The sequence below is a fragment of the Chelonia mydas genome, chromosome 1 (assembly GCF_015237465.2).
Source record: "Chelonia mydas isolate rCheMyd1 chromosome 1, rCheMyd1.pri.v2, whole genome shotgun sequence".
Taxonomy (NCBI): Eukaryota; Metazoa; Chordata; order Testudines; family Cheloniidae; genus Chelonia; species Chelonia mydas.
The window spans coordinates 122,441,032-122,513,120 of record NC_057849.1 but is presented as its reverse complement, the minus strand read 5'-3'; the positions used below and the strand labels follow the sequence as shown (position 1 = coordinate 122,513,120).

The following is a 72,089-nucleotide window of genomic DNA, read 5'->3' as shown; positions in this document are numbered from 1 at the left end:
AGTTGTAAAGAGCAACAGGTCACTAATGTTAGGATCTGCTCCTCAAAACACTTACTACCTGGCACATTGCTCACTGCTGCCAGTAGTCCTGTTGGCCTCATTTGAGTAATTGTAGTAATAAGCAATACATTGGGTAGTAAGTTTTTGCAGAATTGGTCCCATAAACAAAAAGCTGAATCAACATATAAACTAGCAAATAGAAGATCTGTGGGGAAAGAAGCAAGGGTCAGAGATAAGTAGGAGACATTTTAAAGGAGCTGATTCACCAACAGAGATGAACAAAAGTTATAGGATTTATTTTCAGTGCCTACTTCACCCACCAATGAAGACTTTCCCTCCCTGGTAGGCAAGAGGTCTCCTCATCCACCTCTTTGCCCACCCTCTACTTCTCTCCCTTCTGAATATTGGCAGAAAGGAGACTCTACTTTTTTCTTCACTCTCCCCCAAGATAAGGTGCATCTCTTCTCTCTCTCTCCACTTCCCTACAGTGCGAGTTGATCTCTTTCTCCCAAGCAGTGGTAGAGTGTGCTCATGCAGGGTTAAGGTAGAGGGGTCTACATGGCTTCTTTTGTTCCAGTCACCCAGGGGAGGGAGAAGAACCAACAGCCCGCTGCACAATGGATCAATTTGCTGAGCTCTCCTTGGTAAACAGAGAAGCACTGTTGAAGGGAGCTCTTTTCCCTGTGTCTTAACTCAGGTAAACGATGCAGGACATCAGTCAGCCTACTTTATAACAAACACAGCACTGTTGCACTGCTTGGTAAGGACTGTGTCTTCTTCACACTGGTCACATGAATAGCAAATTGTACAAATAGTTGCTCAAACTTATATGACTCACAGGCTATTTGTGCCCACCAGCAAGGATACTAATAAGAAACTTCAGTGGCTTATGGCTTGAAATGAAAGTTCAATACTGATATGTTTAGTACTTCATTCAGTTATTATGGGTGGGGTGTTTGAAAACGCACAGTATTGGCCTAACTCTGCTCCCCTTGAAGTCAATGGGAGCTTTACCTTTCATTTCAATGAGAGCAGTTAGGTCATCACTAAGCCTTTTGAAAATCCCACCCTATAGGTTTATAAAAGGCTAAAAAGTCATAATAAAACCATTATTGTTGCATTTTGTTTCATACATTACAGGTTGAGACTGATAATCAAATCTGTTTAGTTGAACAATGGAGATGTCATGATAACTGACACCTACTGGCTAAAGGACAGAGTGCTTTGGGTTGAAGCTGTGCCTGTCCCTTTATGGAATAATAGTTATTTACTGGTAGTTATTTAATAGTTCCAGTAATGAGGTCAAAAGAATTTCAGTATATACCTAACTTTAAGCACAAGCTTAAGTGCTACCCTGAATCAGGTCCATAACCTTCCATATGAACAAATAGTTAATAATATATATGTGTCTTCATATCTTATGGAAAAATGGAAAAATTTTGGATGGAAAAATCCATAAAAGTTCTCACTCACTCTCCCTCCCACCCCCACCCCAGTTGAACAACACATAGTGCTCTTCAACCTCTTTATCCACTGGAAAAGAGTGAAAGAAGTTTTTAAAATATTAAAAACTATGAGAAATTAACACTTTCTTTCACATTTTTTAACTTTCTCCCCACTTCTCCAGTGGAAAGAAGAAGAAGGGGGAAAATAGAAGAGAGTGAATGCGGGGGGGGGGGGGGAGAACCTCTCATTTTTTCCTCCCTCCTCTTTTTTTGTAAGAAAGAAAAGTGAGAGGGGAGTAAAAAAGTGAGAGGACTGTAAAAAAAAAATACAAACAACATTTTTTGGAAGAAAAAGGAATTTTTTTGTTTTGAATTCTTTCAGTGAAAAAAGGAAAAGTGAAAAATTCTGAATGAAATGAAAACCGTTTTTGTTAAACCCATTTTATGAAAAAAAAATTCAGCTAGTCCAAGCATACTTTTAAGAGTGTTTTCACACTTTTAGTCTTTATTAAATCTATTACCATTGCAAATGGTAGAAATAAAACCCTCATCAGTCTTAACCCATTATGCTGGAGGTATCAAGAGATGGTGTAAGGGACAGAATATTTATGACAGGTATCTGAAATACTGCTGCATAAAAATATCATCTCAGGTCCCATTTCTAAATTCATCTCCTTAACAAACATCGGACTGAAAAAATGACCACATTACTAGTAATTAACAACAATGCAAGCAAAGAACCAAATATTGCCCAGTGAATCTATATGCAGAAAGGACACCTCACACCTGGATCTGTGCTTGCCATTCATGAAAGGGGATTGGTCATCTATCTTTCTGGCACCATTTCCTCCTCCCACATAGTCTTCTAAGTTGTCTGAGTGTCCAGGGACCTGTTCCTGTGGAAGGGGCTGCATTCGCATTTGCAGTAACCCTCCACACTGTTGACCTTCTCCTCTCTCCTTTAATAAAATGTATGTCCTAAGTCAAACGTTAGCTTTGAAAATCTATAGATAATCAATCTATAGACAGGACAAATGTCAGCAACTCATATTTACATTGACATTAGGGTGGCCAGATGTCCCGATTTTATAGGGACAGTCCCGATTTTTGGGTCTTTTTCTTATATAGGTCCTATTACCCCCCATCCCCTGTCCCGATTTTTCACACTTGCTGCCTGGTCACCCTAACTGACATAGTGCTTTTCATCCCAAATTATACCAGTGTACTTAATAGTGTGTGAAGAGAGATTACCTCTCCTACCATATAATTTAGTATTGTAGTAAACTGCCCATAATAATATGCCACCACAGTCTCCCAACAGTCTAGCCAAAGCCATACTTTGGGAATTGTGAAGCCATGGAGGCAGAGCTTCAACTGGTGTGACCTGTCAGAGCTCCCCATGGGCACTGGGCCGCCTCTGATTTAGACCCAGTGCAAGTATTTGATCTCTGTATCTCCTGTACCAGAGGAGGCTGACAGAACTATAACAGCAGAATACATTCTTGTGCTATTTAGAAAAAAACATCCTTAAACTCTAGATCTGGATCCAAACTACCTCAGAGTTTGAGGATGTTTTGGTTTCAACCCATCCCTAAAAATAATGTTAGAAATATACACTGGAAATATATTTTATTTCTTCTCCTAGAAAGGCCCTAGAAAAGCACACGTTTATGGAATTCCTTCGGTTATAGGGTATTTTTTTTCTAAATAGCACAAGAATGTATTCTGCTGTCTATAAAAAAATGTGATCCTGATTAAGAATACTAACACTTCATGGAACTGATTCATTAGCTCATCTGGTAGACCTACCATTTGCGGGCTAGCAATATCAAAGCAATCCTGTCTTTCCAATAATTAATATGTATGCATTTACAGTACATCCACATAGAAGTGGCAGCAAACTACTAAAGCTGTTATGTGTCCTAGAATGTTTGCACAATTTATGTGGTAAGGAATATTGACAAGTGCCAGTGTGTGAAGTAAAAGAAATTGGCAGCATAAAGCAAGCCTTTATTCCTCACAGTCTGTGAGGATTAGAGAAACCAGACACTGAACACAAGAGAGGGAGAAAAAAAACCACCTGATGTAATGGCCCTATGTAAATGATGTTTCAGGCAACTTAGTGGAATTGGCATCTTTAACTGAAAGGAGGTAATTTAAAATCTCAATGTGAATATTTTCATTGCATTGGATGCAGAACAGAGGTTCTAAGTGTTTAACTTTTAAATAACTGGTAATGCTATGTAAAGACTTTAAATTAAATGAATACATTTTAAGGCACGGGGCTGGTTTCAGTATTCCCAACCTCTGTCCCCAAACACCAGTCATTAGAATCCAAATGTCCAATTAATGGTCGTTACTGTACAGTAGTGGCTTAATGATTCTAAACAGAAAGGTTCAAAACTAGATAATAATCTGTAGGCTGTACACAGAGTGTTTGTGTCTCGTTGATTTTAATGTGGTCTGATCATGAAGTCTGCAAATGAAAGACTCTGCTCTAGCTTACCCATTAATTTGGATTTCTCTCATTTAAATGGTTTCTCATACTGCCATTATTACCTCGATATTTATAGTACCATAAAAGAAGAATGAAACTATTTTGAAAGATGCACAATTTTTACCTCAGCCTGATATGCATTAAAAAAATTCCTAGAGATGAGATGAAGCGTTAACAAGACAAACAATTGGCTGTTCCCAAACACATTTTCCTTATTGTTCATAAGTTTTCCCACTAATTGCCTATTCAACCAACCTTCCTCTGACCCTCCCCCCTCCATTTTTTTTCTTTTCCTTTTTACCAACTATGGAGGGTTACTGGTAAGAGGAGCTGAGGGACCTGGAGTTCAGAGTGAAGAAGGAAAGAAAAAGTTGAAAACTCCAAAAAAGGACACGTTTTACAAATAGGTCAGGGTCCAGAAGGAATTGTGGTGGTGTACAGGCTTCTGGGCAGGGAAGGTATTTTCAGGCTGACACTTTGGGCTAGATTCATCCCTGTGCTGGCACTAGATCTAGTCCAGGGACAGAAAGGAAGTGGCTGCTTCTGCTTCCCTTATTCTGTTGCTGCAGCTGGGGACCACGCCATAGGCAAGGGAGGTCCTGAATCTGCTCTAACTTGTGCCTCCCACTTCCATACACCTGGGGAATTTTCCCAGTGGAGTGTGTGGCCCTTTGTGATCACTTTGTGCCAGAATAACGGTTCAAAGAGGCTGCAGTGAAGAGCTAAATTTGCTCCTTTCAGCTTAACACTGAGTTTTGAGTAAACCTAGCTCAGTCCTTTGTTATTATTCTCAGAGCCATGGGCCCACTGAGCAAAACTCTCCATGCATGCTAAACAATTTAAAATAGTCAGTAACATAATGCAGCACTCCCTTAAACACTAGGATGTGTTTTGAAGAGTGATCCCATTCCATTTTCAATCATCTCTTATTTTGCACAGCTTCAATTTGTACCAGTGTTGGGGGGGGGGGGGGGGTAAATGCAGCAGTGGTAACTCAGTAATCGCACAATTATCACATGAGTTATTATGAGACATTGTGAAGTTTTCAGCAATAGGCCTCTCGTCCTTCATGGAACAAAGCAACTTTCCTATGAGGAGATAGCACAGTAGCATAATATATTTCAGGAACTCATGAGGTGTCCGCATAGTCAGCACGTGTCCATCCCACAAAAGTCACATCTTTGTTGGTGCACTTCTTCACAGCCTCTGCTACATTTCAGTACAGAACCCTTAAACATGATCAAAAAGGCAAGATTTCAAAAAGCAAATTAATAGATGGAGTCACTCCTATGAGGTATCGAGAGGCACAGCGGCTTCTGAAACATCAGACTAAATTAGAGAGGCTAGGTTCTGCTTTTACTACTTTTATTACTGCAGTACATCTGCCGTGCAGACCGGGAAACTCGAGAAGTGTGCTGCTTGACTGGAGCTAGAATTCAGGATATGATGGAGTGTCTGCCGAGATTCATCAAGCCCTCAGACTGCTACCCCTTCCTACTTCTCCATGTGGGCACCAATGATACTGCCAAGAATGACCTTGAATGGGTCACTGCAGACTATGTGGCTCTGGGAAGAAGGATAAAGGTGTTTGAGGTGCAAGTTGTGTTCTCATCCATCCTCCCCATTGAAGGAAAAGGCCAAGGTAGGGACCATCAAATTGTGGAAGTAAATGTGTGGTTACACAGGTGGTGTCAGAGAGAGGGCTTTGGATTCTTCGACCATGGGATGTTGTTTCATGAAGAAGGATTGCTAGGAAGAGATGGGATCCACCTAACAAAGAGAGGGAAGAGCATGTTCACAAGCAGGCTTATTAACCTTGTTAGGAGGGCTTTAATCTAGGTTCTCCGGGGGATGGAGAACCCTGAGGTAAGTGGGGAAGTGGGATATGGGGAGGAAACATAAGGAGGAGGGTGCAACAGGGAAGGCCTCCTGATTCACACTGAGAAAGTAGGGCAATCGGCTAGTTATTTTAGGTGCCTGTACATGAACACAAGAAGCCTGGGAAATAAGCAGGAAGAATTGGAAGTCCTGGCACAGTCAAGGAACTATGATGTGACTGGAATAACAGGGCAAGTGATGCCACATGACTGGAACACTGGATATAAACTGTTGAGGAAGGACAGGTGGGGGAGAAAAGGTGGAGGAGTTGCACTGTATATAAAAGAGAACAGTATGATTGCTCAGAGCTCCAGTATAAATCTGGAGAAAATCTTGTTGAGAGTCTTGGGTTAAGTTTAGAGGTGAGAGCAACAAGGTTGATGTTGTGATGGGAGTCTGCTGTAGACCACCAGACCAGGAGGATATAGTAGACGAGGCTTTCTTCAGACAACTAACAGAAGTTTCCAAATCACAGGTCCTGGTTCTCATGCGGGACTTCAATCACCCTGACATCTGCTGGGAGAGCAATACAGCAGAGCACAGACAATCCAGGGAGTTTTTGAAGTGTGTTGGGGACAACTTCCTGGTGCAAGCGCTGGAGGAACCAACTCAGGGCCATGCTCCTTTTGACCTGCTGCTCAGAGGGAAGAATTGGTAGGGGAAGTAGAAGTGGGTGGGAAGCTGGGCAGCAGTGACCAGGAGATGGTTGAGTTGAGGATCCTGACAAAAGGAAGAAAGGAGAACAGCAGAATACAGACCCTGGACTTCAGAAAAGTAGACTTTGACTCTCTCAGGGAACTGATGGGCAGGATCCCCTGGGAGGCTAATATGAGGGGGAAAGGAGTCCAGGAGAGCTGGCTGTATTTTAAAGAAGCCTTATTGAGGGCGCAGGAACAAACCATCCTGATGTGCAGAAAGAATAGCAAATATGACAGGCGACCAGCTTGGCTTAACAGAGAAATATTCGGAGGGCTTAAACACAAAATGGAAGCTTACAAGAAGTGTAAACAGATGCCTAGGAAGGAGTATAAAATATTGCTCGAGCATGCAGGGGTGGAATCAGGAAGGCCAACGCACAATTGGAGTTGCAGCTAGCAAGAGATGTGAAGGGTAACAAGAAGGGTTTCTACAGGTATGTTAGCAACAAGAAGGTGGTCAGGGAAAGTGTGGGACCCTTACTGAATGGGGAAGGCACCCTAATGACAGATGATGTGAAAAAAGCTGAAGTACTCAATGCTTTTTTTGCCTCGGTCTTCACAGACACGGTCAGCTCCCAGACTGTTGCACTGGGCAACACAGGATGAATAGGAGGTGAGGAGCCCTCAGTGGTGAAAGAACAGATTAAGGACTATTTAGAAAAGCTGGACATGCACAAGTCCATGGGGCCAGATGTAATTCATCCAAGGGTGCTGAGGAAGTTGGCTGATGTGATTGCAGAGCCATTGGCCATTGTCTTTGAAAACTCGTGGTGATAGGGGGAGATCCCAGATGATTGGAAAAAGGCAAATATAGTGCCCATCTTTAAAAATGGGAAGAAGGAGAATCCGGGGAACTACAGACCAGTCAGCCTCACCTAAGTCCACAGAAAAATCATGGAGCAGGTCCTCAAGGAATCCATTTTGAAGCACTTGGAGGAGAGGAAGGTGATCAGGTACAGTCAACATGGATTCACCAAGGGCAAGTGATGCCTGACCAACTTGATTGCCTTCTGTGATGAGATAACTGGCTCTGTGGATATGGGGAAAGCAGTGGACATGATATACCTTGACTTTAGCAAGCTTTTGATACGGTCTCCCACAGTATTCTTGCCAGCAAGTTAAAGAAGTATGGATTGGATGAATGGACTATAAAGTGGATAGAAAGCTGGCTAGATTGTCAGGCCCAGGGTAGTGATCATCGACTCAATGTCTAGTTGGCAGCCTGTTATCAAGCGGAGTGCCCCAGTGGTTGGTTCTGGGGCCAGTTTTGTTCAGCATCTTCATTAATGATCTGGATGATGGGATGGATTGCACCCTCAGCAACTTTGTGGATGACCCTAAGCTGTGGGAAGAGGCAGATACGCTGGAGGGTAGGGATAGGGTCCAGCATGACCTAGACAAATTGGAGGATTGGGCCAAAAGAAATCTGATGAGGTTCAACAAGGACAAGTGCACAGTCCTGCACTTAGGATGGAAGAATCCCATGCACTAGTACAGGCTGGGGACCGCGTGGCTAAGCGGCAGTTCTGCAGAAAAGACCTGGGGATTACAGTGGACAAGAAACTGGATATGAGTCAACAGTGTGCTCTTGTAGCCAAGAAGGCTAATGGCATATTGGGCTGCATTAGTAGAAGCATTGCCAGCAGATTGAGGGAAGTGATTATTACCCTCTGTTCGTCACTGGTGAAGCCAGATCTGGAGTATTGCATCCAGTTTTCAGCCCCCCACTACAGAAAGGATGTGGAGAAATTGGAGAGAGTCCAGTGGAGGGCAATGAAAATTATTAGGGGGCTGGGGCACATGACTTATGAGGAGAGGCTGAGGGAACTGGGCTTATTTAGTCTTCAGAAAAAAAGAATGAGGGGGGAATTGATATTAGCCTTCAACTATCTGAAGGGGGTTCCAAAGAGGATGGAGCTAGACTGTTCTCAGTGGTGGCAGATGACAGAACAAGGAGCAATAGTCTCAAGTTGCAGTGGGGGAGGTCTAGGTTTGATATTAGGAAAAACTATTTCACTAGGAGGGTGGTGAAGCACTGGAATGGGTTACCTAGGGAGATGGCAGAATCTCTAACCTTAGAGATTTTTAAGACCCTTCTTGACAAAGCCCTGGCTGGGTTGATTTAATTGGGGTTGGTCCTGCTTTGAGCAGGGGGCTGGAGTAGATGACTTCCTGAGGTCTCTTCCAACCCTAATCTTCTATGATTCTGTGATTCTATGGTTATTGTTGTCATGTTTAGTGTCACTAAAGTACTGTCCTATGAAGCAATACTTCCCATATCGGCTGCTGGCTGCGGGGAGTAGCTCAAGTTGCTGGCCTGAGGGCTTCCAAAGGAGTGGAAGAGTAAGTTAGGTTGTTGGCTATTGGAAGGGTGCAGGAGGAATAACTCAGTTTTGTAACCTGGGGTCTTGACAAGGAAGAAGGTAAATAAGAAATCTGGACACTGGAAAGACTATTGGCTTGAGGATTTAGCAGGGATTGGTGCTAGGTCTGGATGCCTGGGTGGTAGGGTAAATAAAGCCTAGTGCCAAGGATAGGTTGGGTCTTGAGGTTGGAAATCAGCTATAATGGTTTTTACCATGGGGCATCCCCAGCCATCCTGTGAAAGGGGCACTACAAAAGACATCTGTGGCTTGGGGGTCTGTAAGCCCTATCAGGAGTTTACCAAGTGATGCTTCTTACTGGGCTGGCCCCCCTTGGGAGCTTTTAATCTCTTCTCTTTTTCCTTCAGTTTCTCTCTCTTAAGATGCCAAAATGGCACCCCCAGTCTTCTGTGTTCCTGATCTCTCTGACCCTTCCCTCAGAATCCCTTACCCTGGAGCCAGATTCCACTGAAGTAAGTAAATTATGGCATGTACCTTATCAATCTCCTTTTGCTCCTCCTCCTTCTTTTCCTTTTCTATTTTGTGGACCTTTATCTTTAAGTCCTTTATTTGCTTATTCAAGGCTCCAATTCCCAATATTAAGCCTTGTAACAACAGTCTTTTGCTTGTCTTTTTTGCATTTCTTATCCAGCATTATCTGTCAGTTCCTTTTCCAATCGGTGCCAGTCTCCCCATAATACATCTCTGGGGACTCCATAGGGACCTTCTTTTGATTTAACCCACTCCTTCAGTGCCCTGGAAACCTATTAAAATTTGAATCCGTCTAATGCCTTTGCTGAGGGGCTCGGTTGTGAACCTTGTCAGCCAAGCTACATGTATAATAAACTATATGTTACCTGCTCCAGACAAATGGATATGAGTCGACTCATGACATCGCTAATGTTGGGATTCCCTCCAAGACCTCTTTCCACTCAGCTTCCCAAGAGCTGAGTGTGCCTCCAGCCTTCATTACTCAGGTATCTTTATTTGGCATACAGCAGTGCTACACTGAGTTGATCAGATTCAAACGCAGGGGGGATGGATGCAGGATATATCACAACTCCAGAGTTGCACATAAACCTCCTCGCTTTCTATACATACACATCTCATTGCATTTACTATACATTGCATCACACATTTTGGCTTGGTTGCTTTGCAGGAATCAATCCCTGCACAGCATGTGCTGTCCATGCTTCAGCTTCCTCTTTACCTCATCTCTACCTTCCTAACTTATTTTGTCCCTTGTTATCTAGTTCATAATAAAATCATTGCCTGGGTGTTCTCCATCTTATCTTAGTTGGCTCAGACTTTCTGTCTTCTTAGCCTACTGACCTACTTACTCACCTTATTTAGCACAAACAATCTGTTCTCAACCTGATCATTCACTTATGTCCCTAATTCTATCTTCCAAAAAATGAGGCCTCCCTCCATGTGTTAATTACTCATATTGGGTCAGGCCTCAGCTACAGAACCTAGTGTAAAGTCTGGACTGGATGGGCTGATGGGAGGCTGCTGGTCACTAAGCGAAGTCCAGCCACTTCATTTCAGGTATCTAAATAAGAGATTAACTCTTTTTGAAAATCTGGCCCACAGTGACCAGCCTGCAAACAACTTTATGGAACATTCGTTTGCACAAATTATTCATCTGAAAAATTCTGACTAGCATTTTTTTTTTTTTTTTTTTTTTTTTTACTCATGACCTGGTTGTGAGACAATCTGTGAACAAATAAAAGGGCTGAATTATTCAACTAGATTGTTCACAATGGACAATTTGGCCAGTTGTATTAATGATCCAAGTGAGAATCTGGCCAGCACAGTGGTGCGAGCACTCCTGCCTTTACCAAATATGTAATAGGAGAGTGTTATTAAAGGGGCTGGGCTTTGGTTTTATTTCTCATCTGAAAGACAGCAGCTTCCTTAGCAGACTGGTCTAACACTGACTCAGTTCTGAGTCAGAGGGAACGCTGCTATCACACTCAATTACCATTACAACTTCCTGCAGCATCCTGGGTTTTCTTTGGAGGGCACCATGCAGTATTGACCAAGCCTGACTGACCTTGTTTAACATGTGAGATTTGACAATATTATCTGATAGCCCTCAGAGGGTATGGCTGCAGTTTTAAGGCATTCACGTATACACTCAAAAAATAAAAAAAGTCTGTCTGCTGTTTATCTGGTAAACACAAAATCATGCACCCATGTATTATATGCATCCCATCAATGTTTGCGAGTGCTGACCTATCTGCAAAACATGCAGTGTGCCAATTGTGTTACTTGGGTTGGGTTGGGAAGGATCCAACATTTTAAAGAGAGAGCCCTAAACATTAAAAAAATATGTACTACTTGTCACTGATTTTTTCTGAATTATCTGTTTGCCAGCTTCTTGCTATGGCCGTGGTGCTGAATATTAATGAGGCTACCCTTGAACAGCCTCAGGAGTGAATATCCCGCACAATTTATTGTTTTGCATAATTTTCAGAACAAGTACCCTACCAAAAGAGGGTCAATTCAGACCCCTATTAGCAGATCAACTAGTCCTTAATTCCCATTACAAAGTTTTATTTCAAACTAAATTTAACCTTAAGCTGTGGGGGTATCTGTGTCACTTATCTGTGTGAGGCTCTACAGTATATCTGTTTTTCCATTTCCAGAAATGAAACCATCTTTTGACCCAGACTGTTTGCAGTTTGTAGACTGGTGCCTGATTATACCACCATTCAAATATTGAAATCTGTAACCAGAAGAGGAAGTTTCAAAGACAGTGCTCTGTTTAGAATATGGAAACTATAATCTTCAAATTGAATCTATTTCCCCATGTTAAGTATCCTCACACCTTCTTGTCAACTGTTTGAAATGGGCCATCTTGATTATCACTACAAAAGTTTTTTTTCTCCTGTTGATAATAGCTCATCTTAATTAATTAGCCTCTTAGAGTTGATATGGCAACTTCCACCTTTTCATGTTCTCTCTATGTATATCTATCTTCTTACTATATGTTCCATTCTATGCATCTGATGAAGTGGGCTGTATGTAGCCCATGAAAGCTTATGCTCAAATAAATTTGTTAGTCTCTAAGGTGCCACAAGTACTCCTGTTCTTTTTATAATCTTGTAGTTTTCCTCAAATGCCATGATCAGCTATTAGATCCTTACAGAAGGTGATGGGGTTTCTTTAAAAGAAGCCCATTGACTGTAGTTGCTGAATGCCTAGTTACATTTCTTAAAAGTGCAGGTTTATTCTCAGTGCTGTTCCCCATTTATCTATAGCAGCAAGAAGTTAAACCAGGTTTCTTGTAATTGGTTCATTTCCTTAGGGCTAAATTATGGTTTATGCACTTTGAAGCACTGTAGGAGGGTGAGCAGCCTTTACTCTTGAGCTGAGAAGACAGAGGTGTCATGATTGGAAAATGTTCTAGCAGGAAGTGAGTCTCAAAGTGCAGAAGAGGAGCAAGTGCCAAATGCCCTTCCTGACAGGCACCTTCAACCACAACATAAATACAGACCTCCCACTTGACTAAACTTAAAATAATAATGAAAAATTCCTGGGGAGGAATGTGCTGTATGTAGCTGTCAAACTGTGATGCCTTTGTTTTCCCATGTACGACACGTTTACATTTTTACAGACTTTGCAAATATGCAGAGATGGCAGCCATTTTGTTCTCAGAGTTACTCCGGCTTGAACCCAGGACACACAAACACACACATAGGGCTTTCACATGGGGATTTATTTTTGTTTTTTGTTGTTGGTTTCCTAAAATAAGTAATCACTCTGAAGGAATATATTTTGTTCTCTATACATGGGAGAACAGAACACATATTTGATTAGCCCTCACCCATTTTACATTCTTTTCTGAACTCTTACCTATTTTTCTCATTGTTATTATTATTCCTTGTCTGCATACTTTGTTCAGTTAGTCTCTTGCCTAACTCTTCCATTTCTTATCATGTTATTTTACCTCTAGCTTGATAATGGCTTGTATCTGTAGCTGGATTAATTTTTTGTACTTTTTTTCTTTAAACGTAAGAACTTCTTGAAATATTTTTTCAAAAAATATAATTTTCAACAATATTTGAAAACAAACAAAAATAAATTTAGGATTTTTTTTTGTACATTCAATATAGTTGTTTTGAAATTGTGGTAAGATGCCCAGTTTTTCTCCATTTTTTTCTTTCCTTTTGCCCCTTAGAAATGTGGGGGAAATATAAATAAAGATAGAGATGAAAACTTTCACTTTTTAAAGGAATATTTTTCTCTTACTTTTTAAATTTCTCAAGTGAAAAAAGTCACATTCATTTTTTTTCCTGTTGGAAAACAGTCAGAAAGTGTGAGAAAGTGGGTGCGGGTATGGCAGGGAAAACACATTTTTGGTACTTTGTTACTGGTTTCCAATTGACAAAAGTTGGAAATCAGTAACAAAAAGAATGGGGGAAAGCAGGTTTTCCACTTTCTTTTAAAAACTGGAATTTCCCCACAGCAAAACTATTATTTCCAGATGGACAATTTTGAATGGAGATTTTTTTCCCCCCATGAATATTCCCAGAGAAAATTTTCCTATTTTCCAACCAGTACTACATGTAGCCAATCTATCTATTCCAGGCTCATCTTTTTACCCAGGCATCTGAAAATGGGGAGAGGAGTGGTGAAACTGTAAGTGTTAAGGGACAGAAGGATCTGAGGTGGGTTCTTACATTGCTGCTTTAAGAATGCATTTTTAAGTTATGTCAACTTTGCCTATATAATAGGGATAGGGTCCCTTTTTAGCATTTAAAAAAAACCAGACTCAGTAACTAAATATATATCTTAGGCCTTGTCTACACAGAAAATATGTACTGCTTTAATTAAACTGGTATCGTTAGAGTGGTTCAATACCCCCCTAACGTGTATGCAGCTATAAAGGTTTACAGCTATTCCCATACGGGAAGAGGAATAAACTGTATGGTATAACTACGTGAGGTGTGTAGGAGGGAATCACACCTTTAACTGATATAAATATACTGGTACAAACACTGTGTATAGACCAAGCTTATTTGGTCCCAATCACCATGGTACATGAATGACTTTACTTACCGTTCATGGTTTTGATTACAAGATGATGACTCTATAGCTTTCTTCCTCATTCTCTCTATGCAGTCATCCACTCCACTTCCCACCTCCGCCTTCTCCTACAGCAATAAGGAAGTACAAGGTAGATGAAGAAGAATTAGTGTAATGTAGAGCAGCTCTGATGTCATATCACTTCTTATCAGGCAGAGGCTGGAACTAGGGGTGCTGCGGGTGTTGCAGCACCCCCTGGATTGAAGTGGTTTCCATTATATACAGGGTTTACAGTTTGGTTCAATGGATCTCAGCACCCCCCCTATAAAAATTGTTCCAACACCCCTGGACAGAGGGGGCAACTGAACTGGGTGAGTGCCTTAACCACTGGGCGAAAGGTAACAAGAGAATCTGCCTTCCCACTATGTTGTGTGAAGTTAAGCAGGCACAAAAAACAACATAGGTGCATAAGTTACCTAACTCCAGGAGAGGGTTCCCATCTGTGGTTCTCAAGCAGAGATTGGCACCACCCAGCAGGACAGATTTAGGCACCTAACTCTGTGAGACAGGCAGGGTTTAGGACACACCCTTCTTCTCAGTATCTCTTATTGGCTTGCTTAGGCAGTTCCTCACCTAGCATGCTGGCTTTTGTGGATCCTCTTCTCAGCTGTCTATCTCCTCCCATCCATTATATACAGAGCCTATGCACCTAATGCAGGCTTTGTGGATTCCAATAATTTTTGAGTTAGGTATTGCAATGGTGAATGTCCCTTTGTGGTTATCGGCCCTTGTTCTTTGAATAAGAGTTCTATTTGAACTCGTTTCCCCTTTTTTTTTTCCAACTTCATTTTTATTTAACTAGAGTCCAGGGGAAAGCAACAAAAATGAGAAGAGGTTTAGAAAACATGACCTATGAGGAAAGATTGAAAGAATTGTGCATATTTAATGCACAGAAGAGAGGGCTTGGGGGGGCATAATAACAGTCTTTAATTATGGCAAAGATTGTTATAAGGAGGATGGTGATCAATTGTTTTCTGTGTCCACCGAGGATAGGACAAGAAGTAATTGAGTTAGTTTGCAGCAAGGGAGATTTAGGTTAGATATTAGGAAAAACATTCTAACTATAAAGATAGCTAAGCTATGGAACAGGTTATGTAGGGAGGTTGTGGAATCCCTGTTGCTGGAATCCTCATCATTGGAGGTTTTTAAGAATAGGTTAGATAAACACCTGTCAGGGATGGTGTAGGTACACTTAATCCTCCCTCAGCTCTAATGGATGGACTAGATGACCTCTTGAGGTCCCTTCCAGCTCTATATTTCTATGATTCTATGGCTAAGATTTGGGGATCATGCCTTGAGAAAGCAAGTTTTGGGATAGGTCAGTGATTCTTTTCACTAGAAGATCTGAGATGCATCTGGAAACTGAGAAAGGGGCTGACTGGAGATACTTGCCATTGAGGGATGCTGGAGAGCTTTAATATTAAATAATAGTAATTATATAAATTTGTGAGTTTATACGGTACCTGGAACATAAACACTACTGTGTAGTAAGTCAGAATGCTTTTAGTAACCCCATTTTAATTATGATGTTTTGGCAACAGTGATCAGCCATTTAACCCTCAGATTTTCCCTACTTTTAAAATAAAATCTATGCTCAGATGTCTTTGTGATGAATCCCAAGATGGCACCTCTCTCATGGAAATTCCAATAGAAACCTTTGGAATCCTCTGATTTTATTTGATGGCACCAACAGCCCCTTGTTCTAGCAGACAGACACATATTCCTTTGTTCCAAAACCTAACTTAGTTGCCAGCTGGAATCAGTAGAAATTTCCATTAGGTTTCCCAATTATACATATGTTTGTCACTCAGCAGAGTCTGGGGAACTTCAATAGCTAGTCTTATGAGATGTGACAAACTCCAAGATTTGGAGCACCCAAAACTCTGTTGCACTTCTGTTCATTTACTCTTTAAATTCAACCACAAATATCTTTGAGATAGTTACTTATTAATGGGAAAAAAGTACAGTATTTTACACCAACTGTCCAAAATATGGTTTGCAATACAGCCAGATAGTCACTTTAGGCACAGCCCTGAATGAACAAGGGGTGGTGCATAATCTGTACCACCCACAAGTATTCCTGGGAGGCACTATGACTGAGTCAGACATCTCTATCTCATAATTCCTCCCCTACTTCCTCTTTCCCGGAGGTAGGGGACGGTAATAATTTACTGCTGGCATATACAGACAGTAAATTACTACTCTTCCCATCCTCCCCTTCCTGCTCCCTGCTACTCTGACTAGAGATTAGAAGAGTGGAGCTAAGACTCTGTCCATTCTCTGCCTACTTCCTGCCCACCTGCTATGGGGAGGGAGTATGCAGGTGAGTAACTGGAACCATGGTCTAGGAAGCCTGAAGCGTGTAATGCATTTTTACTTCCCTGTGCAGGCAGTAGTCCAAGGCCCAGATCCTCAAAGACATTTAAGCACCTACCTTCCATGGCAGGTAGGCGTTTAAATACCTTTGAGAATCTGGACCCGTATCACTATCTGAACCATAGAGTTTTGCTTTATTAGTGTAGAATATTGTAGTATTTTTCTGTATAGAGAGAACGTTGTTATAGTGCTTCAGGATAAAAGGTTTGCTATGGTAGACGTTAGCATGGTGAGACAAGCCAGCTAGCTGATAATATTGTAACCAAAGCAAAACACCAAGGTAAAATACCAGCTTCAGTAAAATCAACCAGGAAACTGGAGTAGCCCTTGCAAAAGCAGCATATTCCCAGAAAATAGTAACATCTGGTCATCATAAAGACTACACTTCTAGATACAGTTGAGATAGAAGTCTTGTAAGGCAAGCATTTGTGGCTATTGTTTCATTTTTTTGCACTACATTTTTGAACAGCCTAAACAGGAAACTTGATCTCTGGGTACTTTAGCCATTGTCTGCTTCACAGCAAATTTCCTCTGATGTTCTAACCTGGGCTTATTTGCTGGAGTTTCATTTCCTTGTAAAACGTCCTGCAAAATGTAGAGGAAATTAAGGCACCAGTCTCTCCACTTGTCCACTTCATCACTTTCTCTGATTAAAAAGAAAAAGTTTATTTAACCGAAGTGAAAAATCAATAGCATCAGTCAGGTATCTGTTCAAAAAAAAAAAAAAGATACATTATGCCCTTCTTTGGCTTTTATCAGGTTCCTTTTCTTTCTGAAACCTGCGTGAGCAAGACTTTTTAACAACTCTCCCTGGCCTACCTGCTTTCTGCAGCCTTAATAACTTTCTGGTAATAAATTATGCCTGGGACTTATTTATTTACCCTAGAAGTGCTGCTAAGTAAATTGCTTTTGCAGTATAAGACAGCATTTGTTCGTAACTAAGTATTCCTTTGTGCTTGACAACGACTTAGTGGTCCAAAACAACTTAATGTGAGAAAGTCAACTATTATGATCCAGCAAACCAGTTCCAGAATCTCACACATTCCACATTCCCTTTGCACATCTGGACTTTACAAGGACAAAGTTTTCTTTCATATAAACTGTTTATTGTGCTGTGAGATTGATGCCGTTAATATTGGCTTTCAAAATGACAGATTAGCATCACCAGTTAATCAGGGCTATTAGCAGATAAATATCTGTAATTTAATCACTACAGTAATTTCTTTTCCAATAATAAGATTTACAAATGCAAGTGATTAAGTAATTAGCTTACATCTCCATAGATTACAATTCCTCAGAGCTCTCTTCTCACACTTTCCCCCCCAAAGATTACAGTATTTAATTAAAAGTAACTACTTTCTCCCTTCCCCCACCACTCCTAATAGTCTCTCTGTATGCACAAGTGAGAATCATTTATTCTAAACCAAAATCAGTCTTTTGGATATAATTTGACACAGAACCCCCTATTTCAATCCCCCTATCTCTTAGTAAGGGTTAATATATATGTACACTTGAAAGCCATTGTAATAGTTCCCAGTCATAGTAATAGTTCTCAGTACATTTTCTATTCCATAGCGCAAGTGGGGTGCACAAGGGGAATTAATAACTTACAGGAAGGGGGGGAAAATTCCAAAGGAAAAATTGCGTGCAGTTGATAAAATAAAAGCCGGAGTTGCTGAAGCAGCCTATCCAAACACTTCTCAAGGATCCCTTTGTTGCTCCTCCGCTGAATTGGCCCCAGGGCAAAAGGCAAGTTCTACTCCTTCCAAACTTATATTCTCCTATTTGCGGAGTAATTTGACAGTTATTGTTAATTTCCTAAATGCAACATGAAAGCTGTAGAAGGGAGCCTAAAAGGGGGGGTGGGGGCAGAAGGGAAGGGAATGCGAGAGAGAAATTCATAAAGAACAGCAGAGAATATGGGCAAAATTGCTTCCATGTGTAGCACACAGGCAGGACTTGGGCAGAGCTCTATGGCAGTCCCAGAGTTTGACCTCTTGAGGCTGTGCCAGTTTGCTGGGGAAAAGGCACTGCTCTTTAATGAAGGCCTAATTTTTATTGCCACTCCATCGACTTCAAAGTGCTTCAGGTTGCCAAACATAATTTCACTGGAGGTATTTTCAGGTGCAGAGCAAATACTTCATGAATAATTTCCTCATTAGATTACAAGTTCCATTATAAAAGAGGGATTTTAGTTGTTCTAAAGCTTTTCTTTAGAAGCTGTTTTTTTTTTTAAACAAAGTCTTTCTGAGGGGTTCTCTCTTACTTTTATTCTGGAAGAAAATACTTTAAACTGTTCTATTTTTTATTTATGATTTTAAATGAGCATGTGGCTCACTGACATGACTGAGCATAGTAGTGATGTTTTTAATATGCTCTCAATTAAAAAATAAAATCTGACGGTTTGAACAGGTTTTCGTTTTCTTTCCTCACATCCTCCTTCATCCTCGAATTGTTGCTAAATTCACTGACTGCCTGCAACCTAGTGGCAGCCTCGCTGGAGCCCCAATTAATTATGTAGATCTGACATGCTTCTGCATTTTTCATCTGTTTATTTTTCTCCTTGAGTAAAACATGTCTGTAATTGAAATACACAGTTGTAGATCCTCTTTACCACACCACTCCTGTGAAGATAGGGAACTTCTGCAGTTCAGGAAGAGCTGCTGTCAGAGTGAATGAGGATGGTTTTGAGAGGTTTGTTTAATGCACTTTGTGAACAGCGATAAATCTGAGATAGAGGAGAAATAAGCAGGAGTCAGGAGAGGTGGGTCGTAATCCTAGTTTTCCTATTTAATTGCTATATGGCCTTGGATAAAGTTGCTTGCCTGCTCTGTGCCTCAGTTTCCTCAGCTGTACAACAGGAATAATAGCCCCCACCCCCACAGGTGTTGAGGCTAAACTTCTCAGCATTTGCCAAAACTCTTTGAATTAATTGGAACGCAAGTGTATAGTGGAATGCTTAAACTGCACTATGTTTCATCACTAGGTGGTGCTGTGTGAAGAATGCAGCAACACATCTTTACCAAATGCTAGAGACAGCCTACAATCTCTCTCTCATTTTGTAAAAAAAAGCATAAAGTTGTTGTTGCTAGCATCCATTTTGGTTCTGTCTCTGTGTGATGAACTTGACATGGTGTCTGAAGAAAAATAATCTAAACTGAAGAATTTTGTCAAGATGCCAAAGTTTCATACCGCAGAAAGCTTCAGTTTCGATAGATCAGACTGGCCTGATTGGAAGGAGCAGTTTGCATGTTTTCTCATTGCAGCTAAGCTCCATGAGGAGAGTGTCGATTCTGTGCCCTGGGCAGGGAAGCCAAACACATCTTTCAATCCTTTGCCTTTGGAGAAGACAGCCACAAGAACAATTACGCTCTGGTGCTGGTTAAGATTGATGAACATTTTATGAGTAATGTGGTTTATGAGCATGCATGTTTCTACCAGTGTGTCCAAAAACTAGGGAGTCTGGGGAATCTTTCATAACAGGCTTATATGACATAGCAGAAACTTGTGATTTGGAAGGCAAAAAGGAACAGCACATTAGAGAGAAAAGCTTTCATTCTAATGTGTATGTGATTAGAAGACTGGAGGCTGACAATTTCCTCAGTCGCAGGGTGGTGGCCATGATGGGCCTAGTGAGAAAGGTAGAAGAAGTTGATGGAATATTTGGTGATATTGGATTTTTAAAAGGAGATGCAGTAGGGATAAACTTGAGACTATGCTGAATCATATAGTCTACAGATGCCCCAGAGAATTCCTATCCTTGTAATTTACTTTGTAAAGTAACGACAATGGAAAAGAATGGCATAATTGAGAAAATCTTTGAGCCAACTGCTTGGTGCACTAAAGAAAAATGGGGACATCAGATGTCTGTAGTGCTTAAAAGAGTTAATGAAGCAGTAGTGAGAGAAAAATATATCCTCCCAACACTAGAAGACTCCCTCTCTAAAGTGGCAGGATCCAATGTATTCTCCAAGCTAGACAGCTCAAGTGGTTTCTGGCAAATTCTTTTAGTCAATCAGAATGCTAAACTGTCTTTGGGAGATTTTGCGTTCAAAGTTTTCCTTTTCAGATGACCAGCACTCCTGACAATTTTCAAAAAAAGCTGCTAAAGAACATAAATGGAGGTTTGCAGTGTAGTTGTAGCCATGTCATCCCCATGATATAAGAGAGACAAGGTTGGTGAGGTAATATCTTTTATTGGACCAATGTCTGTTGGTGAGAGAGTCGGGCTTTCGAACCGTACAGAGCTCTCTGTGGCTCGAAAACTTGTCTCTCTCACCAACAGACGTTGGTCCAATAAAAGATATTACCCACCTTGTCTCTGTAAAGGGAGGTGTCATTTTTCCGAACAACATTAGTAAACGGATCCTCAGTGGAAGAACATGACAAAATCCTCAGTAAAGTTCTGAGCTTAATCAGTGAGTCCAGACTCAAGCTAAATAAAGAAAATTGTGTTTTCTGCCTGAACCAAATTGGATTTTGGGGACAGATAATAAACAAAAATGGAATTAGCCCTAGCCTTGAGAAAATAAAAGCATTTAGAGAATTGAATACACCAACCAATGGATCAGAATTGAGACACATGCTGTGGGTAGTAAGTTATCTTGGTCTATACCCTACAAGACCTTTTTACAGTGACAAAACCACTGAATGAATTGTTAAGGTCACATACATCCTGGCTATGGGGGACAAATCAAGAGACTGTTTTCAAAAGGGTAAAAGAAGTGATTTCAACTGCTCTCGTTTTAAAGTTATACGATGTAAACAAACTCACAATGGTCAGTGCCGATGCCAGTAGCTATGGCCTTGGGGGTGTATTTTTACAGTTAGATGGATCTGAGTGGAAGTCAGTTGCATTCTGCTTTCGTACACTTACAGAAGCAGAAATACAGTATGTGCAGATTGGAAAAGAATGTCTGTCAAGTGTATGGGCATGTGAGAACTTCTACAGATATTTGTGTGAGTTGGTTTCGTTTGAACTGGTAACAGACCATAAACCCAGGCTGTGAGGCACCTCACCACTACCTGACCTTAGCTTGAAGCAGTTATCTCTGTGCCTGTTATGGATCAGCTCCCTGAAACCAACAGCCTCTGGCAGCACAAGTACTACCTTCCAGCCCCTAACCCGCCTCCTCCACCCAGTACAAGCTTTGTTCCCTCTGTACAGCTAGCGATAGGCACACAACAACCAGCAAATACTTGGAGCTTTCCCTGAAGTGTCCAACCCCTTATTCACTGAACACTGACAGAATTACCAGGCCTGCTGTTCCCAAAGGAACAGCTTGCAAAATTCAACTCAGGATCATCACTTTGCTTAACATCACAGCACTAAGATATATTTACTGTGAAAACAAGTTTGTTGTAAACGACTAGCAATTCAATGGATAGTGAGTAAGAATACTGGAAACAAATGATTACATATAAAACAAAATCATAACATGTTTTCTTTAGACTAAACTTAATTAACCTGTTAACCTCTTGTCTAAAGAAGTTTATCTCATCTAAAGTTCTCTCCAGCATTTTCACCCAAGCTGGTTGAGATCCATTTTCATGAAGCAGAACTGCTCTCCATTTACTTCCTAGGTGAGGAATGGTCAGGTGTCTCCTTTGTTCCCCAAAATATACTCAAGCAAACCATTGATGTGCACCTCTCTATAAGGTTCTCTCTCCACAACTTTCTTTCTCTTTCTGTTAGTTTCTTTCTGAAGTTCATACAATCCTCCATTTGCATTCACTTCAGACTGGTGATAGGAGACCCATTGTGAATGAGACAACACTCAGTTTACATGTGAACAGAGAGATGGATGAACATCTCTTATCTGACAAAAAACCTGCTTTCACCTTTACTGGTAACCAGTACTTTGATACAGACTTACAGAACATATTTTCAGTATACACACACACACACACACACAACTTTTTACATAACATCTGTATATGCACTTCACAAATGATACTGATGACCAATGTGACACTTTCATTTGAGACCTCACATGATATTAGGTGAACTAGAATGTACATCCAAACTCAAGAATTTCTTGTAACCCCTCTGCACCTCCTTGCAAGTTGGAATCAAAATGTTCTTGGGTCACATGACCCTTATCAAAAGAAAAGACCTGGATCAAGCACTGCTGAGATGCCAGCATCTTTTGATTAGACTAATGCAATTTAACTCAATCACTGAATATATTCCTGGTAAAAATCTGGTAATAACAGACGGCTCAGAATTGCACTCAAGCACCTGTAGGCTAGAGGAAGATGTAAAGTCATGGATGTGTACAAGTTTTACAAGCCAGTATCAGGCAGGAAGCGATACATGCTAAGCAACCTTGGCAGATAAGCAACTCCAAACAGTTTTTAGTTTAGTTACATTCCGGCAGGATGGCCAAAGTATCTAAAGAGCACTATGGCTGTGGCAAGAAACTACTTTTCTGTAGGCAGACAATTAAATTAGTCCAATGGATTAATGATTAAAGGTCATCCCACAGTCATCCCAAGAATTTTGAGAGGAGAAATTCTAGACCTCATCCAGGAAGGATGTCAAGAACTAACTAAATGCCATGACTGGGCCAGTCAGTCAATGTGATGGCCTGGAATCGGCAAGGACATGAAGAATAAAGTATCTTCATGTGAACATTGCAGAACTAACAGATCAACACAATGCAAGAAAAGCCTCTAATAACAACACCTATCAGACAGACTCTGTAAGAAGCTAGCAGCAGATTTATGTGACTTCAGAGGACATCATTACTTAGTTGTAACGGATTATTTTCCTAGATATATTGAAGTAATATATTTGAAAGATACAACATATTGCAACGCTATTGAGAAATTAACGAGCACATTTGTCCATTTAGTACTCTGGAACAATTATGGATGGACAACAGAACACAATTCACTGCAGCTGAATTTAAGTCATTCCAAACAAAATATGATTTTTAACATATCACTAGCAGCCTTCAGTACCCACAAGCAAATGGAGAGGCTCAGAGGGCTGTGCATACAGCCAAGAATATATTGAAGCCAGCAGATCCATTCCTTGCTCTGCTGAGCGATTGATCAACACTGTTTGTAGCTACTGGCTATAGCCCAGCCCAGCTTCTGATAGAAAGGCAACTCAGGACTGTTCCAACCCTGGAAAACAACCCTAGCCAGACCTGAGAAAAAATAGCCAAATCGGATCAAAAGGGGGAAAAAAAAGAGTTTATGAACACTTTTATAACCAATGTTACACAGAGAATTGCCTGATGTGGAATCTGGTGACCTGTTTGTGTCAAACTGGATTCAGGAAAAGGATGGAGAACTCCAGCTGCTGAAAAAGAATGCCTCACCCAGATCATCCACTGATGAGATAGATGGTGGGAAGTTCAACAGAAACTGTCAACATCTTCAGTTTGTTCCAGAGACCGAACAATACACTGAGCAGACTCTACAAAGTGCAAATGCAGAACCCTGAGAAGCAGATGATTCACCTATTCCAAACCTGCCAAAAGACATCCTTTGCAAATAGAAGACAGCCTAATCACCAAGTATTACCCCTTCTGGACATAGTTTTTTTAAAGTACGATTTAGGGATGAGTAACAAAGAGACATGAGTTGAGATTTAAAGTTAGTTAAAATTAGTTTTATAGTTTTAAAAGTGTAAAAATGGAGGAAAAGCAAAAATAAAAGGGGGAGATGTGATAGAAATCTTTAACTGAATTATAACATTTAGTCACTAGTCTGTGCTGTGTGAAGAATAAAGCAGCACACCTTTACTGAGTGCTGGAGACAGTCTGCAACCTTTTTATAATGATAAAGTTGCTGTTGTTGCTAGTGTCCATTTTGCCTCTGTCTCTGTGTGACAAACCTGACAGTATAAAAGTGCAAGTCATCACTGAGGATGGAGCTGGTAGAGATGCCAATAGTCAAAGTGGCCTGACACTTCCATTTTCAGTTGCTGAGAATTTTGCAACATTTTCATGCTGGCTTTCTTCCTCAGGATCAGCTTTTCTGAAAAGCTGCAGTGCAAAGCACATCTGAAATAGTGTTGCGGTGTTAAATAAATATTCCACCTCTTTCTTTGAAGAGTGCGAGTAGCTTCATGTGCTGAAGCAGGAAAATGAAATTTGGCAGAGGTACTGGAGACAGTGCTGCCTTTTGCTATGCCCAGCAGACCTGGCTGATTTATATGTCTCTGAAAACTGACATGTGTACATGTTCAGTGGAATTTGTTAGTGGTTTGTTGCTAAAATGTCTGAACTTTTCATCTGCATTGAGCACCTCCAGTCCCAAAGAGCTTCCTACATACCAACTACACAAGCATGCTTCCAGACCCTGACTTGGTCACCTACATGGTAGATACAGAGCTAGTTCTCTGAATGGAGTCACACAAAGGAACAGAAAGAAAAGGAGTACTTGTGGCACCTTAGAGACTAACCAATTTATTTGAGCATAAGCTTTCGTGAGCTACAGCTCACTTCATCGGATGCATACTGTGGAAATTGTAGAAGATCTTTTTATACACACAAAGCATGAAAAAATACCTCCCCTCACCCCACTCTCCTGCTGGTAATAGCTTATCTAAAGTGATCACTCTCCTTACAATGTGTACGATAATCAAGTTGGGCCATTTCCAGCACAAATCCAGGTTTTCTCACCCCCCGCCCCCTCCAGCCACTGGGAGCTGCAAGTGGCTGTACCTGCAGATGCTCAGGTAAACAAAGTGTCTTGCGGCCTGCCAGGGGCTTACCCTGAACAAGCCACGAACCAAGTTTGGGAACCCCTGGCCTAGAGAAATGTGCAGAGCAGGGGTGGCCAACCTGTGGCTCCGGAGCCACATGCAGCTCTTCAGAAGTTAATATGCGGCTCCTTGTATAGACACCGACTCCGCGGCTGGAGCTACAGGCGCCAACTTTCCAATGTGCTGGGGGGTGCTCGCTGCTCAACCCCTGGCTCTGCCACAGGCCCTGCCCCCAACTCCACCCCTTCCTGCCCCCTCCTCTGAGCCTGTCATGCCCTCGCTCCTCCTCCTCCCTGCCCCCCGAGAGCCTCCTGCACCCCATGAAACAGCTGATCAGGAGGTGCGGGGAGGCGCTGATTGGTAGGGCTGCTGGTGGGTGGGAGGCGCTGGGAGTGGGATTGTGGGGGAGATGATGGGAGGCTGCTGACGTATTACTGTGGCTCTTTGGCAATGTACATTGGTCAATTCTGGCTCCTTCTCAGGCTCAGGTTGGCCACCCCTGGTGCAGAAGGTTGGGTGCCAGGAAGAAAATATGCATTCTAGCCTCAGTTCTTCCAGTGACTGAGTTAATTCTTTGTACTTCACCGTCATTATTATCAGGCAATGCTTCATGTTCCTATCTTACAAATCAGGCAAGTATCCTGCACCCATTTTACAAATCAGGTGGCTGAGAGATTGTACAAGATCAGTTCTGGCAACTACTGGGAATAGAACAAAGGACGATAAAGCCGCTAGTCTCATCCATTCAGAATGAATGTGCCAAATCTATATGCCTGGGTGTGCTGTCTACAATCAAAAGACCACAACCTGGATCCACCCGGTGTCCCCAGGCCTAGTTTTTAGATGCCTAGAAAATCACTGGAATCCACGAAGCCCAAGCTAGGCAAGTAGGTGTTATGTGTACAGCATACACACAGATAATTTACAATAAAAACATTCAATACTCCTGCTGGAAGACTGCAATGTAATTCTACTTTTATTCTTAGAATCCAGAACAGTAACACACATTAAGAAAAACCAGAGAGAGAAAAAGCAAATGACCCATAAGGCAGAGAGACAACACACCCCACATTATTTCAGGCTGGCTCTTTCCAGACTAGGAGTACTTGTAGCACCTTAGAGACTAACAAATGTATTAGCGCATAAGCTTTCATGAGCTACAGCTCACTTCATCGGATGCATAGAATGCATAGAATTCTATGCATCCGATGAAGTGAGCTGTAGCTCACGAAAGCTTCTGCTCTAATAAATTTGTTAGTCTCTAAGGTGCCACAAGTACTCCTGTTCTTTTTGCGGATACAGACTAACACGGCTGCTACTCTGAAATCTTTCCAGACTGACTCTGATCTCATGCTTTCCTACAAAGGCTGCAAGCAGGAGCAGGACTCAGCTGCCCCCATCCCCTGCCCCACATTCTTAAAATGATAGCTTGCAATTCCAACACAGTCCTCAATACACCACATTAGACTCCATATTCAATGCTTGGCCTGAGAATGGGATCCACAAAAGCCAACATACAAGGCAGGGAGCTGCCAAAGACAGCCAGTGGGAGAGACCAGTGGGAGGGCTATGTCCCAACCCTCACCTGTCTCACAGAGTTAGGAATCACAGAATCATAGAATATCAGGGTTGGAAGGGACCTCAGGAGGTCATCTAGTCCAACCCCCTGCTCAAAGCAGGACCAATCCCCAATCAAATCATCCCAGCCAGGGCTTTGTCAAGCCTGACCTTAAAAACTTCTAAGGAAGGAGATTCTACCACCTCCCTAGGTAACGCATTCCAGTGTTTCACCACCCTCCTAGTGAAAACGTTTTTCCTAATATCCAACCTAAACCTCCCCCACTGCAACTTGAGACCATTCTCCTTATCCTGTCCTCTTCTACCACTGAGAATAGTCTAGAACCATCCTCTCTGGAACCACCTCTCAGGTAGTTGAAAGCAGCTATCAAATCCCCCCTCATTCTTCTCTTCTGCAGACTAAACAATCCCAGTTCCCTCAGCCTCTCCTCATAAGTCATGTGTTCCAGACCCCTCTTCATTTTTGTTGCCCTTCGCTGGACTCTCTCCAATTTATCCACATCCTTCTTGTAGTGTGGGGCCCAAAACTGGACACAGTACTCCAAATGAGGCCTCACCAATGTCAAATAGAGGGGAACGATCACGTCCCTCGATCTGCTCGCTATGCCCCTACTTATACATCCCAAAATGCCATTGGCCTTCTTGGCAACAAGGGCACACTGCTGACTCATATCCAGCTTCTCGTCCACTGTAACCCCTAGGTCCTTTTCCGCAGAACTGCTGCCTAGCCATTCGGTCCCTAGTCTGTAGCTGTGCATTGAGTTCTTCCGTCCTAAGTGCAGGACCCTGCACTTATCCTTATTGAACCTCATCAGGTTTCTTTTGGCCCAATCCTCCAATTTGTCTAGGTCCCTCCGTATCCTATCCCTGCCCTCCAGCATATCTACCACTCCTCCCAGTTTAGTATCATCCTCAAATTTGCTGAGAGTGCAATCCACACCATTCTCCAGATCATTTATGAAGATATTGAACAAAACGGGCCCCAGGACCGACCCCTGGGGCACTCCACTTGACACTGGCTGCCAACTAGACATGGAGCCATTGATCACTACCCGTTGAGCCCGACAATCTAGCCAACTTTCTACCCACCTTATAGTGCATTCATCCAGCCCATACTTCTTTAACTTGCTGACAAGAATACTGTTGGAGACCCGTGTCAAAAGCTTTGCTAAAGTCAAGAAACAATACATCCACTGCTTTCCCTTCATCCACAGAACCAGTAATCTCATCATAGAAGGTGATTAGATTAGTCAGGCATGACCTACCCTTGGTGAATCCATGCTGACTGTTCCTGATCACTTTCCTCTCGTGTAGGTGCTTCAGGATTGATTCCTTGAGGACCTGCTCCATGATTTTTCCAGGGACTGAGGTGAGGCTGACTGGCCTGTAGTTCCCAGGATCCTCCTTCTTCCCTTTTTTAAAGATTGGCACTACATTAGCCTTTTTCCAGTCATCTGGGACTTCCCCCGTTTGCCATGAGTTTTCAAAGATAATGGCCACTTGCTCTGCAATCACATCCGCCAATTCCTTTAGCACTCTCGGATGCAACTCGTCTGGCCCCATGGATTTGTGCACGTCCAGCTTTTCTAAATAGTCCCTAACCACCTCTTTCTCCACAGAGGGCTGGCCCATCTACTTCTAAATCCAGGCTGCAAGGGGCCCCCTATCTTTGTTTGCAATCCACAGTCATTTCCCCTTCTCTGAAGTGAGGGCCCTAACCACTGAGCTATGAGACAGTCTGATGTGCGGCTCCCTCAATCTCTTCTGTTGAAGCCATTCTATTCTGGCCAATTAATATTAAATTTAATACAAAAGAGTGAGAATGACTCTGTAGTCCAGTGGTTAGGGCACTCACCACAGAGGTGGGAAACTCCAGTTCACATCCCTTCTTGTCAGGTAGAAGAGGAAATTGAACAGGGGGTCTCCCCCATCCCAAAGCAGTAACCTAACCGCTAAAGACTTGGAGGGGTGGGTGGGGAGGAGTTCCGCTCTCCCCCACCAGACATTTTCTGTGGAGTTGGACATTACCCTCTTCCACAGACTTCCTAGGGGATGCTGGGCAAGACAATGAACATGCATAAACACAAGGGGACAGAACCAACATTGCACAAGAAACTTTATTCTGCTATTTCCCAGTGGTTTACCACTTGCCTTTGAAACCTTAACATTCTTTCAGCATACATTTTTTTTGTAGTTTGCATTATTGTGCAGTGTCGGGGGAGCAGGATGGACTAACTTACTTAGGGAAGTGAGAGCCATGTACTATCAAGTCGAAACTCAGATTTTCACTCCCAGAGCCAAAAGAAGGTGAGACCATTGTGGGATGCTCTCATTGCAAGGTAGACATACCCTCAGAGTACAAGAGCACCGTCTGCAATACTGACATATCAAAGCAAGAAGACAATGAAGTTGTGATAAAAACTGAGTTTAGGTTTTTTAGCAGGTAGGTGAACATAGACATATTTATATTTCTTACTCCCTTTTAGTTCCTGTCTTAAAAATTCTAATTAATGTTTTGTGTAAGACAAACCCATGTCATAACGAAAGTTGTCATAAAAATATCGGCATTTTTCATCACTTACTGTATTGTATGGTATATGGCTATAAAATGTTAGACAAATGTTCTGTGATTGCAGCCAGAATCTGATTATATTACATAAAGTACAGTATGGCTGCAATTTTTCTTGTTTCCCTGGTAACAACTGTAAATGCACTAACTCCCTGAACTACTCCACCCCTCCTGCTGCTGATGTCAGACACAGGAGAGGTACATGTGCAACTCAACTCCACACCTGTCAAACCAGGCGGATGATCTGTTTGATCACCCTTTTTTTTGGTCCCACAAAGCCCAGTCATTTGCTGATCAGAGAATAGTGTTAATTTAGTCAGCTATCAGGATACTGGGGCGAAAAAATTTGCCCACTTATGCTATAATTTTGAACAACGAAGGAAACAGGGAGGCAAAAAATTTCCACATGACAAGAAGTTAAGGAACATGTTATTTGCTGGTAACACAAGGAATACAGAAACCCCTCTTATTGTTAATAATTTCCAATAACTGGACATTATTTAATGCCAAATGACTGTATAACAGAATTCTTCTGGAATTTCATACTACCACAGCATGAATGCCAAAAGGGCTCAACATGGATAATACAATGGACCAAGAAGAAATGAATTAGGATTTTCCATCTGTTATCTGACAGGAACACTTTAAAACAAGTGACCAATCCTTATTAATTCATCTGGTATTTTAACAAATCAGGATGAACTAATGTGGTGTTTATGTCAATGGGATATGCACCTCCATAGGAATTCCACTGCAAGTTAGCAATTAATTAATGTACCTGTAGCAATTATTGGAGAGGATTAGTATCTGACCTTAATATCCATGTACTCTGTTGGCAGGCTGCCCATTTTCACCTCAACATTAATGAAGATAAACATTTGTATGTAAGCGTGCCCCTTATGGTCATTTTGTTTACTATGATATTTCATCATTTGCCTACCAGTCCTCCTATAACTACAAAGTTAGATTCAGTGGACTGAAATCTACTGTGAGCGACACTGCTGAAAATATACTACTACACTCTATGTTTACCGAGGTAACCTGTGAACAGTAACTCCCATGTTTATGATTTATACATTCACTCTTTTTTAAAGTCAACCTGAAAACCTGAAAAAACTTGAAGAGTTTTGAAAATTTTCATTTTTGTGAAAAAAATGATGGGGAAAAATAATTTCCTGACCAGCTCTAAAATGAGAGAGAGGGAGTGGTCTGATAATTAGACCACAGTCCTCACAGATGGATCTTCCCATTGACCTCCTCTGTTTATGAGGTTTGCAATACAAGTATGGAACTACGAATTAATTTGATGAATGGTTACATGTAATAAGGACCCTGCTGTGAATCCCTCACTATCATTAATGAGTGCTCACCTATTAATCACTATTGTCATTTATTATTTGCGTTTTGGTAGAGCCCAATAGCACCATGTCAGAGATCAAAACTCCATTGTGTTAGGCTCTTGGCAAACATTTAGAAACACATGAACGTTGCCTGAAAGAACTCACAGTCTAAAGCCCCTAGCTAGCAAACACGTCTGCATGTGAGTAACTTTATGCACCTGTGCTGTGGTGGAAGTGGAGCAGCTCTGTAAAAATTTATCAGTATTGTATGTTGACCTGGTTATTGGATGTTTACTCTGTGACCCTATTGGGTTCAATCAATAGGGCTGCTGGGAAACAGACAGGCAGCCAAAAAAATGATTCAAGATAAGACACCCCTCAGCAAACACTAGGGGCTGTTGCAGGACAATGGGTGAATCGTTGTCCCTGAAGAAACTGTTTCAACCTCCACTGAGCCCTTCCAAATTGGCTATGGACAGCAGGGCCTAAAAGCCCAGGAACTGAAAAAATACAACACTCAGGCTGGATTAGAAGTTACTTTCTCTTGGGGGGTTGAGGAGGGGGACAATTGTTGATGAGATGCTGTTCAACCTGAAACACACGGTCACCTATCAGAGATATCTGAAGAAGTTAGGCTTCCCTAGGCTTCTGCAGGAGGATGGAAAGCTTTTAGATAAGACAGATATGCATATAGACTATTGTTTTAAAATCCTTTTTTTTTCTTATGTTGTACTTTGTTCCTATTGTTAAAATGAAACAATCCTCTCTTTTAAGCAGGCTGTCTGAGAACTCTATTCACCACAGGTTGCAGGCTCACAAAGGGAAAAACTGCACTCAGATGGGCTGGGTCAGGATGGTTGATACATCATTGGTACTGTAAACCAGAGCCTGGTCTAGGAGTGGGGAAATTGCAGAATTACACCCCAGGGAGGTAAAGGCATGAAGCCTGATGGGGCACACTCAGAAACACCAGAAAGGGGATAAAGTTGCAGCTACTTCTGTAACAGTGACAGCTGTCTCTAAAGTTCAATGGGACTGCTTACATGCATAAATTTACTCACTTGAGTAAGCATTTGCATAGTTAGGGCCTAATTTAATGCAACAAGTGGCTGATAAAACCCAAAAGGATAGAACTGGGGAGGAAGAACAAGGGCAAGAGGAATGGGAAATCAATGGTCCCATAGACTACCAATGTGCATAGTCTGATGGTTCTGAAATATTTAAAAGATGCATTTTATGCTTGTTTGTTTTGTTTTATTTTTAATTACAGGACATAATCAAATGCATAAAAGATCCTAAGTTCCAGTATCATCTTAGGTGTAATCAGTTTCCCATTTCCCATGGACATTACTTCGAAGATAGTCTTGAGGAGAGATTTGAAAAAGGTCAGAATTTTAACTTTATAGAATTCTGTGTTAAACCATTTGGATTTAAATGTGTACTTGCTACACATAAAACCAACTTGTATTAACTCATCATTAGTGAAATTAAATAGGGCCAAGGTCTTTGTTCAGTGACACCCATCCAGTTCAAACTGGCAACGTTACGAAGTTTGCCTTTGCCATGAATTGGGCACAGATGGTTTTGAGTAACAAAAACACCATTTTTTCCTGTAAAATTTGAAGTAAGCTGATAATAATTTTGATGACCTTAGAAATGCCATTACTGATTATTGAAAAACAAAGTGGGGATGGGAGGGAGGGTGGAAGGACTGAAAGGAACTACAACAGGACAGAAGTTGGCCCTAAACACTGTGTGTGTGTGTGTGTGTGTGTGTGTGTGTGTGTGTTAAGAATCTAGCTCAAGGTCTAGAAATTCTATGTGAGAAGAATCAGTGTTTTTTATTACTGAATTCCTCATTTTTTTCTTAAACAACTGGGATTCAGAAGTTACTTTAGTACTATCCAACTTCTAATATTAAAAATTCTGTCTCATAAAAAGTGGATCTAACAGGCATCAAAGACTTGAATTCCACTGCGATTTAGATGGTAAAAAATTTAAAAGTGCAGATCTACACACCTTAATATTCTCAATAAGACTTTCCATCTAGCATCCTTTTATCCTTAACTGCATATGACTTCCAATAAAGTTGACTTTAAAAAATAACAAACTTGCACTGGACAAAGCATAACTATACATACATATATATACACTGATGACATATTGATTAAATTATAATTCTTAAAGGCATATTATAGTGATGTTATTTTTTCCAGCATATGCATTAATGTTTTAGCATTTACCTATCTCTCACCTTCATCCAGTTGTCCACCCTTGAGCTCATAGCTTGAAGATAAGATTCCATCGCAGTCTCTTCAGCAGAGTGGTTGCTTACTGAATGCTGTGTATTGATCTCATGGCATGCACTGTCAACCAACACCTTAAACCAGCAGGTAGTCAATATAGATCCTGGAACACTATTGTTATGTGCTTACCACAGAAGCTCTGCTTAAAGGCCCTGATCTGAAGCTCACTGAAGTTAATGGAAATACTCTCATTATCTTCAATGAATTTGGACAAGGCTCTACAAGCAGCCATTCTACACAAGCTTTTGTTTTCAGGTGGTGTCACATGCCAAGCATTACAGCAATCTCATGTCGAAATGACAAGCCCATGAGCAACAGCAGCAATGTCAGCATCTGAAAGAAAAAATTGCATTTGCTTTACCGGGAAGGGATGGAAAAGTACTCTCAGCTACTGCTGCTACTTGAAATCCAGTACCAGTCTCGGGTTTAACAAGCCTCCTAAACTGTGAGCCTGGTTCACAAATGGCAGACACTCTCCCTGAACCATAGGGGATATAATATTGGCTAAGGCCTCAAATCAGCAAGGAATTTAACCTCATACTTAACTTTAAGTCTATCCCTATTCAGTAAAACACCTAAGCATTAATCAGGGCCTGTTGCTTTCCCATATTTTTTTATATGCTTCCTAAGGTGCATTGTCATTGTTTAACTTCAAATGTTATTCGAAGGGCCAATTATATAGTAGAATGTCACTAATTTGCATTAATGACAGATGAGCTCATTGTGAATTAATGAATGTTGGGTATTAATGAGTAAGTGTGAACATCATCCGGAACCATGTGGATCACAGAAGGGCCCCTGCCCGAACACGACTGCTATGGCCTATGCCCAAAACAAAGCCCCCAAACCCAGGAGTTAATAAACAAAGAATTGTTCTCTGGGAGGAGGGGTGTCAGGATGTGAGGGGACTCCACTTCCTAGTACAAATCTGTGTCCCCCCATGTTCTTGCTCACTTATTGCTCTCCTGTGTGTGGCCCCAATGGAGCACTGGGGTTTCCTCACTAGGCCAGTTGTGGGGGAGGGGATGGGGGGGGGGCTGTGCCTGTCTTAGGGCATACATTTGGATCATCATGTCCTTTAAGGAGGTAGCGAAGTCCAGGGATACAGCAGCCCTGTTTCCTATGATAGGAGACAGCACACCTTCATCTGTTCTCTTGAACAGCTCTAATGTGTAGATGGATGATCCCCCTGCTGCCATAGGTGCAGGACATTTTTGGAAGATGATTGTGACTTCTGCTAGGATGTGCCTTGGCTGGGGTCTGCCAGGTCGCTGAACCTGTGGAAAAGGGATAGGACATTTATGTGTGTGTCTGTAACACTGCAATTCATTTCCCCCCATTCTCCTCACCCTTTTCTTGTTTGCTCCATCCTCCTCTATGTGTCTGAGATCACATGCTCCTCTGGTGTTTGGAAGGATTTTTAAACTTACCATGTGTAGAGTGTATTGCCTATTTGTGCAGAGAATAGCTACTAAGATGATCAGGGGAATGGAAGACCTATCTTATGAGAGGACACTGGCAGAGCTTGGCTTGTTTAATCTAGCAAAAAGAAGTCTGAGTGGAGGTTTGATTTCTCTTTATAAATACATTAGGGGGGTAAATACCAGGAAGGGTGAAGAGCTATTTAAACTAAAGGACAATGCTGACACAAGAACAAAAGGGTCTAAACTAGCTATGAACACATTCAGGTTGGAAATTAGAAGGTCTCTAACCATCAGAGGGGTGAGGTTCTGAAACAGCCTCCCAATAGGAGCTGTGGGGGCAACCAATTTAAATAATTTAAAGAGAAAGCTAGACAAATTTACAAGTCTGATTGTATGATGGAGTTGCTTGAGGGTTGGGCACAGGGCTGAACAGCCCTAGAGCTCACTTCAGGTTTATGTTTATGCTCCTAAAAGCTCATGCTTCAGGCTTCCAGATGAGCACCTACAGGGATCAGGATAGAATTTCCCCCACTCACCAGAGTATTCTGGTTTTCTTCTTGTTTTTTTTTCCCCAATCTCCTTTCTCTGAAGCATCAGGAATGGCCACAGCTGGAGATGGGACACGGGGCAGGATCGGACGGAGCTCTGAGGTGGCACATAGCATTCTCTCAGGTACTTGACTGGCTGGTTCTTGTTCACATGCTCAGGGTCTAACTGGTCACCATATGTGGGGTCAGGATGGAATTTTCCTCCAGGTTAGATTGGCAGTGACTTTGGGTGGGGGGAGGAGGGTTACCTTCCTCTGCTGTGTATGCGCGCACGCAGGTCATTTGCCAGGATTATCTGGTTATATCTCACTTAATCATTTCCCTTCCATTGCTGGGGCCCCGGGCACTGGTGTGCCCTGGTCTACCTATTCTCTGTCACATGTAACACTCTAGTTTCCTGTGGGCTGTAATACTTCGGTCTAATTTTGGTTGATGGGTTTTGTGTGCTGTTGGTGGACTGGGATATATAGGTCAGATTGGTGTCCCTTCTGGCCTTAAACTCTGAGTTCTAGAGTAGCTGTCCTGGGTGTGTGCTGTACTGTGTAGCTCTTCACAATCAAGTGGAATAGTGATTTTGAGAGACATGGGTGTCTTCTTAGTCTGTGTCCTTATGATTTCATGTTTGAAGATAGCACTTTTTAGAAGGTTCTGTACATGTCCTTGTGCTTTCACCATAAGAAGCTCCTTAGACCTCCTCAGTGGGTCTACTGTTCTGAGGGAGAAAGCTATTTGTGCATGCCAGCTTCAAGGCTGCTGTTATGAGTCTCTTGGGCTGCCTTGAACAGACCCTTACAGGTATATACTCCTACCTTCCATTGAAATCAGTGGAAGCTAGGCCCTATCTATTGATGTGCATCTGACCAATCGAACCTCCTCTATTTTTCTTTTGAGTACCGCTTTGTAAGGCACCGATCTCTCCCCATTCATTCCATGGGAGCCTACACAGCTACATCAGGCTTTGAGCATCTCACTATTGTATCTGTTATTTTTTAGCAGCCTAGCAATTAGGCAGTGTGATGCAAAGTTACAATGCCCAAATCTGTTTGAGCGCCTGGCCCTTAACACCTATTTGTGCCTCTGGAAATCTCCCTCTTAATGATCAGAGAAAGCAGAAAGCCTCAGATGTGGACCTTCAGGTGGCTCCTGAGGATTCACTATTAGAAACAATATTATAAACAGACTGAAGTATTTGGACAACTATCTACATATTATGAGCTTGAAACTGCAATGAATTTATAACTTTTCTGACGTCCCTCAACAGTTTCTGCCTACTTTTGCAGTAACGATTCTGTAACAGTCATTCTGCAATGATTACAAGAGAGTTTATGGTACTTTGATTTCGCTGTATTATCTTGTAATTTCAAAACTTAATATCTTTCCTTTCTTCCTGTATGTCTCAAGAGACATGTTCTCTATTAGTTTTATTTACAAATTGGCCTGAACTGATGAGGGCAGAGGTTGAGCTATGGTTTTTTGTTTTTTTTTTAATTACTGCAGCTTGTCCTGCAAGAAGTTTGTTTTTGTTTCCCTATAACCTGCACAAATTCAACCTCCCTCAGGTGCTGAATCTGAACCAGTTTCTCAAAGGAGCATGGGCCCACATGGTTATACAGGGGAAATGAAAGAGGGCCATTAAGCACAGCAGAACCTTGGTGTTACAGTTCCCCTAAGAGAGACAGAGGGTTAATTTCTACATGCCATAAATGCATTTGAAACCCAAAGAAATTCTTAGCTTCGCAGGGTACTTCAACAGCAAATTTATACGTCCTAGATTAATTTTGATTGAATTGCTCAGCATTCATTTTTGTTTCTTCTTGGGCCGCACACTAATTCCAGACCCATTACGGCTGCCTCGTTATGGCAGTGGCCCTAGTAAAAAACACTAATGAGAATTACATAATGCTGTTTGATTATAACACCTTTTCCCCCCTTTCCAGATATCTTGTGAGGGAGGTGCAGTGGAATTTCTCATTATTAGAGTCATTTCTGATACATGACATTATTGGTATTTTTATTTAGTCATCTGGATATTTTGATGTCTCACTTCACTGTTGTATTAAAAGTCAATATAATATCATTTTAAACAAATCTGTTTGTCTGACCTCCAAGTAACACACAGTCAGAAACAATGATCTGCTCTGCAAAGGTGTTTGCTAAGTTGTTCCTCACCCCTCCAAATTCTTATTAACTAGTCTAACGTTGCTGAGTAGCTCTCAAGGATACAGAAACAGTCTGAAAAGAAACAAGAATGAGAAAACAAGGAAGGAAAAAGCTTACAGGATACAATTGGATACAATACAAGCTGAAGCCTTCCTTTGAGCAAGAACACATACTCTTCTGGATATCTTTTAAAAGAGTGATCAAAAAGACAGTTGCCATAATCTTGTCTAGTAAAAGCTGAAGTTTCAAAGAGGGAGAATTTAATTCTCCTACTATAGGAATATATAATTTCCCCTAGAAAGGAATAAAAAGAAAGTAGGTGTGACAGAATGCTAAAAGCAGCCATCAAGGAAAAAACTGAGCAGTGCCTAAATAGGATCCTGCTGCCATCAGGGGAATGTTTAGTTTCCCACCTGTAAGAATTACAAACATAGCACACTCTTTTCTTTCTCTATTACCCTTATTATTTTTCTCTTTTGCCTCACTCTTTTTTAGTAAGAGATCTTATTGAACCACTTTCTTCCTTCAAAAGAAATTCTTTTTTTTAACGACTTAACTGCGTAATATAAAATAAATTCCTAGTTGGTCGATTTCCAACCCAAAATGATTGATTCTAGAAGCACCATAGTTTGCTTTTATAATGGGGGTCTTGTTATTTAAAAATTAAAGAACTTTCTGATTACTTGCCTTGTTTGTCTTGGGAGTTTTCTATCAACATGGCAAACTTCTGACTAGGCATCTAAAGTTATCACAGATGTTGAAACACACTGACACAGTAATTCACTGCTGAAGACAACCTGAGAAATTACACAGATCTGTTTTTTTTAAATTAGAAGTTGCAGTGAAGTTTCTCCTGTCAGTAAACTGATGGTTTTTCTCAAAGAAAGAATTAGGCATCACCCTCTGAAGTTTTGCACCTGTAGAGGATTTCTATTTTTGAGATTCAGCGTACGGTATGCTTAATCTTAGCTGAGACTAGACGTGAACTTCTTCAACAGAAGAAAAACTACTAAAACCGTCCACCTTCTTATCTTCAAACTTCACATTTATTTGGCCTACAATGTAAAAAGGTGCAAGCCATGATGAAAATAATTCTTGGTCCTTAGTTTAACCAAAAACACCAGAACAAGGTTGGTGCTGTAGTTTACAGCAACTTTGGCAAAGATCCAAAGGAAGATCACTCACCCAAGGAAGTCTCAGTGATCTAGAGAGGAGTTTCCCTCTAAATGTTGAATGAAATTCCTTGATTGACTTCTGCAAGGATTTACAGTCACTGGAGATTGAGGATCTGCCCTACCAAAGACTGAAGGGAATTCTGGAACAGTACTATCCTGAAAATTAAAGGCCAAATCCTTTCAGACATGAAGCCACAATAATTTTTGAGGTTACTTTGCTTACCCACCATAGAAGGTGAAGGGAATCAGTAATCAAATGATGAAGTTCAGTTCCCTGAAACGAGAAAGTGGAAGAGTCTGGATTAAAGATATAGGTTTCCAAAAGCCCTAACGCTTATCTTAAGAGTTGTATGAAAACAAAAGTTCCAAGAGATTTTTGGTTTACTCAGGTCAGTCTTCACGGCATAGCTGCATATCAAGAATAAACATCAAAATCAGTGTTGACATGTCCAGATTGCCAGACTTTTAATGTCAATAATGTAAAAAAAAAACAAAAAAACAAAAAAAATACCCCAAATCTGTATTTTCCTCCAACTTCCCCTTCACGCCCCATAGAATGCAAAGTGCATTTTTGGAGGATGATCCTTACTCCAGGGAACTGTCCAAATTTCAGAATAATAAAATATGACAATATTAGAAAATAATGTGTGGGTTAATGAACGATGATCCATTGAGTCATGGATTTTCAGAGCAGGTGTCTGTCTGAAAGCCAAGTGTGAGCATTACTTCCAGTGGTGCTATGTCTAGTCTGCAGCACTGTCGGGTCTCTCCTGTGAACAGACATTATTTTATGGGGCTTTCCTTCAAATTGCTCCCATCCAAGGAATGCATGTTCAACTTGATATTTCTCCCTAATAGACAAATATCCCCTCCCGCTTTTACAAGCGAATTCAGTGCTGGTGACAGTGCTTTACTTATATCCTTGAAATCCCCTCTTTAGCCACAGAAGAGATACGAATCGATAGAAGAACTACAACCTTCCCTGTATCATCGCAACAATATACCTCAACACTTACAGCAAGTGACCATCTCTCGGGGATTAAAGAGTAATTCAGCGACCATGCCCAGTCAGTGCTTGGCCTTTCTGAGAGACTGAAAACAAAAAGGTACCAACTGGCGATGGTGGTGGCCTGTTAGCAGGAAGAGGACAATTTATTTATTTCACTTAAGTCACGCTAAACAACTAGATAGTTCAAAACTTTTTGTCCCTACCCACCTGGGTTGGTGACTAAAGTCCAAATCCAATGCAGCAGCCTGGTTACTTGTCTGTGCAAAGCAAGGAACACAGGGTAGAGAAATCTCTCATCGGGCTACAGAACCCCTCTACAGAAGTTCTTGCAGCCCTCAAATGCATATTCTTTGCAGGAAGGGAGGACAGTAGAACACATGTAGCAATGGATGCGGTCACACTCATCTATCCTTTCCACAGCCTACTCTGGCTCTACCCATTGTATTTTGGTCCCTGTGGAATTGGCTCTGCACTGCCTAGGGTTACACACCCTTTGCATGACCACATGGAAACTTGCTTCACCTTTTGAAGCAGAACTGCATCAGGTTAGCAGAAACTCCCCTGTCAACTACCACAAAGGAGCAGTATTTGCCCCATAGAGTATTTGCCCTGTAGACTAGGGAGCAGTATTCGCCCCCTTGTCTGTCTCTTAGAGCTGTGTGGAAATTTGCTGTTTTGTTTCAGAGGTTCATGCAAGCATTTTTTATGTTAATCCTCATAATTGTGAGTTACAGTTTGAGTTTTGGGTTCAACACAATCAGATTCTCAAAGAAAAATTTAGTTGACACCCCTGTGTTTCATCTGATTTCATATCAGAACCATGCAATACCACAAACTGTGTCTGACTCCTATGCAGACATATAAGTGGTTCTTTCCCACAAGGCATGAAACTAGGTGAGATTCACATGGTTTGTGCTTTTGTTTTGAACTTTTACAGAACTCTTCTCTGTATCTCATTACCAGTCCCCTGAGACACCCAGTTCCTAGCCCTTAAATGGAGATTTTGGTAAATCACGTACCTCAAGGAAAGTAGATAAATGTTGTAGGAGTTGAGCTTTCATAAACAATTTACATATGTTCATCTCTCAGAAGGAAGCAGTAAGGAAATAATTTTCAGCAACATGGGGGTGCTTCTTTAGAATGCTTACAGAGTATATTCAAACAGAGACAAAGACTAACCCATGTTAAACTGGACTGAAACATCTGGTGAGTTTGTTCTGGCTCTTGCTATAAGCATGTACTTTCTCTTTCAGTGGATTCATCTGGTGCTAATGTTGCCTTCACAACTTCAAGGCCAGAATTTCAAGGTTATTTGCACTGGAAAGGGTACATTTTATATGGAGTGGATGTTGCTTCAGATTGCAGAGACAAGTGTCTAAAAACCCATCGCCATACTCCTGGCACAAACACAGTTTAAAAATGAGTCTCAGAAAAAAATCTGACCACATGTTTTGCAACTGGGATTGCATCTGCACATGAAGTTGTTCTGTGGGAAAGCAACAGGGAAAAATATAAACATATGCTCTGATCCAGTCAATAAACCTGCTATTTGAACAATTTATACAGGAATGATGCCTTGCAAATGTCCTATGGTAGCCCAGAGTGGAAAAGTGTTTAAAATTTTCTAAAATTCCCTATATTATACAGCCTTAAAAGTCTCCTGTCCCACAGGGATGAACAGAATAACATTGAGTTCCTGTAAAAGTTATAAGCCCTGTTGTTAGGAGAAGTGAAATTATAAGATTCCAGAAATAACCCTCTCCCTAAACTACCATCCTTTCCTAGAGTGCTTCTCCAAGCCTTTCTCCTGATAAGATTAACGCCCATCATATCCAGGTGCACATACAATGTCACGTGACCAGCTGCCACTAAGGAACATGGCTTGAATTTTAAATGCTGCTCTGGGTTAGGTCAATGAAGCTTTGGCCATTTATATCTGCTGTATTTAAATCTCACAGCACACTGGCTTAAGCATTAATGACCATTTGAAAGGGATAGGTCAGTTTACACTCCTCCCAGTTATTGTTGTTGGCTACCTGTAGACTTGGGCAGACATTGCTGCATCCGTTATGCTCATATATTCAAGATTTAGCTTTGCAAAAATAATGACCAGAGACTCAGGGTTGGATTCTCTGCTGACTTTTACCTGATACAGTTATTTACACCTGTGCAAAGTAGGTATAAAATGCTAACAAACCGGAAAGGCTGTGTTTTACACCCACTCTGTACTCACCTTGCATATGTATAAATTACTACACAATATGAAAAGCAGCAGAAAATCTTTTATATTTTTAAATGAATGGTTAAGTTCTGGAGCATAGCATGACAGTCCCATGAAAAAGTACGGGATCACTAAGCCATTACAAATTGCCCCCCTTACTGTGTATGTTTTAAATGGCCGATACAGCACAATATATTGATCACTAAGGGTTGTTCATGAATGACTTCTTCAAGGGACCAAATGTATTTCCTCTGTTGTATTTGCAAGCCCTGCTCTCCCACAGCTCATTTTGAATCTGGGGTTTCACTATCTGCAGAGCCATCGGGCTGGCAAAAGCAGCAATTGATTTTTATAGGATCCACAGGGAGCAGAATATTTGAGTTTTCCCCTTTCTTACTTGCCGTGCCTATCATTGCACCCTTTCTTTATGGAAATGTTTTTATTTATTATTTCATGCTGCTAAATCAGCAACACTGGACCTAAGCATACTTTTTTTCATCACCGCAACCTGTCAGCTATTTCAAGGCAATGCAGACCTTCATTTTGAACAGTACTTGTATGAGCAACTGTACATTCAAACTTTGTGATTGCACAAATACCTGATGGAACAAAACAAAGCTATATCTTAGACCAAATGCATTCTGATTTATTGTTATTGTTTGAAGACTATATTTATCAGCTTGATTGGGTTAGGAGAGTGCACGTAATAAACCAATGTGCTTAGTCTTTGACAGCCTCAGGTAAACCGAAGCTTCAGTATGGCTTAGCACAAAGATTATAAATTCTCCATGTAGCAGAGGTCAAAACTAATTCAAAGCAAACAGGGTTTTTTTTTGCTATTTTTCTAGCAAAAAAATTCACTATGATCAAAAGATGCTGTAGGTATCCAGACAGAGGAATGCACAATGCTATTTCATATCCCAAAGTGATTTTTAAAACATACTCTATATCCACCACTGGAATGCCTTCTGAAATGCATCACGTGCTTACCAGCTCATACAACGGTATGCCACTGTTTACAAAACAAAGTGCAGAACTCTATCATATCCAATTGAAACTTCAAGGGGAATTTAGAATGGTAGATTGTAATTACTTGAGTTAGAATTTGGGCAGGATACCAGGGCAAACAAATTTTAAAAAGCCAACTAAATTAAAAATGTCCTGGGAAATTTAAATCACCACAAATGATTAGGGTGTGATTTTTACATCTCATCCAAAAGACATCTCCATCAGTGCAGTGCCCTTTAGACCTATGTTGAAACACTGGTGCATGAGTGATACAGTTATATCCAGAATGTTGTCAGTTGAATTGCTTTGCCCTTTCCTGCAGCTTCTAGGTGTTCCTTAGAGGTACTTATCCAAGTACGAGCAAGACTTTACTTTTCTTAGTTTGGGATATCTGATGGGAGCAGCACCACATGGTGTCGCTTCAGGCACTGTACATGAGTAGGATATTACAGTACACGTTTTATGTAGCTCTAACCATTTTCTGACAGGATTATTTTTATAGATTGCATATTGCGTTTTTATGTGGTTGAACTGTTCTTTTTCTATGTTTCTTTGCTTATTTATGTGTCAAAGACTGACTTTCCTGTCACACTAAGTACAATAGGCTGAAAAGAACTGAGGGCTTCTCTCTGCTACTTCATCCTTAGATTTTTTTTTTTAATTTCACCCTCACACCGTCTTTAGCAATTGCAATCGAGGATGTTACTCTGGCATGGAATTATCAAGGACACTGATCTGTTAGGGACATCTGCCTGCCAAATATCAAGTAGCACACAGTCATGTTACACTTATCATATCTCCTATAAATTTAGATATCAGCAGAAATTCCATCTTTCTCAGTGGAGATGGTGGTACTCCAATCCTGATGAGAAACTAGTCATTGTGAACCTTGACATCCAGACTGGATTGATGCAACTCACTCTATCTGGGGCTAAAGGTGAGGGTCACACAACTTGTGCAATGAGCAGAAGCCTGCCTTTTGAACAGGAAAGATCAGTGACTCATAGACTTTATGGTCAGAAGGAACCATCATGATCATCTAGTCTGGCCTCCTGAACAGTGCTGGCCACAGAACCTCACCCATCCACTCCTGTAATAGACTCCTAACCTCTGGCTGAGTTACTGAAGTCCTCAAATCATGCTTTAAAGTCTTCAAGTTACAGAGAATTCACCATTTACACTAGTTTAAACATGCAAGTGACCAATGCTCCGTGCTGCAGAGGAAGGTGAAAAACCCCCAGGGTCTCTGCCAATCTGACCCAGGGGAAAATTCTTTCCCAACCCCAAATATGGCGATCAGTTAGACCCTGAGCATGTGGGCAAGACTCACCAGCCAGACACCTTGGAAAGATTTCTCCATAGTAACTCAGAGCTCTCCCCATCCGGTGTCCCATCACCACCATTGGAAATATTTGCTGCTATCAGTAGCCAACGGGCTACATACTATTGTAGGCAGTATCATCATACCATCCCCTCCATAAATTTAATTTATCAAGCTCAGTTGTGAAGCCAGTTAGGTTCCACCGCACCCACCCACCCCCAGTCCCTCACCCTGCCCCACACCCCTTGGAAAGCTGTTCCAGAACTTCACTCTTTTGATACTTAGAAACCTTTGTCTAAATTTCAAGTACTCTACATGCTTAAATTAATTTCCTACCTGAATCTGGATCAAATTCAAGATTTCAGTCCTAAGGGGTCTAGCTAGGACATGTAAGAGTCTGCCTGTCTATCCATGACTGAAGTTGACAGTATCCCACATGATGGGTTCACAGTGACCTGTATTGGTAAAAAGAGGGGATGCTGTGTTTGGTATTAGTTGGAACATTTTCAGGGTGTTCAGCTTAATTTCTGATTGTGATACTGGATACTGAGATGAGTTTGAGAATCATAAACACATTGACCTCTGTGGCCAGATCTGTGTCTAACTGGATAAGGTGTAATCTTCTGGATTGCCACAGATGGAAATGTATGGGTTTTGCTCTATGGCTAGCTGAGTATCCAATAGCCTTGAAAAGCTGAAAAGGACCCCAAGGATGAGGGCAGGCTTAATCTAAGAACAGATGCACTCAGCAGTGGGGATGTTAGAGAGGACTCATGTTCTTAAGAATGGTCTGTTTTCCTACCAGTATTACCTGTGTCTACATCAGGCTAGAAAGAATTGGGTTCAGCTTCAGCTAGCTGCACTTCACCCAGGTGCGGAGGTCCACTAGGCAGTGAGAAAGCGGGGAGGTGATGCTGTTTATGTTTGAAGTAAAGGAGATGCAGTTTTGGATGTTGTCAGAGTTCCGGACAACTGCACCGTATTTCCCCCTGGTGGGGTAGCATAGGCACCACTTTTAGGCTCCTGGTTCCCCAGCTGTCACTTCTCTTGGGCGGAGACCCACCTCCCTCTTCCTCCTGACCGGAGGTTTTTCCAGGCTGCACAGTTTCCTGCCTATTCTGTGAATTCACCAGCAAATTGGACTGCCTAAGCAGACCTGCTTTGCTTTCTCTTGAGAAGCTATAAACAAACAGTTATAAGTTACCACACAGTTTTTCCTAGGCAAACACATTTAGTCTTAAAGTGAAAGCATTACAGAGAAAACATTAAACAATAGGAGAACCTACATGCATGCTAATGAGCTTAACAGAGATCATCCCAACTCCAACAAGAGCTCTGGTAGGAGTCAGTCCTTCAAACCCCATCCAGGAGTTTTCCTTTGGTTATACATTCATATCAGTTTTTGCTCAGCACAAGCATTCCCGTGAATCTGTTAGTCACTTCTTTATTCAGGTGGGCCTTTGACCGCAGGACCCTGAAAACAGGTAATCAGAAGACAGTAGGTTTCTCCTTTGGCCGTAGCTTCAAAAGGTTGGGTCCAGAGGTGGAAATTTGCATTTCCCCTTCTCCCAAGTATTTCCTGGGAATCCCACTCAATTAAAAACTGGTTTTTTGAAGTGCCTAATACTTCCCAAGGTTTACATTAGTCATGTCTCCTCCTAAGAGACGTTACATACAATCCCACAAGAATACAAAAATGTCTGCATTTTTAAGTCCTAGAATACTTAAACTTAATTCAGTAAGGTTTGTCCAGGACATTGCACGGGATTGCCAGATCTGTCACAGATGTCATCTGCATACTTTTGGCATTGCAGTCCTGTTGTCTCACCGGCTCTCCTAGTGACTTCATATAGACGCTAGATAACCAGCGGGAGAGGACTGAGCCCTGTGGGATTCCACCATAAGTGAGGGCTTTGGCAGTAGAGGAACAGTTGGGATACTGTCTGTCTTCAGTCTAAGAAGAACCAGAACCCTTTCAGGGCATTTTCATTTGAACCTGCAGTTTCCTGGAGATGGGGCATGTTTATTTGGTCATCAATTGTACTGAATGGTTCAGAAGGAGGAGTATGGATTTACTTCCCTTGTTTATATACAGGTGGTCATTTGCCATGGGCATTGACATTTTATGTACATACAGTAAAATGGAAACAGACTCCCTTCTAGTCTGCTGTGGTCACTGGCGAAGGGGTACTGTGGAGTCACAATATGGCCTCCCCCTTTCTCCAGTAATATCACATTTATTACAAAAAGAAAAGGATTACTTGTGGCACCTTAGAGACTAAACACATTTATTTGAGCATAAGCTTTCATGAGCTACAGCTGTAGCTCACAAAAGCTTATGCTCAAATAAATTGGTTAGTCTCTAAGGTGCCACAAGCACTCCTTTTCTTTTTGCGAATACAGACAAACACGGCTGCTACTCTGAAACCTGACATTTATTACAGACTCATGGAGTGAAAGCCCACATGCAGGTCTAAGGTTGCATCTTTCATTTTGAGTGTAGCCAGGTATAGCTTCACAGAAACTGCTTTGCTGAGCTGATTTTGTGTACCTTCTTAAGGAACGTTACAGACCCCTGCAGAAGGCCAGATGGGACTGAAAACTATGATTTCATTCACATTTTTCAGCACATCACCACCTCTCATGGGATGAGTTTGGGAGCTCATTCCCTGCCTATTCCACAAATCTTCCAGGGTCCCTCAGACAGAGACAGGAGTTCCCATCCCGCTGAAACATGACTTTACATACTAACTTTCTCTGACTGCATTGGCCTTAATACCATTTTTGAGTCCCCTTGCAGCTACTCAGTCACAGCCATGAAAGGGACTTTGGAGGAATTAATGCTGCACTAACTTCCAGTTAGATTTCTGTGCTGAAACCAAGTGTTGGAGGTGAACATATTGATGTACAGAGCAGCTGGTTTCTACCAACTGGGATTACATTTTAATTCATGATTTAGAGATAAATTATTATCCACCTGAGCCATCCTGTCCTCTGTTTCATTTTTAATGGATGCAGTTTTGTCCACTAATTTGACTGATTCCTTTCTTTCTTTTACACCAACAAAGTACCCTTTTCAACACTAGAAGAAAATTGATCTCTTATTGAAAGGAAAATTCCCAAAATTTCCTTTTCCACTAATTCATTTTCCTCAGCATTTCCCTCCCTTTTTACCTGCCTACTCACAGCATTCCCAAAATTAACATTTGGATTAAACCAGGTAAACTAAGGTACTTCATATTTTAAATAGATTAGAACTCTGTTCCTTTGAAGTAATCAGAATGTTCCACTAGAGTTATTTATTTAATTTCTTCAAATGAATCGAGCCCTCAGAAAAGATACTGGGTTCTCTCCTCCTTCTTTTTTTCCTTTTTTAAAAACAGTCCTGGAAGCTGCAGTCCTCTCCCCATCATAGATGTGCAGCAAAGTTTAGAAGCTGTGCAGGCTTCCCCCAACACTGCCCTGCCAATGTACTCAACCCTGACCTGAAGGGACCACCTCTTGGGATGTAAGTCATTTGTAGCTTGTTAAAGTGGCAGATAAGCTACTTTTCTAGAACTATAAACTTTGTGCTGTATGAAAGGATAATGAATTTTCTAGCAGGAAAAAAGTATAAGCACATTTCTGTCGAGAGAAGGGTAGAGATGAGAGAGGTACTGCATATTATTAAGCTACTTGATCACATATGCCTTTTCAAAAGGAGAGAGGAGACATTAGCAGCAAACAGAGGAACACTGTCATCTGCAAACATAAATATTTCAGGTATGCTGGGAATGTCATTAATGTAAAAATTGACAACAAGGGTCTCCGAAGTCGGCAATGACCGTGGGAGGCACTCCAAGAGACAGAAGAAGGGGTTCTGGCAACAAGCACTGCAATAATAATAAACTCATTTGAAAGCCATGCAGGAGACAGGCAGAGAATCAGGAAAAAGAAACTGTATGGTGACAACAGACTTTGAGTTTAGAGGAAAAATGGACACTATGGTTATGGGTTAAGTAAATTCGTGCCTGTGGCATGCCCTTTATCTAGGCCTGAAAGGAGGTGGACAACAAATGCAAGAGCCACACTGTGAGGTGAAGAAAAAAATGCAACAGAAGCAATTTGTTTGATATCATTTAGATTTGGGATGGAGAAAGAGATTACTTGCCAACATGGTCAATGCATAGAGATTAGACAGTAGTAGCTTCTGCAATGTGCATGTTTCTCTCTCAGAGGCAATATTGCCCTGAAAGACTCATGAGGAGAATTGGAAAGGTCAGCAATTACAGGGCAAAGATTAGTAAATTCCTTATCAACTGCACAAGTCTGATGATTTGAGAGTTTTTGCTGATTCCATTTTATTAGAAAATACTAGTTCTGATTGACTGACAAGAGGGGCCAAAATATTTAGCAAATTTATTGGGAAAAGCTTGAGATTGAAAAGCTGCAAAGCATTACTGACAAATGGTTAGTTACTCATGTGAAACTACTCCATCTGCCATATATGGATTTGGAATATAATTTTTAAGTAAGTGAAAACGGTTTGCCATTAGGATTAACAATTATTTATTTAATATTCATATTCTATGAGTAGCTGAAACCCCATTGCAAGTTACTGGTTTTATTTTATAAACTTTTAAGTAAACAAATAAGCACAATAAGAAATCCATTTGACACCACTAGTCTAATTTTTAATTATGTGCGATACTTAGTGTGCTCTGTGCTTTAGTATAGTTTTGTAATGAAGTGTTAATAATGTTGGATCTCAGTACAGCACTCTGCTGTTAAATCCTTGCTGAGGAGCGCAGATCATATTTTCTTCATTAAAATTATTGCACAGTAGTGTTTGAGGTACCCCTCTATTATTATCCCCCCCCACACACACACACTTCTCCATGCAATGAAGTCATACATTTTCACTAAAGGTTCAGCTCTCTTTTTGTTCCATAACAAAAGCCCCGGAGAATTTCTCCAGTCTGAGTCTCTAGACTGGAACCAATTGCCTGACCCTTGGGTTTAGATATCTAACTTCCCTAGAAGCTCTGAGCACTAAAGAAAATATATTTTTAAAGTATGTCCTCATTTGTTGTAATGTTTTAAAACTGACCATGCCAATCAGTAGTAAAGAATAATCTCAAAATGTTAACCAGCCATTTGTAATCTTTTTATCAACTACAAAGAACGCATAAATAGATCCCAGGTTTCCTCCCTAGGGAAGGATAAGGGAGGTGTTTCAACTGATACCTACATGGCTGGGGAGCCTGGGATCACTCCACAACACATGGAGACTTCCAGACATGATTGCATTCACTGAATGATGTATGTTTTGCTTTACTAATATCCCATTCAAACAGAAGTAAACCAAGTATAAGAAACTTTGCAACATTCACACACAGTTGAAAAGTAATATAAGGGTTCTACCCCAAAGAAATACTGTATTATGCAGCCTCACCTGAGAAGTCCAGGATTGGTTTATCCTTCTGTCTGAGTATTTGAAAGACTTACATGGAAATTAATGATAATGGTCTTAGATGTCAGATGCCTGTATTGTGGACTGATTAATATCAAATGTGCGTAATCCAAGTAAAAGTTTGAGGAGGGAGATAACTAAGCAGAAGATCTGAAGAAGCAGATCTTTCCTTGGGAGCTTGTGAAAAGAAAGGACTTGTATCTAATATTTCAACATAAAAGAAGAAGCTGAGATGCAGACAGGATTGTTCTATAGAACAAAACTCTGTAGTTGAATGATTTATTTTAGAGAACAAATAGAAGGGAAAATGAAGAAAGATTTACTTTCTCAATAAGTAGTAACGTGATTGTTTGGCATTGGAAGATATGGAAACACCCTTTAGGATAAAAATCTACAAATGAAAACTATGAATAGTAACAAACAGATGTTCTGAGATTGTTTGAATGCATGCCAATAAACTATGATTTGTTACTATTTACCATTCATACTGCTATCTCACTGGTCACAGCACTGCACCAACAGAGGACAAGATGATGACTCCAGCTCCAAAGAGCTGATACTTATGGACAAATCAGAGCAAGAATATCATTGGGGTAACTGAAAGTAATGAGATCTAAGAGTGGCAATGCACATACATTAATGTAACACTTTATATTATATATTAAGTTAATAATAAATAGCAATAAATAATAATAACAATAGATGCCCTATATTGATCACCATTGCTGACATATTGTAGAGAATTTAGAGAAAAGCCGTGCAATGTACTGAGGGGGCAGTAGAGTTCCTTAAGGCTTAGAAAGGCAGATCAGAATGAAGAAAGCTGTGTACCTTCCTTGGCTGAATGATAACTAAGGGTAGGCTTACACAGGAATAAAAATCCCACAGATGGCTTGGGTCAGCTAACTCAGGCTCTCAGGGCTCATTCAGGCCTGGACTGGAGCCCAAGCGCTGGGGCCCTGCAAAGGTGAAGGATCCCAGGGCTCAGGCTCTAGCCCAAACCCAAAACGTCTACACAGCACTTTTTAGCCCCATATCCCAAACCCAAGCCAGCCGACCCAGGACAACCATGGCCAAACCACAGGGTTTTTATCCCCATGTAGATATACCCTAGGGAGACGATATGGTAACCATCTACAATTACAGCATCTGAAGAGTGTAGACCCCAAGAAGAGAAAGGAATTTTCTTGTAGAGTCCAAAGAGTTGAATCTAAGTGTAATAGAAAAGACAGTGCCTAGTGATGTGATCCCTTCTACCACTTGCAGATACAAGCAATCCATATTGAATTCAATAGGAATTAGTCATATGATGTTGAAAGGGAATCTGGACCTTAGACTGTGAAACCGTCTTCAAAAAAAAGTGAATGAAGCCCCAAAATTTCAGTTATTTTAAACTAGAATGCACAAAGCACTGGCAAAAATACAGCATGGAACAATTCTGCAGTGGGAAAGGGAAAGGATGGAATAACTGAGTAGGTTTTTTTTTTTTTCCATTTCCCAGTGTATATGATCATCAAATTGAAAAAAAAAGTGAAAATGCACTTTGCATTGACAGATTTTTAACATGCTCTAACCTTTTTACCCTCTCTGCACAACAATCAATCTGCAAAATGGTCACACGACTGGCAGCAATGCTACCCGACATCTGCCATCTTTGTAAGATGCTGCCTTTGCAAATTGATCCCAGATGTTCCATACTCTTCTCCTAAATACTAGTTTGTGATTTGCTCTGATCTTGGGGCTCACTGACATAAGTGCATTAACTAATTGTTTAATTGAATATATTCATAAAAGCCTAAACCATATTGTTATTTCCATCATTAGGGACAATATTAAAATTACATTTTTAAAGCCAAAAATACAGAGAAAAATATATGTTTGGAAAATGTAATTTCCCCCCACGTTTATATAACCAGACAGAAATGCCCATTTAGATAGCCAGATATGACAGAATATTGAGAAAGCATTTGAAAGCAAGCAGTGATGACTTGAAGATGTTTTTGAATCACACTCCCTACTTTCAAAATAAAAGTTCATATGTGCAGCTGTAAGAACCAGTCAGATCACCCCACTAAGTACACTATGAAGATTCTCAGACAAGGACAAGTCCATCAAGAGGAAATAAGATAATGAAGAAAGAATAAGCTTATCCACTGACTAAGATAGATATGGACATTTCTGGCATTTGCCCATAAGTGATTAAAGGTTTCTTGGAAAGTTTTAGAGTAGAAAAATATGAAGAAAAACTCCATACAGAACCTTGAGTCTTGAGGGGAAAAAAATGTTTTATTTGCTACATGTGAATGACAGCCATTGCTGATCAACTTAACCACATGTCTAAACAGAGGGGAATATGGGCCTTGAATTTAGAGAGTTCTCAAATCACAATGAGTGACATTCATCCTGGTTCACAAGACCCATGTAGGACTTCCGCACAGTTTAAATATTGCTGCTTCTCTATATAGAAAGGGGCATGACAATGTGTCCATGGAGGTGGTTTCTACACTTCTGTATACTGCAGAGAGAACACTCTGTTGGAGCTGAATAGGTTGACATGTCAGGGGCCGTAGGAGGTGACCCTTGGGAAGGGCCAGTGAGTCCATGTTTTCTAAGATTAAATTACCCAAACCCACTGCACAGACAGTATTGGGGGTCAGAGGCTACTAATACATCCCATAGGTATAAAAAAAAGATGAAGATTAAAAAATAAAAATAAACTCCATACAGGATCTGGATTCCAGAGGATAAAAATGATTTGCTATATGTTCTACTTAACTCATATGTCTAAACAGAGGGGAACAGGGAAGGCTGGAGGAAGGGAAAGAAGGAGATCTGACACCCAGGGAATAAGGTGAAAAAGAATCTGAAAGATCAGGCAGATTGCTCACATCACTATCTATCTCAGGGAAGTTGATGTCCCTCCCTGAATGCATGAGGAAAAGGAAGCATTCAGGAAAGAAAATTTTAAAAAAAGCAAAAATATTCTGATAGGAGTACAGCATCAAAAGTGCATATGTTCCACATGTTTTTATTTCTCTTTAAAATTAGAAAACATATCTTTGCTTTATGTATCCTGAAGGGCATTAAGCCAGAGTGTGCTATGATTCCATTTCTTGTTTCATAAAGAATTTCTTTTAAACTATGAACCTTGTGATAGGTAATTATATGCAGGAAGCAGAGCACATATGAATTTTATATTTATGGTCTACATTGAGGTCACAATTTACATTCCAAAAACTGCCTTCAGAAATACCAGTTAGTGTGTCATTTTTATTTTAATTGCATTTCCTCCCCTCTGGTACAGCATGATCAACTGAAAAGCAGAGCACATATTGTATGTAACATATTTAGAGTCTAACAATAAACGGTTACTAATCTTACAATGTTAGGTGCATTTGCAATGCTTGTAACAGAGAAAAGGTGAGGTGGCAGGAGGTAGTAGAGGACCCTTTTGACCAGGAAGAGAGAACAGGGTGAAAAATTTAGTACATGCTGTTCATAACAATTGATCTTAATGAACAGCTCTTGCTTTCCCTAGGCAGACTGCAAGCTTTCCATATATTTATTTCAACCAAGAGGTTATAATTTTAAAAAGCAAGAAAAATATCCTATGGTAACATAATAGAAGTATGTCAGTTCTTTTTATAAGTAGAACTAATGGTAGTGTCTGATAGTATACAAAAAATTGGGTGTAGTTTCCCAAAACCCAAGCTAAGCACCCAGGATGAAAGTCATTGTTGTGCAATGGGTTTAAAATGTATCTGCTACTTAAATCCTATTTAAGCCCCAGTAGTTAAAATGGGACTTAAGATGTGCATATGCCTTGTGCTGGCCCTCTATGCAGGGGTGGAATTCACCCAAACCCCATCTCTCTCCCTCTCATTTGATTTATTTATTATTCTTTGTGTACATAGATGTGTGTGTGTGCGCGCAGAATTATTGAAAGTCCCCTGGAAACTCCATATAGTGGGCACAGCATGGGTAGTGATGGTGGAGGGTTCTTTACAGCTTCTAATCAATGTGGCTTACCTATGGCTTGGAAGAACCTGTTCTAGAGGTGAGAGGGTAGTTCAGTCTCTGAGGTCCCTTAGCTTCTTTGCAGAGACTGATGACGTGACGACAAATTGTGGTGGATTTTTTTGTTAATGTGACCACCTGTTCTCTAAGAAACACAGTGAAGCCAGCTATTTATGGTATTTCATGTAAATCACTGAACATTAGAGCTGGTTGGAAAATTTCAAAATGGCCAAAAACAAATTCCTATTTTATAATCACTCTACTGGACTGCTACTAGATGCCCACAGCACAGTCACTGATTTGATTAAGATGTGTACAAATAACCTAGACTTTAAAAAGTTCCATAACTCAATAGTCCCCTGTGCCATTTATTCTGTTTCACACTTTCAGCATTATATTATAGAGCACAGACTGCTTCATTGATGTTACACAGAAACTTGTCTGTTTGAACAGAGAGACAGATCCTCAGCTGGTGTAAGTCAGCCTAGCTCTATGACTTAAACAGAGCCTACTCCAACTGATGAACTGGCTCAAAGTGTCCAATACAAATTGGAGAAAGCCCTATACTTTACTAGACGCTTAGAGGATTTAATCAAATTAAGCATTTGCTTACTAGGGCTTGAAGAAGAGCTCTGTGCAGATCAAAAGCTTGTCTCTTTCACTCAGAAATTGGTCCAATAAAAGATATTACCTCACACACCTTGTCTCTTAACTGGGGAAAGTAGTTAGTCTTAGGCCATGTCTACACTACCCGCCGGATTGGTGGGTAGTGATCGATCTATCAGGGATCAATTTATTGCATCTAGTGTAGACACGATAAATTGATCCCCGACTGCTCTGCCGTCGACTCCAGAACTCCACCACGGCAAGACGCAGAAGCGGAGTCGATGTGGGAGCAGCGGCCGTCAATCCCGCGCCGCGAGGACGCGAAGTAAGTGATTCTAAATCGATCTAAGATACGTTGATTTCAGCTACACTATTCTCGTAGCTGAAGTTGCGTATCTTAGATCGATTTCCCCCGCGCCCCATGCCGTTATGTGTCTGACCAAATCTGCTGTTGTATTTACAGTAACAAGACTTTTTTCCAAATTATGTGGCAAGATTAGACTCTGGCTCTTAGTGTATTGTATGTAATGACAGCAGATGCACTTGGAATTGAGAGTGCATATTCCAAGATAAGTGAGCTCTCAAGGATTTCAGTTAACATCGGCTATGAGGAAAAACTAGTTTATTTAGAGCAATAACTGTAAGACTTCTGATTTCATGTGATTTACTTCCAAGTCAGAGATTTGCCTAAAGGAATCAATCAAATCAACTGAGGAATCAAATCCTACCGTAAGCCTGAAAAGCACTATCTAGGAGAACACTGCTAGTGTATTCCAACTGCTTATGCCACCAATATTAGAACAGGATCTATTGCTGAGTGCTGATGATTTGCTGACCACTCTGAAATGGAAACCTTCCCATCTTGTTCACTTCAGAATCTGATTCAGATAGCCATGGAGTCCTCTTTAGAATGAATGAATCTTAATATCTAACTATTAATGGACAGAAAGGGGGGAGGGGAAATCTGCATCCCCATGAGAATGTGAGAAGTTTTTTGTTTGTTTACGTTTAACTCAGTGGAGCAGCCATTCTGAAGTGGCAAATTGTTTTTTTAAAAAAATCTCAAGCTAATCTCCTTAAAGTTAAAGGCTTGCAAAAGTCTGAAGCAAAAATTACTCCAGCATTGTGGCTAGTGCAATACACTGTTGAAGGGCCAGGATGTTACATCAGATTAAGTTAGGGCTTGTCTTCATGTACAGCACTAGTGTGGTGCGGCTGCACTGGTGTAGCTGTGCCACCGTAGTGCTTTAGTGGAGATGCTACTACACCACGATAGAGCTTCCCTATCGGCATAGTTAATCCACCTCCCCAAGAGGCACTAGTGATGTTGGCAGGAGAAGCTCTCCCATCAACAGTGCTGTCTCCACAGGGGGTTAGGTCAGTATAACTACATCACCTGGGGGTGTGGATTTTTCACTCCCCCGAGTGACATAGTTGTACCAGCATAGGTCTGTAGTGTAGACCTGGCTTTCATTTGTTCACATTAAAAATCCAGTTATTTGGCATCTTGGATTGCAGTGATTAATCCTCTTCTTTGCAGTGAGTTTGTCTGCTTTAAGGTATGTATGGAACCATTCTTAACTGCTTCCCTTCTGGCAGTCCTCCAACTGCTATCCCACATACCTTTGCTTCATGCCTGGATCTGCCTGTTTGTGTACCTGTATGCCCTCCACTGCTCCAAGATCATCTTTACCAGATGTCCATTTAAATGCTAGAGAAAAGGTGGATGAGGTAATATGATTTAATGGACCAACTTCAGCTGGTGAGAGACATTTTAGAACTACATCATTCTTCATAAGTTGGTCCAATAAGAGGTATTATCATACCCAGCTTGTCTCTCTAATATCCTGGGACCAACATGGCTACAACAACACTGCCAATGTTTAAATGCAGGCATGCAGCTATGTGTGGCCCTTTCTAATATCAGGTAGTGGTGAATGTCTCAGTTCAGGGCAACTACATCTGTTTCCTCTCTCTACAGTCCAGCAAGGGTACCCAATCTTAAACTTCCAGCCTCCCCAGCTGTCACTTCTCTTGGGTGGAGATCTTCCCCTTTCTCCCTTCTGACCAGGGTGTTTCCAGGCTGCACGGCTCCCTACCTACACTGAATTCCCCAGCAGAGTCAGACTGACAAGTAGGCCTGCTTTACTTTTCTCCTCAGATGGTTAACAGTGTAGTTTCCAGCATCTGTAAGTTACCACACAGCTCTTTTGTAAGAAGCACATTTATTCTGAAGGTGAAAGCATTAGAGAAACATTATAGACCTACAAGCATGTTAATAAGCCTAGCAGAGATCATCCTAGCTCCAAAAAGGGGCCTGGCAGTTGAACAGTTTCAGACCTCACCAAGGGGGTTTCCTATCGTTACAAGTTCAGAACGCCTTTTGCTCAGGACAAGAACCCTCATGAATCTGAATCCCTCCTTTTCCAGTTTGAGTCTTTGAAGAGATTGTTAGTAGGTAATTAGCCAGACAATGGGTTTTTCATCAAGCTTCAAAGGGATGGATCCAGAGATGGGGGTAATTTTCATTCCCCTCCTCCCAACTAGCTCCTAGGAATCCCACTTAATTTTGTTAGTCTAGCACATTTTGTTGCAAAAGGGTCCCTTGATACCTTGAAGGGTTCCCAGGGTTTATATTAACCATGTCTCCTCCTTAAAGGAGTTACATACCATTTCATAATACATACCTAAATACATTAATACAATGCACTCCTAAGATGCTTACATTTAATTCAATAAGGTTTAACTTAATTCAGTAAGGATATTGCTGGAAATGGCCATATCTGTCAGTGGTTTCACACATGCACAGTCACATACCCATTAGAGCAGCCATGCCCACCATGATTCCATGTGGACCCCTGTTGAGCTCCAGAGCTTGACTGCCCCCTTTGGAGAGCTGCATGTCCAGTGCCATCTGGACAAGAGTCACCAGAATGCAGATATCCACAAGAAACTGTCAGAGCAAATGAAGGTGAGGGAGCACTCCCAGTGCCAAGTCAAAGCGAAGGAGCAAGAATACCTGAAGGCAAGGGACAAGAGCAGTAAGGCTCTGGTAATGCTCTCACTACCTGCCCATAAAATGAACATCTGGATCACATTTTTGCAAACAAACAATGCCACCTCTTCACTCAAGAATTTTGTAGTAGATAGTTTTCCATAATGCACTCAGGACAACAGAACAAGCATGCATGATACCATGTATAGCATGGGGTCTGACCAAGAGATTTTTCTGAGCAGCCAAGAACTGTAGAACCTGGAAAGTTTGGAGATTACACAAGAACCACATTCGGACAGCCAGATGGAAACTGCTGTGGAGGAAAGCTCTACCAACAGCCAGCCTGAAAATGATGCTGAGGGGAGTGCTACCATTAAGTAGTACTGCATTACATTACAACTGCTTAGGATTTTCCAGCTACTGTACCAGCTGTCTGTCCCCATGTTGGGTGAAGCTAGAAGCCTCTCTTCACCTCTTTGGCTTTTAACACCACCTTTAGTGTGCTCCAAATGGCATCAGTGCCAGGAACTGATAATGATAGTTTATTTCCCTGAAGTGTCAAATCCCATAACCACTGGCCACATGTGTGGCTCCCACAACCACTTTCCGCAAGATGCTTTCTACTAATTTTCTCTCCTGATCTACTGCAGTCACCAAGGAATATGTGGGAATAGCACAATCTTGTAGGAACAAAATCAGGAAAGCCAAGGCAAGGAATGAGTTACAGCTGGCAAGAAATGTTAGAGACAACAAGAAGGGATTCTACAAATATATCAGACAAAAAAGAAAGATCAGGGATGGTGTGTGTCTGCTGCTCAGTGGCGAAGACAAGCTGGTAATAAAAGATAAGAAGGTGGAGTTGCTCAGTGCCTACTTTGCTTCATTCTTCACACAAAAAACATGTGACCAGATGATTAGTGAAGTGATCAAAGACAAGAAAGAGGAATAGATGCAGATCAGGATAAGTAAACATGTCAGATCTTCTGACTAATTTGAATTAATTCAAGTCAGCAACTAGAGCACAGTATAAAACATTCAATTTGAAAATATCTGGAAGATGAAGGGGTGATCGCTAGAATGGATTTACTAGAACAATTCATGCCAAAGCAACTTGATTTCCTTCTTTGAGAAGGTAACTTTTTTGGTGGGTAGGGGGAATGTGGTGGACATAATATTCCTGGACTTTATCAAGGCTTTTGATACAGTCCCACATGACATTCTCATAAGTAAGAGGAAGAAAAGCAGGTTCAGTAGAACTACCATTAAATGGACACATAGTTAGTTAAATCACTGCAAATAAAAACTAATATTAATGGAATGATGTCAGATTGGAGGTAGGTCTCAAGTGGAGTTAAACAGCGATCTGTTCTGGGTCTGATGTTTAACATCTTTATTAATGACCTGGATCTAGGAAGAGCACATATTGATCAAATCTGCAGATGACAAAGCTGGGGGAGGTGTCGCAAACCCTTTGAATGAGAGCTAAAATTAAAAAGAATCTTGATAAATTGGAGGACTGGGCTATAAACAATAAAATGAAATTCAACAAACACATGTAGGGTGCTACACTCAGGGAAGAAAAGCCAAATGCATAAATACAGACTCAGGGATAACTGGCTTGGCGGCAGCAGCACTGCTGAGAATGATCTGGGAGTTGTGGTGGACCACAACCTCAACACAAGTCAACAATGCAATACTGTTGCAAAAAAAGCAAATGCAATTTTGGGTTTGCTTTAACAGAGGCATAGCATGCAAGTCACAGGAGGTGATAGTACCACTCTACTCAGCACTAGTTAGGCCAATTTTGGTCACCGCTGTATAGAAAGGATGTAGAGAAACTGGAAAGGATCCAAAGGTGAGCAAGAAACATGATCAAAGGGATGGAATGTAAGCCATATGAGTAAAGGCTGAAGGAAATGGGTATGTTTAGTTTGGAAAAGAGGAGATTAAGTGGGGACATGATAGCAGTCTTCAAATACTTGAAAGGCTGCCATAAAAAGATGGAGAAAATTGTTCTCTAGCCACAGAGGGCAGGACAAGAGGCAATGGGTTCAAACTATAGCATAGCAGTTTTAGATTAAATGGCAGGAAAAACTTCTTAGTTGTAAGAACAGTAGGACAATGCAACAGACTGTCTTGAGGAGACATAGAAGCTCCTTCACTGCAGGTTTTCAAAAGGAGGCTGGATGGCCATCTATCTACTATGGCTTAGCCACAACAAGTCCTCCATCTTGGCAGGGGGTTAGACTAGATGACCCTTATGGTCCCTTCTAACCCTATGGTTCTATGATTCTATTTAAGGCAAAGATAATGGTGTCTTGTGGCACACACATTGCAAGGCAATGCAGCCTTATCAGGGCCACTCATATAACTAGTGTTTCTCTTCCACTTCTGCAACAGTTTGAGGAACACCACCTGGTAAATAGCAGTGCTGCATATCTTCCTGTTTGCCTACTGTCTTTTTAAATCAGATCTTTTTAGGTCTCCTGGGGACACACCACAGGGTAACATCCTCCAACATAAGGACAGCCTGCACAGGGGCACATGCAATTGCTAACTTTCTGCTGCTACCTCCCCTAACACTCCACCCCCAGGACTGGTACAGAGGTCCCATAGAAGGGGAAAGTAATGAGTAAAATGTCTTTCCTTCTTTCACAGTTCTTGGGCTGCTGACGGGCACCTTCTACTGTGAAGACACTGAAAAATCCTTGGGGTGCCCCCATGTGCTTAAGCAGAAGTCTCCATGACCCAAATTGAGCTAAATAGTCCACTTGTGTTTGAAGGGAATGGGGCTTTAGACTCCCACACCCCTAGTCCCTTTAATAGGATCTCAGATTCCCTAAAACCAAGTGGGGTAGATTGTAGCAATGCCAGCCACCTAAGAGTTCACCAAACCTTTCTTACCCAACCAGAATACCAGGGTTGTCATCTCCTTGTAGGCAGGGGGAGTAGGCTGGTAAATGGCCTTCCTGCAGGCTTCCAGGAGCCTCCTTTAGGAACTGTAGGGTCACCATCTGCTCTTTCTCCCAGAGCTGCCCAGCAACTGCCAGGAACTTCCCACTTTTAAGTACTTATTCCACCCCTGACATGGCCAGAGGCATGGGGATAGCCTTTTACAGCAGCTCTTTCACCCATTCATCACTGGTGAGGGGTTTATACAGCCTGTCATACTATCTCAAAGAGAATGCCAATATGGGAAGAGAAGATGGGAAAGGCATTCCAAAATAGCAGGATAAGCAACACTTTTTCCAATGGTTAGGAAAAAGGTACTTGTGCTTTTTCTGATTTCCATGAGCAACTGCAATGCCAGGACACACGGATATCATCCACTGAAAGGCTGGCAAGCCTCTGAAGGAAGTGAAAGAAAATGAGAGAGGAAAGGTTCAAGGAACTAGTAACTGCATCCCAACAGACGAACATGAAAGCAGAAGACTGGAGGGATGGTTTCGTGGAGCAATCCCATAGGCTCAAGGGGAAGCACATGGCCCTGGAAAAGGAGCAAATGGCCTTGGAGGGGAACATGATGCACATGATGAAGAGGCCAACAGTTGTGCTGGAACAAATTCTGTTACAAAGGTCAAGTACAGCACCCTTACTTAGCCCATTCCTGCAAACAGTGGAGCACACACCATTCTGTGACCTCCCTTTCAATCAGCCAAATGGCAGAGGGTCCCCACACCAATCAATCCCCTTGGAGATGAATAAGGGGAAGAGTGCCAAGCACCCAAGCTACAGAAGTTGGTGAGTACTCCACAATTTGGGCATGTCACAGTTCCATTGGTCTTAAGTTTGCACTACTTTGTTAACTTTATTATTTTTTATTAATTTTCATTAAAAAAAGACAGACAATGAAAAGTATAAATAGGCAAGTGACTTTTCGCTTGTATGTTTCCAAATACCGCCTGCATCACAGGCTCTAATATAATTATGCAATTTTACAATTTGTCAAATCTGTAAGACCCGACAATACAAACCTAAACAATACTACCTAGACACAATGCGTTAGGGTGGTGGTTACAATGTGAAAATAGGAGAAGACATACATGAATAGGAAAGAGAGAGATGGCAGTGACCTGGGGGTCAGGGGAGGGAAGAGGCTGGGTTAGGTGGAATGAAGGTCTGGCATTCTTGGAGTCATCAACATTTTTAATCCAAATGTATCTAGAAACAGGGTCCAAATTTCTTCAAATTCATACAATTACTCTATTCTTTCTTTGGCTGCTCACTCAGACAGGTATGAACACCAATGTTCTACTCTGGACATAAGCCTGCTCTTCCATTGTTGTAAAATCAGTCACTTGGTGATCATTGCAACCCTCAAGAACCAAAATCTTTGGGACAGAGCTAACCCCAGTTTAGCAGGTAAATAACCCAGGATATACTTTTTGGGCTATCAAGTAGTGTAATTTGTCAGTCCAAAATCACATTTCAGTCATTTCCTTGGTTACAGTATATTCATTACCCACAACTACCCTGGCCTCAAAGTAGGAGCATCCCTGGCCGTTTCCCTGACCACTTGTGGCATTTGCCAGAGGCACCCTCTCCAGTTGTCCATAATTTTCAGAAAGTCTCTCCACCTTCTCTTTCATACCCATCAGCAGGGCTCCCTCACACCCAGATGTTGTGCAAAGCACAGCCAGCACCTATCACACAAAGGCACTTAATCATAAAAATGGCTGTGAAAAATATGCCATGGACCATGAAATCAGATCTCCCCCATGAAAACTATCTAGTGTAGGGGAAGGGAAGGGACAGGGCTGGGGGAGCCCCTTGGGATGGACGGGGCTTCCTCTTCCCCTGCATGGCTGCTCTGGGGAGAAGATCAGACCCACCTCCAGGTACCTCCCCCAGCTGCAGGAAGCTCCTCAGCTGCTGCCCTCAGAGCCCAGCTCTGAAGGCAGTGCAGAAATGAGGATGGCAATCCTGCACCCCCTCCTGACAATCCCCTTTTGGGTTGGGACCCCCACAGTTGCAACACTGAAATTTCAGATGTAACATGGGAAACTGTGAAATTGACTATTTTTAAAATCTTATGACCATGAAATTGACAAAATGGACCATGAATTTGTTAGGGCCCTAGCTGGAAGGGACTTTGATTAGTCATCTAGTCCATCCCCCCCAGGCTGAGACAGGACTAAGTAAACCTAGACCATCCCCAACAGATGTTTGTCTAATCTGTTCTTTAAAAAGCTCCAACTGTAGGGATTCCATAATGTCACAGGGTCACTCACCACACTGGTGCCTCCTTCTGGGCATTTCAGGAATTAGCTCAGTCCCAGTGGGTGCACCCTTGGGTGGTGGGGGCTCTCCTATTCTCACCTCTGACTGCAGACCGGTTACAGCTCCTTTCTCTCCGCGTCTGCATCGTGGCACAGCCTTCTGGCCATGTCACCATCTGGTTTTCCCCCCCACTTCTGGGGGACTCCTTCAACAAGAGTCCAGCTACTCCTCGCAGTGGCTTGGTAGTCCACAGCCGGGCTGCTCCTTCGACAGCTAGTGGGGAGGGTCAGGCCCACCCACTACTCGGGGCCGCAGCCTGAGGACCCTGCAAACAGCAGCTTCCTGCTGCCTCTTCCTTTCAGCTCACTGTCTATTCCCTGGGCCACTTCCCCATAGCCTCAGTTCCTTCTGCTCCTGCCTCTGGCTCCAGCTCCTTTATTCCCTTCCCAGGGCCTCGAGCCTGTAAGTCTTGGCAGCCCACCAGGAGCTTTCCCGGTCCCTGCTAGCACCTACCCTTCCCCAGGTGCCTGCCCCTCTGTAGCTCTCTAGGAAGCCAGTCTTCTCCCTAGGGCTCCCTGCATCAGACTAACTCCCTCTGGTCTGCAGCTTCCTTTTATATGGGCTGGCTGGGCCCTGACTGGCTGGTCCAGCCACCGCCCTAATTGACTGTTTCCCCTGCAGCCACTCCTTTGCCTGCCTGGATCCCAATAGGGCTCAGCCTCTCTAGGCTGGTTTTAACCCTCTCGGGGCCAGTGCGGGGCAGGCACCCCGTCACACATAACCTCCCTTGGAAACCTATTCCAGAACTTAACTGCCCTAATTTTTTACTGATATCTAACTTAAATATCCCTTGATGAAGACTGATCACAGTTCTCTTTATCACAGCCCTGTACATGTTTGAAGACTGGTATCAGGTACCCCTTGAGTCTTCTTTTCTCAAGACTAAACATACCCAGTTTTTTAACCTTTCCTAATAGGTCAGGTTTTCTAAACCTTTTATCATGTTTGTTGCTTTCCAGTACCTACCATTTCTCTGCGTTTGTTAAAGTCAGCTTTTTTGAAGTCCATTGTCCTTATTCTGGTCCTCTCACGCCTTCCTTTCCGTACGGTCATGACATCTATCATTTCATGATCACTTTCACCAAAAATTGCCTTCCACTTCCAGGTTCATTACCAGTTCCTCCCTGTTGGTCAGAATCAAGTCTAAAATGGATGTCCCCCTGGGGTATTTCCTCCACTTTCTGAAACAAAACATTTTTCTCTAATACCTCCCAAGAATTTATTGGAAATTGTGTGTTTTGCCATATTACTTTTCAAACATGTCTGGATAGTTATTGTCCCCCATTACTACCAGGTCTTGTGTTTTGGATATTTCTATTATTTGTTCCAGAAATGCCTCATTCACGTCCTCTTCCTGATCTGGTGGTCTATAGTAGACCCCTAACATAATTTCACCCCATCTTTACCCCTTTAATTTTTACCCAGATATTTGCAACTGATCTGCCTCTGACCATCTTCTTGACCATAGAACAAGTGTATATGTTTCTGATGCATAATGCAATATCTTCTTCCTTTTTGTCCTGTCTGTCCTTTCTGAACCCTCTATACCCCTCTGTTACAATATTCTAGTCTTGAGATTTATCCCAGCAAGTCTCTATGATGCTAATGATGTCATAATTTAGCTTATGTATTAATACTTCCATTTATTCCTGTTTATTCCCAATACTCCTTGTATTTGTGCATAGATAGCTAAGATGTTGAGCAAATTCCCCTACTGATTACTTTCTTGTTGCTCCCATAACCCTATTGTAATTTTCGATGTCCCTCCCAATATCTAGCCCTCAATGCTTACCTGTGGGCTTTTGCCACATGCCTCCAATGAGGACTAGTTTAAAGCTCTCCTCATTAGGTTGGTGGCTTGGTGTGCAAAAATACATTTCCCCTTCTTGGTCAGGTGGACCCCATTTCTTCCCAGCAGACCTGCTTCCTGGAACAGCATCTCATGGTTGAGGAGCCTGAAGCCTCCCACTGACACCATCTACACAGCCATGCGTTCATCTCCAGGATGCGCATGTCCCTTCCTGGGCCCTTACCGTCAACTGGGAGGATGGACAAGAACAAAACTTGCATCCCCAACTTCTTTGTCCTTGCTTCCCCAGCTCTGTAGTCACTGCTGATCTGCTCAGCGTCATATCTGGCAGTATCATCAGTGACCACTTGGATGAGCAGCGTGGGTAGTGGTCCGAAGGATGGATGAGCCCCAGCAACATTTCCCTAATATCTCAGACGCAGGCTCCAGACAGGCAACACACCATGTGGGGTGTTATGTCAGATCAACAGATGGATGTCTCCATCCCCCTCAGAAAGGAGTCCCCAACAATTAGCACCTTACGCTCCCTTCTCTTGGGTGTAGTAGCCATAAGCCTCCCAGGTTTGGGGGCAGGTGTCTCCTCCTCCTTTTCAGCCATTGGGGTCAGCTCCTCACCTCTGGTTGCCAGTTCAGTATACTGGTTCTTCACGTCAAAGGACAGGGGACCAGGGTGCTGGGTGGAGCTCTGTCTACTGCCTGAGATGGTCAGCAGCCAGCCTTCTTCCCATAGAGCAGCCAGTTCTCTTTCCTCCTCTGGTGCTCATCTGGTAATCATCTATAGTCAGCTAACATCCTCCATCCCATATGTTTCCAGGTGCGTCCTGCTGAAGTCCTCGCACTTCCAGGTGCTACATAGACAAGCCACCAATTCCTGCAGATCTCTTACCTGTTGCTGAAGGACCCCATGAACAGACACCTTTCCCACCAGGTGGTTACCTGTGCCTGATGATGATAAGTATCCAACTTTCTCATTTACCAATTATTATTATTACTAGCTATGATTTATGTCACCATAGTGCCTAGGAGCCCAAATCATGAATTGGGACCCCATTGTCCTATGCACTGTAAAAACACAAAATAAAATGATTCCTGACAAAGAAGTACAAGGATACAATAAGGCAATACAGGTCAGCATGATAAGCAGTGGTCCCAGCACACCAGCAGAATAATCACTTGTATGTTTTTGTAGGAACCTCCACCCACCTATCCTTCATTCTTCCAAACACACACTTCACTGCCATTTTGCAGCTACTATGTTCTTTTGTCCAAGTATTCAATAAAAGCTTCCATAAGACAGGGAAGCAGAGGTTAATCTTCAGCTTCCAGGGTGACAGGAGGAATCACAACACCATTAATTTCCCTGGTGGTCTGGGAAGCAAATGTTCCCTTGCTCATTCCAGAGAACAGGCCTGAGTTTCTAAAACTCCTGGCCTCATGGACCTTTCCAGACCACCCCACATTTATGTTGGTGAACCTGCCGTGATGATCAACCAGGTCTTGCAGCACCACGGAGAAGTACACTTCCTGTTAAAAAAGGCTTTGACCTGGTGTGGAGGTCCTAGAAGAGCTACATGAGTCCCATCAGTAGCCCATTTACTGTTTGGAAACCTCATCTGTGCAAAGCTGTCAATAACCTCTTATGCACTGCCAAGCTTTATGACACAACACAGCAGCATTCTCTGAATACCATTGCAAACCTCCATGACAATGGTCCTGACAATTGATCTACCAACACCAAACTGATTAGCTACTTACTGACTGATAGCAATCGGGGTAGCAAACTTCCAGCTGGTGAAGGCCAAATGCAGACTCTCATGTTGAGTGTAACTCTGCAGCTCTAGGATGATCTCAGCACAGAACTCTAGGAAAGTAGCCTTCCAAATCCTGGGTTTAAGTAGCCACTGCTGGACACCCCAATTCTGCCTCACTAGCCTTCACACCAGTCCCAGCTAGATGACCAAGCCCAGAATCAGCACTCCACCAAGAGAAGCAGCTCCAGATAAATGCCCTGCAGAAGTAACTGCTCTATTTCATCCTCCTGCTACCTGCTCTGTCTCTAGCAGTATCGCCAAGGCGTTCAAAGCCCTCCAAAGCCACTGACCCAAATGCATCCAGCTGCATGACTGCCAATACATGTGTATAATCCTGTTCCTATTAATGACTGTCATGATTATTGTGCTCAGCAGCGTCTTCTTCATGCTGCCTCAGAGCAGTATGAAAATGGCTCTGGCAAAATACAGATGAATGATGGGTTACCAGGAGAGGAAACATGGGAGTTTATTAGTTTAACCCCAATTCCCAGAATTCCTGTAGGGGTTCCTGTAGTCATCCCATAATGCACATTGAAAAATTCCCGGAAAGCATACAGCTAAGTGGCAGAACATTGCACAATGGAATATCTCCCCAGAATGCTGCAGAATTAATTGGAAGAAGTGCAGAGGTGTGTGGGTATAAATATTAACATGGGAAGTATATTAGGCCAGGTCTACACTATACATTTATATCAGTATAACTACATCACTCAAGAGCATGAAAAATCCACGCCCCTGAGAGACATAGTTACAGCAGCCGGGGCCCTGATGTAGACAGCACTACATCGATGGGAGGGCTTCTCCCATTACATAGCTACTGCCTCTCAGAGAGGTGGATTAACTACACTGATGGGAGATGCTCTCTTGTCAGCATAGTAGCGTCTTCACTAAAACACTGCAGGGGTGCAGTTACACTGGTGCAGCTTCAGTGCGCACATGAAGACAAGCCCTTAAACTGGCTATCCATCAAAGCTGTATGGATGCACTTGTGTTTGATATAGTTAATGTGGTGCATTTCGAATGAATAAACTAATCTGATTCAAAATCGCTGTGTACCTATGCCCTAAGAGTGTCAAATTCCCTCTAATTGCTGGTTCACATACAGGATAACAGCCTACTGTTGCTACCAGCTAATAAACATGCTCCTTTAACTCAAGTGGTAGAGTCCCGTGCTTTGGGGCTGCCTGTCTAGGGGCATATCTAACTTGACAGACTTGGCAGAGAGATGGGAGAGAAAGGGGTTGTGACAATTACCATAAATATTATAATTACATGTAAAAAACCATAAAAGTAGTTTTGGGGAGGCAATTCCAGAGATCCTTTCTCAGTGCCGCCGATCATAGAGAAGCCTACAAAAGGAGCTAAGGAAGGAATGACTGGGAAGTTCTGTGTGGGGATTTTTGTCCTTAATTGTTCTGATGGGGAAGAAGTATGTGTTTCTCCTCATTCCTCAAAAGAGCAAGCTTCAAACATGTGGACAATTCCAGAGGATTCCTGGGAAACCAGGGCACTGAGCTCCCCCATGCTGATTTTCTGTCCCCAAGAAGCCCCTCTCCCTATTACGAGCACCATGGCTCCAAGGGCATTCACAGGGCATTCACAGCCAGCAAGTCTCCCTGGGATGCCATTGTCTTCTGTTTAGGACCCCCCACCTGTTGACAAAAGGAAACTATCAAAAGATAATGTAGCCAGAACTGCTAAATTAGGAACAAGGAGTGTGTCTGATGATACAGGAGGAACCCTGCTGAATGTCTTTCACCCAAACCTAAATTAATTCCCTTCTAGTATTAGAGTTGCTATAGAGTCTGTTCTTCAATATTTCACATATGTGGCTTAGCCAGGAGCTGCAAATATTGAACAACTCAGGAGTATGACAGATCTTAAACATTTTCTGACTAAAGAGTTTCAATGAAGTCTGGAGAAACTTTTAGATGCTTTTAGATGCTTTAATGAACCAAACATGCGAAGTTCACCCATCACTAATCATTGATAGGGTGTCAAAGATCATTGAAAGGAATTCCCTCTGTAAGAAAAGGCTGTATGAATATAACTAGCTATAATATTTTGGATGCAAATGGATGTATTTTTGGCAAGGAGCCCTCTCTCAACATTTATAAGGGAGATGGGCCTACATTATAGGTTGTTTTGGCTCCACAGCTGATTTGGTCAGAAAATTAAAGTTCTCCTGTAACGCATATGAAACCATGTGCATTGTCTCTTTGGAGGAATGAAAAATATTTCTAATGTGATGTATAAGTGAATCAGAACATTTCTTATAAATATCAGCAGTAATGCTATCTAAACATGGAGAAAAAAATAACGGAACCAGTATTTAATAGCTCCCTTAGTCTCACTTAATGCTAATTGACTGTTTGGAGGAAACTGGTCATGTGGAAATTACTCTGGCAAGTTAAATGCATCCAAAAATGTTTGCTTAAGTGAATCTGAGGGCAAGCCATCCATCTTAAACAGGTTTCAGAGTAACAGCCGTGTTAGTCTGTATTCGTAAAAAGAAAAGGAGTACTTGTGGCACCTTAGAGACTAACCCTTAGAGACTAACCAGTTTATTTGAGCATGAGCTTTCGTGAGCTACAGCTCACTTCATCGGATGCATAGCATATCGTGGAAACTGCAGAAGACATTATATACACACAGAGACCATGAAACAAAACTTCCTCCCACCCCACTCTCCTGCTGGTAACAGCTTATCTAAAGTGATCATCAAGTAGGGCCATTTCCAGCACAAATCCAGGTTTTCTCACCCTTCCCCCCCCCCCCAACACACATACAAACTCACTCTCCTGCTGGTAATAGCCCATCCCTCTTTGAAACCTCTCTTTATAATGCGCATGATAATCAAGGTGGGTCATTTCCAGCACTAATCCAGGTTTTCTCACCCCCGCCCCCACACACACCCCCCTCCAAAAACCACACACACAAACTCACTCTCCTGCTGGCAATAGCTCATCTTACAATGTGCACAGCAATAATCCAAGTTTAACCAGAACGTCTTGGGGGGGGTTTGTAGGAAAAAAACAAGGGGAGATAGGCTACCTTGCATAATGACTTAGCCACTCCCAGTCTCTATTCAAGCCCAAATTAATAGTATCCAATTTGCAAATGAATTCCAATTCAGCAGTTTCTCTCTGGAGTCTGGATTTGAAGTTTTTTTGCTTTAAGATAGCGACCCTCATGTCTGTGATTGCGTGACCAGAGAGATTGAAGTGTTCTCCGACTGGTTTATGAATGTTATAATTCTTAACATCTGATTTGTGTCCATTTATTCTTTTACGTAGAGACTGTCTAGAGACACCCCCAAATTGTGCATGCTGTGTGTCAGTTTAGTAAAGGAAGGCTTCTTAAAATCTCACGTCAGCAATATTCTATACATTCACAACATGCTTTGCCAGATTTCAGTAACTGGGCCATAAGGTGACCCCTCCCCCCCTTTTTCCTTTATTGATCTAATGAGCAAAGAAATCCAGTAGTAGAAGCTGCAACTTGGAAGTTTTTTGTGGATCTAAAGCTTTTTTTACATTAAATTAGGAGTAAATCTCTATTATTCAATTAACATCCCCAAACAAAAGATTTACATGTCTGCATTTGTGATATTTTCCTCAATAATAATGGTAATATTGCACATTGTACTTACTAATATACTTTCCCACCTTTCATTCAAGGATTTTTTGAACTTTACAAATGATTTTACTTAGCTTTTCCAAGATTAGTGTGAGGAACTTGATATTCACTTTTACAGATGGGTAAACTGATAAGAGCTTACCCACATTCGCTTTTTATCCATGGATCTCAAAGTGTTCTGCTAAGGCCAGTAAGTATTATTGTGACAAAGTACGATTGTACAAAGAGAGAAAATGAGGTGCCCATGTCACATACTAAATGATGTGCCCATGTCACACACTTAGGGGATACAGGAACAGATGAAACCCAAGTGTCCTGAGCCCTAGAGCTATGCTTTCACCATTGGAAGACAGCAGTCCGTAAATTGTTGCCTCTTCCATTGCAGTCAGAGGTGGGTTGCATTTGTTTATGCCCAGGCTCAATTTGGCTACCGCCAGGGAAGATGAGGTTCAAAAGAGGGACAGACAAGCTTTATCTTATCCTTTCCTGTAAGTTCATCCCATAAGTTCATCCTTAAGGAGGCTGTGTTGGTGAGTATCTGAGTGTCTATTGTGGGGACAGTTTGACAGTTTGACCGTGTGCTTGATTGGTGGTTTGAAAAGTGTGAATAGGGAGTGCTTTGTTCCAGGTGAGCCTTGAGTGGGCCTGACTGTATAAAAGCCAGTCAGCCAGTCAGCTGCGAACCAGCTGAGCAGCGAACAGCAGAGCGGCTAACAGAGGGAGTTTGCCTGGGAGTTCGCCCGGGGAGAGCCCACTGAGGCTTACTTCTTGCCGGTTTCTCTGAGTAGTTACTACAATTCCTGAGTGAGCTCGTAGAAGGAAGGTAATATGGATGGGGGGTGTTCAGCTGTTGTGACCTGCACTGGATGTGCCATGTTTGTCTTTCTTCCAGAGGACAGAAGCGACTTTGTCTATACAAAGTGCAAGCTGGTCTCCATATTGGAAGAGAAGGTTCAAGGTCTGGAGCAATAGGTATCGAACCTGCGTTGCATAAGAGAAACTGAAGATTTCCTGGACAGACGTCAGGATATGCTTCTACGGGCACAATGTTCTGAAGATTCAGAGCAGGTTGCGCAGCGGGGACAGGAGGACGGTGAAGAAATTTGGCAGCATGTGACCTCCAGAAGAAGAAAGGGGGGCATCCATGTACCAGCAATGCAGATACAGGTAAGTAACAACTTTCATGTTCTCTCCACAGGTACTGATGCGGAGAGTGGACCAGATGATACATCTGAGGGAAGGGAACAGAAGGAGACTCTGCCAATTGGAAGGCATGAGATGCACTGTCCTAGGGTTGGGGGTTCCACGACCACCGCTCCCAAGAGAAGGAGGCGGGTGGTGGTGGTCGGGGAGTCTCTCCTCAGGGGGACTGAGTCATCTATCTGCCGCCCCGACCAGGAAAACCGAGAAATCTGTTGCTTGCCCAGGAACTAGGATTCACAATGTGACGGAGAGACTGCCGAGACTCATCAAGCCCTCGGATCGCTACCCCTTCCTGCTTCTCCACATGGGCACCAATGATACTGCCAAAAATGACCTTGAGTGGATCACTGCGGACTACGTGGCTCTGGGAAGAAGGATAAAGGAGTTTGAGGCACAAGTGGTCTTCTCATCCATCCTCCCCGTGGAAGGAAAAGGCCTGGGCAGAGACCGTCGAATCGTGGAAGTCAGCGAATGGCTACGCAGGTGGTGTCGGAGAGAAGGCTTTGGATTCTTTGACCATGGGATGGTGTTCCAAGAAGGAGGAGTGCTAGGCAGAGACGGGCTCCACCTAACGAAGAGAGGGAAGAGCATTTTCACAAGCAGGCTGGCTAACCTAGTGAGGAGGGCTTTAAACTAGGTTCACCGGGGGAAGCAGACCAAAGCCCTGAGGTAAGTGGGGAAGTGGGATACCAGAAGGAAGCACAAGCAGGAGCGCGTGAGAGGGCAGGGGTCCTGCCTCATACTGAGAAAGAGGGACGATCAGCGAGTTATCTCAAGTGCCTATACACAAATGCAAGAAGCCTGGGAAACAAGCAGGGAGAACTGGAAGTCCTGGCACAGTCAAGGAATTATGATGTGATTGGAATAATAGAGACTTGGTGGGATAACTCACATGACTGGAGTACTGTCACGGATGGATATAAACTGTTCAAGAAGGACAGGCAGGGCAGAAAAGGTGGGGGAGTTGCACTGTGTGTAAGGGAGCAGTATGACTGCTCAGAGCTCAAGTATGAAACTGCAGAAAAACCTGAGTGTCTCTGGATTAAATTTAGAAGCGTGAGCAACAAGGGTGATGTCGTGGTGGGAGTCTGCTATAGACCATCGGACCAGGGGGATGAGGTGGACGAGGCTTTCTTCTGGCAACTCACGGAAGTTCCTAGATCGCAGGCCCTGGTTCTCATGGGAGACTTCAATCACCCTGATATCTGCTGGGAGAGCAATACAGCGGTGCACAGACAATCGAGGAAGTTTTTGGAAAGAGTAGGGGACAATTTCCTGGTGCAAGTGCTGGAGGAACCAACTAGGGGCAGAGCTCTTCTTGACCTACTGCTCACAAACCGGGAAGAATTAGTAGGAGAAGCTAAAGTGGATGGGAACCTGGGAGGCAGTGACCATGAGATGGTCGAGTTCAGGATCCTGACACAGGGAAGAAAGGAGAGCAGCAGAATACGGACCCTGGACTTTAGAAAAGCAGATTTTGACAACCTCAGGGAACTGATGGGCAGGATCCCCTGGGAGAATAACATGAGGGGGAAAGGAGTCCA

At 42.0% G+C, this 72,089-nt stretch overlaps 1 long non-coding RNA gene across 1 annotated transcript; it reads right to left on the bottom strand.

Annotated features, from left to right (window-relative positions):
- Positions 1-34,046: 34,046 nt before the first annotated feature.
- Positions 34,047-62,542, bottom strand: LOC122464004. The gene is made up of 3 exons (XR_006287823.1): positions 62,122-62,542; positions 38,397-38,447; positions 34,047-34,143 (listed from the first exon to the last, which is right to left on the bottom strand). It is a non-coding gene; the product is annotated as an uncharacterized LOC122464004 (long non-coding RNA).
- Between the last annotated feature and the right edge of the window lie 9,547 nt (positions 62,543-72,089).